Here is a 72,089-nt window from a genome sequence, read left to right as displayed (position 1 = left end):
AGGAAATGAAGTGGCGTGATAAATCACGAGTGTGTTATTTGAAGTGTGGTGACCAATTGACAAATTTTTTTCATTTGTCGACCCTTGATCGGAAGCGGCAAAACGGTATATATTGCATAAAAAATGAAAACGGTGATTGGTTATATAATCAATCAGATATTGGTAAGCATATTGTTAGCTTCTTCCAGGATCTTTTCACATCTACAACTCCTGTTGTTCTGCAGATTTTCGATGAAATTAAACCGCTTGTCTCACACGACGACAATGAAATTTTGACAAGAGTGATTTCAATGGACGAAATACATGCTGTAGTCTTTGATATGGGCCCATATAAGTCCCCTGGCCCTGATGGGTTCACCCCTCTCTTCTTCCAGAAGTGCTGGCATTTTGTTAAAGATGACCTCTATCGTATGGTGTCATAGTTCTTTCAAACAGGTCACTTTCTCCGGCATCTAAACCATACTCACATAACCTTGGTTCCTAAGTCCCCACATCGAACATCTATTAAAGACTATAGTCCAATCAGCCTATGCAACACAGCCTACAGAATCATATCAAAGATTTTAGTGAATCGCCTAAAACCTCTACTTGATAAAATTATTTCACCTCACCAGAATGCTTTTGTGAAAAGGAGACAGATCTCAGATAACTCTATAATGGTGCATGAGATTTTGCATTATTTTAAGAAGAAAAGAGGAATATCTGGATGTTGTGCTGCCAAACTGGATATGAACAAAGCATTTGATCGTATTGAATGGAATTTTGTCATCACATCCTTACGGAGCTTGGGTTTCTACCAAACATGGTGTGATTGGATTTATTCTTGCATTTCCTTAACTTCCTTCTCAGTGAAGGTAAATGGTAGCCCGCATGGATTCTTTAAACCGTCAAGGGGTCTTCGGCAAGGAGACCCACTCTCTCCAACTTTATTTATTATATGCACTGAGTTGCTATCCAGGAGTCTCCTGCTTCTTGAAGAGAAAAAATCTATCCATGGAGTGAAAATGGGTAGGAAGTGCCCCCCTGTATCACGCTTATTGTTTGCAGATGATTCCTTTGTGTTTTTTAGAGCTAACCTTTTAGAGGCAGGCCATGTAAAAGACTTACTAGACCTGTATTGTGCTTTTCCGAGACAGTCTATCAATAACCAAAAATCTTCTCTCATCTTTAGCCATAACCTGCCTAGAAGAACTAAGAAACTCATTAGTGATGTCCTTAATATTCCTGTTTCTTCTAGAGAAAGTAAGTATCTTGGCATTCCTACTAATCCTTCCAAGCCTTCCAAGTTATCTTTCAATCACATAATAGACATAGTGTCTTCCAAAATTGAAGGCTGGCATAGCGAGTGTCTTTCACAGGCGGGTAAGCTCACCCTCATTAAGAGTGTCTCGTCTGCCATACCCACTTTTTCCATGTCAACTTTTATGCTCTTAAAGGATATGTGAGACCGGTTAGACAAACTTAATAGAAAATTCTTATGGCAGTCCGATCCAGAAAAAAGTCGCAATCTTCATCTAATCAATTGGAGTACAATATGCTCTAAGAAGAGCATTGGCGGCTTAGGTGTTCGAAGCATGAGACTCCATAATATTGCTTTACTCTCTAAATTATGTTGGTAGCTTACTGAACGATCACAAAATCAATGGTGTACTATGGTAAAACACAAGTATTTCCCAAATGAACCTTTCCTAAGAGCTCCTTTAAAGCAAAATGCATCCAGATTTTGGCGTAATTTGGTTACTGTTCGAGATGAAATCCAGAGATTCATATGTTGGCAGATTAAGTCGGGGCGTGATATACTTATCTGGGATGAAAATTGGATCCCGTCTCTTGATCATAGAAGACCTATGGGACCTAATCCCAACAAGCCTGGTCTTCAATATGTTTTGATCTCATCAAGGAAAACTCATTTTGGGATGAACCACTTATTCGAAGCAATTTCTTACCTCATGAAGTACACGCTATACTTGCAATTAAATTGCCTCACAATGGTTCAGGCTGTCCTGACAAGCTTGTATGGCACTCTCTGAGAAAAATGGCAAATTCTCGGTAAAAGCAGCTTATAATGGCCTCTCCTCTAGTCTTACTCCGACACATACCTCAGTTATGCAACCCTTTTGGAAGCATATTTGGAAGATCGGTGCCCCGCATTAAGTTAAATTGTTCCTCTAGAAAACAATGCACAATTGTCTTCCGGTCAAAGAGTTTCTCTCAGTTAGGACCATAAGTTCTAACAACATTTGTCCAAGGTGCATGAGTCAACCAGAAACTGTCGCTCATGCCTTACTCACTTGTCCTTTTGTAAGTAGGGTGTGGTTTGCATCTTCGTTTAGTTGGAGACCTGAATTTTGGAATCATGACATTTCTATCTCTGGGATTGTGAGAAAATTGAAGCAATGTTCACCATTAAAGTCAACTTTTATCTTTCTCCTTACTGACTTTGCCCTTAATGCCTATTTTATTTGGTTAAACATAAATTGCTTTATATTCAAAGGGAAAGAGGAATATATCCATGTCATCCTTGGACAAGCTAGAAACTCTAATAGTACAATTGATAGAACCCCTATTCCATTTAGAGCCATACTTATTGAACATTCTGCCAAGCTTCACCCACACTTGAGCAATAGTTATTTGTTGCTTTTCTCTGATGCATCATTCTACTCATCAGGACATGATGCTGGTTTGGGATTCATTGCGTATAACTCTCATGAGAGCACCCCTTTTACGGGATGTGACAAGGTTAAAGTCTCTGAAGCTAAAGAAGTTGAAGCTTTAGCTGTGTTCAATGGTTTACAAGCATCTTTTAACCATGGCATCAAAAAAGTTGTGGTAGCCTCGGATTGCTTATCACTAGTTACTGCGCTTTCAGGAAATTTGGATAACTTGTCATGGACGAATAGTATCCTAGTTCATGATATCCTCAAACTAGTGGAGTCTTTCTCTTCGGTTATTTTTGTTTATATTCCTCGCTTTTGTAATACTGCTTCTCATCATCTCGCTGCTTGGGGTTTTTTGTTTGGCCATAACTATTGGACGGAGGATGTACCGCCTATCTCCAAGTCCCTAATATCGAATGATTGTGCTATCTTATTTTTTGGTTGCTAATAAAATCATCCTTTCTTTGCCACAAGAAAAAAAATAAAAATAAAAAACCCTACCTGATAAGTATTAGTGCTTTTCTCTGAAATACAGTGTTTTAGATTCTATTAAAAAATTAGACACTGCCAGGATGCACACTCTCTCAGTAACTGAAAAGATAAGGACAAGAAGTGGATGAATGGCTCCCCCCCCTGCAACAATATGTATTAGATGAATCAAGTGAGTGCTCCACCTGCTCATTCATGGGATTAAACTCATTAAAGTGATTTTGTGCGAAGTCACAAGGATGTGTTCTGTGTTTGAAAGTCAAGTCAATTCTATATCTCTAGACAAGACCACAGTCTAAGATTTTGGGCTCGAGTAGTCTCTCAATGGAGTACGTAAGAAAATTTGTGCTGGAGGTGTCAAATAAAGGCACCTAGAATGACTCGACTGTTGGAATCTCTTGATGATTAGTATTTCAAATTACTATTCCTATTATGAGTCATTCTCTGATTTAGAAACCGAGTGTCTATTCCAAATAGGAGCCTTTATTTGTTTTGGAAACAGACGAACTTACCTCTATATAAACAAAGACTTTGCGTCCATAAGAGGTATTGAAGAGAGAAACACATCTCGACTTCTAAACCCAAGCTACTGTTGCTGCCCTTCTTCTTCTTCTTCTCTTCTTACTGTTAGCCGACAGAGAGAGTTATACTGCCGTTCAAGAGAGCAGTCTGTTCGAGTGCAAGTAAGCCTGCTAAACCATTGTATCCTATGAGGAAGACGCCACTGTTGCCTTTCTGTACCGCTGGAAGGGACGAAATCTTTCTTTAAAGACAGCCTAATCCGTGCCTTAGTTGTTCATTGTTGCTTCTGTTCTACTCTAGTTGCTATTTTCATACAACTATTCTAACAATCTTAAGGAAAGAATTTCGTAGTAGAACAAAGGAAAGTGCTTTAATACGACAATCAAAAGATAAGTTTTTTACTTTGAGTTATTGTTTGTGTTATTAGGCTATAACTTTAGAAATTTTCTAATAATTTCTTTTTTGTTAGGGAAACTAATTAAAGATTGAATATTTATTGATCTTTTGTGGTTTATCAAACCCCATATGGTTGTAGACCTTTCTCTTACGTTTGTGGGAGTAAAATATGAGATTTCTATCAATAAAAAAGGTTATTTAGACTTTGGTCCTACTATTAATAGCGAAATTAGGCTTTGATCCTACTTTTCAAATTTATTAGGCGTTGGTCCTACATCTGTTTGTTGACTATGAGTCAATATGGTTAACCCTGGTAAATCTGTTTGTATTTTCAAAATGGCAACAATACCCTTCAATATGCTTGTTACGAGACATGCATAAGGATCGAAGAATAATTTCATTCTATTTACTTAAACCAATTTTACAATGAAAACCCGTACTCTGAAACCTAATTATTCATAATGATAATAGCAAAAACCCCAATTTCAATGAAGAAAATAAAAAAATATATGGCCCAATGAAGCAAAAAATTTCTTTCAACAAAATCACTTGTAGCTAAATTTACGGTTCTGTTATTGTCATCCTTACGGAGACAGTTGCACATTATTCTTCTTTGAAGGCATGTAACAGACAATTGTAGATAATTAAAAGTTAGTATTTGTTCATATTACTCTATAAAAGTGAAATAACTTTAGCTTCGATTTAATGTCCACAGGAACTGCTAGGACGCTAGCGTCGTCTAGATATGGAGTTTTTGCAATGGATTACTCTAGATTTGGTCTTTCAGATGGTCTTCATGGCTATATCCCCAAACTTGACTTGACAAGCAATGGTCAATACCAAGCTGAACATCTTTAAAAGCAACACGAACACGACGTCTCGTTGGCGCATAATCAATATTTTTATTTGCATCTAAAATCTTATGTAATTCATTTGTTATACCTTCAATTCTTAATCCTTTACCCATTTTTCAATCCATAATAAAGAGAAGCGGTCTGTAACTTTTATAAGAAGAAGCACAATAAGGATAATGTGTGTGATGATGTAAGCAATGGGATGTGAAGAAGTTTCCAATGTGAGAATCTGCCCTTTGAATATAAATTGAGATTCTAGACGTATGCTCAGAAGAAAGAAGAAAAATGAAGAAGACGGAATCTGAGTGAAGTAGGACTAAAGTCTAAATAACCTGAATTAATATGTGCGGAAGACATTTGTACTCTTTGTTATTGCTATCTCAACTCATGTGCGGTCTTTTGACAGGACACGTGGCGAATCGAATACGTCAACATAAAAACACGTGACATGCACGAGGAGGGGTATTCTGGCCATTTTGAAATAACTAGCAGTTTGACCAGGGTCAACTATATTGACTCATAGTCAAGGAAAAAAGTATGACCAAAGCCTAATAAATTTGAAAAGTAGGACCAAAGCCTAATTTCGCTATTAATAGTAGGACCAAAGTCTAAATAACCCCAAGAAAACGTTGAAGTTCGTCTTTTTGACAGCTGTGTCACTTGTTACAGAAACTGTTGTAACTTTTAGCTCAGAGCTCAGTTTTGCAATCTGCTTCTTGTGTTGGATAGCTGATTGAAAGAGCATTCCAGTGGTATAAGGCTTGATATCCAATTCTTCCTGAGATAGTTCAGAGTTACAGTTCTTTTGAACTATTTTTTTGGAAGGAAGAAAATATGGTAATCCGGTTTTTCAATCGGGTAGGTATCGTATTCTTGCCTTGAGTTGCATGCTAATTTTTCTCTTAGGAGGGAAATCCATAAGCTTAAACTTTTTTAATAACCTAGTCAACAAATTATATGAGTTTATCACTAAGATATTAATTGGTTTGACTATATAAGCAGTTTGATATTAATTTTCTTTGTACATATGTAGATGGTCTAAGAGAGACCTTAAGATAGTTAATATCAACCACACTCAAATCTTGGATAGTAATTATAATGTATTCAATACATAATTGCTTACCTTTATTGAGTGTACGTGTTGTTAGACGATGATTATAATTGTAATGTTGTGAAAATACAAGTTAGACGAAGTAACTTGTAGCTTATATCTAATATAGCATATGTTAAGGTTTTGTAGCATGCTAGCTTTGGATATTAATCATCGTGGATTTACTTTGAACTTGATAAAAGTTTATTAGTAAATTTTTTCTAGTTGAAGACAATAATGGGTTGAGCCATTAGATGTTATGGTAGTACTTGAGGTCTTGTTGATAGGGTATTTTATCTTACTTGAGCTCATGTAAGAAGACGAGGTGGAGTCTTCAGTTGTTTTGCATATTCAGTGGCTAGATTTGCTTAATATCATATACCTTCTGTTATGAAGGATATTGTTAAAGTTTACTTTTCCTGAACCTATGATATGATATTAACCATGTTTGGCATGAATGCACTATTTAACATTGGTATGAAGCTTAACCATGTTATATATTATTAAGTAATGAGCATCGTTGTCTACGAGAGGAAACAATAAGGGAAACAATCAATATCCTCTTAAACCTAATTTAGTCAAGGAGATGTAAGATTATGGATTGTCTTCTTAAACAATATCCTCTAGTAACTATTTTAGACAAGGAGATATAATGCTTGTAGATTGTCTTATTAGGATTATCCTCCTATGACTATGAATAAATAGCCAAGGTGAATTGCTTTATTGCCCCTTTATAAGAAATATTTGGTATTCGAAGAGAGAGGTTGGGCAGCATATCTAGCCACCGGACGTCAGAGTTGATGTCGGTGGCTAGTCAGAGTTCTTATTCTCATCTTCTCACTGAGGGTTGGTAGTTTCAATCTGATTACTAAATGGGAAAGCTTTTATGTATGTCAAGGTACAGTTTTTCATTGCTCATAGGTTGAGAGGATAGGTTTGATTCCTCATGATCCGTGGAAGTCCTACTAAAATCGAGTCGTGACAAAGAATTGTTCCATTATTGTGGTTGTCCTTGGAGTGTTTGAGTTGAGTAGAGTTTGGATCTGGTGTGAGAATTAGAGATGACAGGCTGAGAAGCTTTGAAGGCTAAAGTTTTGGATTTGATTCAATGCTCTGTTTTTGCTGGAAACAAACGAGGAAACCACAGGTAGTGGCTGTTTTTTATACAACTCTATTCTCTATGGGCAGATAATGTTGATCGTTTGGGATTGAAATCTGATATCTTGCCTGTTGAACATTGATATTATTGTTGAGATTGGGTTTTTGATGAGAGGAGTTAAGGTCTAATTTCGGTTTTTATGCTATCTTTTTTAGCATAAGCAAATGTTGCAGATATGAAACTGAGCTTGAGTTCGAAATCAAGATCTTGAATATTTGTTTGGTGGCTACAAAGGGGTAATTTGAATGTGAAATTTGTATCAGCTTCTCGATTGGAAAGTTCAAAACTTTGAGATGGGTCTGAAACCAACGAAGGAGCTGGTTGCTAGTGGGTAGGGATGATGGAGTTCGGGTCGCACAGATCCATATTCAATCCTTACGCCCGAATAATGTTCGGCTTTATTAGTCTTGGGCTTGGTTATGTTGGTATTAACCAATTAACCATGGTCACATCCCTTGGCAACTTAAAACATAATGAACCCGGGCAACTGCTGAGCTATCTCACTACAACATCACTCACATTGGAGGGAAGCTGACATCAGTAGATTCGGCAGCAAGCAAGACATGGAGAAACAATGGAAAAAAAACACCTAGAAAATCCAGATCTGTTATACTCTAGATTCATCTAGAATCCACACAGATCAATTGCATGTTTCTAGCACAGGAAAATAGCATTTGTATGGTCCATTCAAGGCCTCCTCTAGATAAAGATTTATAAGCCTATGTAAATGAGGATGCCAATGGACATGTCTATGTAAGAAGTTCTTGAATTTAATACAGGTGAGGGTTTGCCTAACCCTAGCTTATTTGTTTAAAAAAAAAAAAAAAAAAAAATAGCCAAGGTGATGTACAAATGCGTGGATTGTCCCACTATGTAAGTTGGAATGTTGAATGATGAAAAGAAGAATGATAATGATATTATCTTGGGTAAAACTCTTTTCATCTAATTTTTCTATTCTTTAAAATTCATTAGAATTATTTATGGATTTCCTTTCATATAGATAGCATGAACATAATATAAATATGTTTAATATGATCCATAATCACAGACTTGAGTAAAGTATATTCTTGTCATAAGAGTGCATATTATTGTTGTTGTTTCTTTTAGTATTTATAGCGGCATAATGTGTTTTGCATGTAAGTTTGATTAGGTTGGGTAACCATTGAACTATGGGGGGTTGTGACCCATATGCATGACATTGTTTTACCATAGTTTACCTCTCAAGATAATTGGAAAGACACTAAACTGCAAAGTATGGAAAGGTCTTGGGCCTATCCAAAAATGCTTCAAATGTGGGGGGTGTCTTGCCAAGACAATTGTGAATGAATTTAAAAGAAGTATTTTTGAGACCTAGAACTATCTAGTAGATGTTCATTGGCGAAACTCATAATAGTGATGTTTGTTTTCAGTTGTCATGAGTGATAACAATCTTGTAGATACCACACTATTATTGAATGTCTTATATGCTAATTTTATTTGAGGTTGTGTTTTTTGTGAAATTGGCATAGAGTGGTTGAATATTTATAATGAACTACATAAGAAAATCCCATAATTTATGAACAAGAAATTTGGAAGACTATCAGTGAGTATATCTACCATTCACGGTGATGACGTTTATATGTTTCTTGAGGAAGATTCATTAACCTATAAGGAAGTTGTCTGTCTATGATAAGTGTCCTTTTTGAAGATACAACTCCTCTAAACTAGACTCTTAATTTACATAAATCATTAAGGGGAGGTCGTTAATCTACCTATTGGGGGATCTATAGGTTGAATTGGATCTTCAAGAGAAAACTAAAACGTGATAGTTGTATTGCAAAATACAAGACTAATAATAATAGCCAAGGGGTTTCACTCAGAGAAATGATTTATACTCTTTTGTAACCTTGCTCATGTAACTAAAATTTCTTCTTCAGAATTCTAAAGACTCTAGTTGAGTAGTTGTGAGGAACTACAATACTAAGTAGTGCCAGGTGATGAGCTTAAGGTATACAATTTAGTTAAATCTTTGTATAAGTTGATTCAAGTGCCTATAAATGGCATGAGCAATTCAACAACAAATTGGTGTCGTATGGATGTCAAAGTACCGTTGTTGATAAAAATGTGTACTTTCTTTAGAGTAAACCAAGACATATGTGTTAATCTCTCTTTGTTTAGATGATTTAATATCATGAGTGCTAGCATTGAGAATGTGTATGAGACAAAGAAATTCCTATTTGAAACACATAATAGATCGTCATTAGAAATGATAGTTCATTATGTTGTTAAACTCATTTCTGTAACTGCTATATTTAGTTGTCCAGATGTTGGCGTTTGAATATGGTTGAAGCTCACAACGTACCTTAAACCAGATCGGCCGGATGGTATAGGGGAATTTCGGGTACTACAGAAGTGAATGACTGGTAAATATAAGAATTATAAGTCATGTTGGTCTCATTATGTTATTTTAGCACTTAGTAGAAATATTTTCATTGAAAAGTATAGGTATTACGTCAATAAGACTGTGTCAACACTTCTTGTGGCAGATATCCATCTTATGAAAAATAATCTACTTGTGTTTTCTCATACTAAATATGTCAATATCATTGGTAGCCTATTGTACTTGATGGATTATATATGTGAGACATGACATTGCCCATTGTCCTTATAAGGAACATTGATGTATATTGTCAGATTATCCAAGTACTATAGCAGAGCCATTGATTATGGACTTATATTTAGTAATTTTCCATCATTATTGGAAGGGTAATGTGTTATAATCTGGATCCAGTAATGTTTATATGTTTACCCTTGGTGGAAATTGAGTGTCTTGGATATCATTCAAGCTAATCGCTTTAGAAAGGCATGTGATGATGCTAAGAAGGTTAGCAACCTCTTGGCAAATCTTCCTATTGGCTCTAAACAGCCTCCTGATGTGTATATGCTTTGCAACTGTTTCATTGCAATAGCTAAGACATAAAGAAATATGTGCAATGGGAAATGTATACATATAAGTTTGAGATATAACTTAATGAAGCAGCTACTAGAGATTATGTTCGGTCAGACTTAGTTTGGCCACATGTCTGACCGTACCACTTATTTGGAGGAAAGTGGTTATATATCGAAGGGGATGGGACTTATGCCCATATATACAGTGACGGCAACCCTACCTATGTGATTGGAGATCCCATGAGGTAGGTTCAAAGGGAAAAACAAGTCACTTCGTCGTCCTGCAGTACTATCATCTTATTTATTTATGAGACGTCCCACCCTATGGCGAGATGGTACTATAGTATACATTGTATAACTAGAATTGCAGTGAGTAAGGATGAGTTTTTTAACTCTTATTGGATTCCATAGCCCATATTTTAGTGAGGTAGTGTATTTAAACTGCAATGTACACCTGATAGAAATCCACCTACGTGAATGTAGAACTGGGTCGGTTCTTATGAGTATTCGGGCAAGTACTCTAGAGCATTCATAGAACATAGGCAGCACAGGGCCAAAAAGCGCAACACCGCAGAACTGACATATAATGAAAAAGCAATGTGGGTGCATGTCATCTATTTCACTACAAGGGAAGTTGGTTCAAAGATTTTTTAATCTACCGCTTTCACGTGAGAAAAGACATGTTACCCTATGACTGGTTCAAGCCCGTAAAGCACCAGTATCTTAGGCATTGCTTTTTCGATTCTCTTTGGCATTTCGTAAACCCATTTCTTTTGTCATATCCTATTCCAAAATAGTGGGGGACTATAAGTATTTTGAAATAGTGGGGGATTGTTGGAATCTCTTGATGATTAGTATTTCAAATTACTATTCCCAGTAGGAGTCATTCTCTGATTTGGAAACCAAGTGCCTATTCCAAATATGAGTCTTTATTTGTTTTGGAAACAGACGAACTTACCTATATAAACAAGGACTTTGCGTCCATAAGAGGTATTGAAGAGAGAAACACATCTCGACTTCTAAACCCAAGCTACTGTTGCTGCCCTGCTTCTTCTTCTCTTCTTACTTTTAGCCGCCAGAGAGAGTTATACTGCCATTCTAGAGAGCAGCCTATTCGAGTGCAAGTCAGCCTGCTAAACTATTGTATCCTGTGAGGAAGAGGCCACAGTTGTCTTTCTGTACCACTAGAAGAGGCGAAATCTTTCCTTAAGGACAACCTAATCCGCGCCTTGGTTGTTCACTGTTCCTTTTGTTCTACTCTAGTTGCTGTTTTCTTACAACTATTCTAACATCGAGTGGGGCATAGAAATGGGTTAAAACTAGTGTAATATACATAAATTATACAGTCTTGGATATGAGGATATGTTTGGAACCAAAGAAGGTTTTCTAAACTAGTATACTGCATTGGCAGTGGGGGCGTGAGCGGAGCATAGCATTTCGTTAATTCTAAATTATATTCTTTAATTTAATTAATTATAAAAATCTCACTCATTAAATTAATTATTATTTAATTATAAATTTTCTTCTAAAAAAAATTTATAACCATCATGAGTTATTAGAACCTGACTTTATAACGGTTTTGAAATAATTGCTTTTCAGTTCAGTTCAGTTCAGCTCTAACTATTTTTTTTTATTTTTCGCTAACCACTTTAAGCCAACTCAACTCAGTTTGGTAAATAGTTCAAGGATACTTACTAGTTATTATGAACAAATAAGAAGGATAATTAGGAGATAAATCACTTGTTCGATTTACAGGACCCTCTTAGAAAACACTTCAACCCAGTCTGATCTGAATTATATACGAGGGTTACCATAATCATTCGTTGCATTGCTCATTACAATTAATAAAAAAAAATGAAAAAAAATGTGGTCATCAGAGAGAATACGTTAAAGCATATTGGTTATTGTGCCATCTCATTTCAAAGAACAAAATGTTTGCTATGGAATCCCATGTCCTGCATGGTTCTATCAAATCTTATTTTGCACAATTTTTCTTCAGAACTTGAGAGGTCGGGCAAAGAGTTTCATGTCTACTAACTTCCATGTCAGAAGATCAAGGACCTAGCTCTCTAGAAGTTCCTGTATGCTAACTCTTTGACCACATCTGCAAGAGATTTCTCCTCTTGAACGCTTTTAATACACTTTGCATTTATGTGAAGGAGTTCAAGGCTTTGCTTTAAAGTCCTTGTTATCGCAGGGTGGCTATGTTGGGGTTAAACACCGATACCAATCAATTCCCCACTACACAGATAACTTGTATTTGAATAATAACAACTCCAATCAACAATCTAAATAATCCTTACAACCAAACTAACATGCCCAACTCGCTAAACACTATTAACAATAGATAATAATGTAAAGCAGTAAAAGCAAACCACAACACAAAGATATACCGTGGTACGGCCAATGGTGCCTACTTCCACAAGAGATAGTCCTTATATAAAGTGGGAAGGAAGATTACAATCACTCCTTGCAGTCTCTCACCTTACTAGATCACTCCTTTCTCTTTACAGGCTTGTCTCTCTGTAAAGGTTATCTCTCAATCTTGATAGCTTTCAAGATTGGGTTTTCTCTGACTTCTGCGTTGTCTCTCGTGTGTTAGGTTTTGCCAAAAACCCCAACATATCATGCAAAACTCGCAGTTCCGCAAAAATAGAATCCTTCTGAAAATAGACATGGGTGCGGGGAGCACTCAAGTACCTGGAGGTTCATCAAGGCAAGAGCGCGAGTCGCGCTTCGAGCAAGAACAAATTGAGCGCGTGGTGCCCTCAAGTGCCTGGAGGTCGACCAAGGCATGGACTTCAGCCGTGCCTTGTGCAAGACCAAACTAAGAGCGTGGCGTGCTCAGCCTTCTTCATACAGACTGAACTTCAGTTTCTCCTCATGTGAGGGATAACTCCAATAATCTCCCCCTCCCGAACAGTGAGGGGGGATACCTCCATGCAATTTCCAAATCAATAGGAGGAGTCTACTACCATTCCAGCGGTAGCACAACAAACATCAAACTTATCTTTTGGTAAGACTTTGGTTATCATATCAGACCCGTTCTTGTCGGTATGGATCTTCTCGATACACAAATGCTTGTCTTCGAGTACTTCTCTAATCCAATGATAACGCACATGTATGTGCTTGGATCTAGAGTGGAAACTCGGATTCTTGCTCAAATGGATGGCGCTTTGACTGTCACATAGAACTACAAACTGTTTCTGCTTTAGCCCTAGTTCGTCGAAGAACCTCTTCATCCATACCATCTCTTTGCAACACTTAGTGGCTGCAATATACTTGGCTTCTGTAGTGGAGAGGGCAACACACTTTTGCAACTTATATTGCCAAGAAACTGCTCCCCCTGCAAAAGTAACCAGATAACCGGAGGTGGACTTCATCAAGTCTACATCACTTGCCATGTTTGCATCAATGTAGCCTTCAAGTAAGGGCTTACTTCCACCAAAGTATAAACACGATTTGGAAGTGCTCTTGAGATATCTCAATATCCACTTAACACCTTCCCAATGCTCCTTCCCCAGATTTGACAGAAATCGGCTTACAACACCAACGGCGAAGGTAATATCCGGTCTTGTACACACCATTGCATACATCAAGCTGCCCACTGTGGATGCATAAGGAATCTTTTCCATCTGACTCTGCTCATGCTCACCTTTTGGACACATCTCTTTGGTCATGTGAAACTGGCCACCAAGAGGACAACTGACTGGCTTCGCTTGATCCATGTTGAATATCTTCAACACCTTCTCAATGTAGCTCTCTTGAGAAAGGCATAACTTCCCACTCTTTCTATCATGAGTGATCCGCATCCCAAGTATTTGCTTTGCTTGACCTAAATCCTTTATCTCAAAGGACTTATTCAAGTCTTTCTTCAGCTTGGATATTTTGTTGATATTTGGGCCAACTATCAACATATCATCCACATACAGCAAGAGCACAATGAAATCCCCATCTGGAAATTTTTGAACAAACACACAATGATCGGAAGTGGACTTCTTGTATCCTTGCTTTGCCATAAAGGAATCAAACATTATGTATCATTGTCTCGGTGTTTACTTCAACCCATACACGCTATTTATTAGCTTGCATACAAGGTGCTCCTTGCCTTTGACCTCAAACCCCTCTGGCTGGTCCATGTAGACATCTTCTTCAAGGTCTCCATGAAGAAAAGCTATCTTAACATCTAGCTGCTCAACCTCTAGGTTCATACTTGCGGTCATACCTAATACCACCCAGATAGAAGTCATCTTCACTACAGGAGAGAAAATCTCATCAAAGTCAATCCCTTTCCTTTGACCAAATCCCTTCACAACAAGGCGAGCTTTGTGCCTTGGGTGTGGATTGTTCTCCTCATGCTTGACCTTGTAGATCCACTTATTTTTGAGAATTTTTCGTCCTTGTGGTTTCTCAACTAACTCATAAGTGTGATTCTTATGCAAAGAATCCATCTCGTCATGCATGACCTTCAACCACTTCTCTTTGTCTGTACCTTCAAGTGCCTCTTGATAGTACATAGGTTCTCCACCATCAGATAGTAAAACATACGTATGTGGTGAATACCTAGTCGAAGCTAGTCTCTCTCTGTCTAACCTCCTTACCCCATCTGCCGGTGCCTAAGGAGGATGCACTTCTGCTTGCTCGGGTGGTGGTTCATGCACTTTATCTGCATCTTCTATACCAATAGGTTCTATCCCATCATGAGCAATATGTTTCTCATCATGAGCTTCAAACTCATGGTTCTCTACATTCTCAATGCCTTCTGCACGTTCCACAGTAGGAACTTCTGATTCTGAATCAACAATATCATTGGTGAAAGCCTGTAGCTTCTCACCCTCCTCAAAGTCTGCTATGGTTTGGTATTCCAAGAACACAACATCTCGACTTCGGATTACCTTCTTGTTAATCGGATCATAGAGTTTGTAACCAAACTTTTCATCTACATAACCCAGAAAAATGTACTGCTTGGCTTTGTCATCAAGCTTGGATCTCTCATCTTTCGAAATATGCACAAATGCCCTGCACTCGAATATCCTCAAGTATCCATAATCAACATCTCTGTCTGACCATACTCTCTCTGGATAGTAACTATTCAGAGGCTTTGACGGCGATAGGTTGATCACATGCACGACTGTATGCATTACTTATACCCAGTAGGTTCTAGGTAGCTTGGAATGAGACATCATGCATCTTATCCTCTCGATAATGGTATGGTTCATTCTTTCTGCTATTCCATTCTGTTGTGGTGTCTTAGGAACGGTCTGCTCATGACGAATCCCATGACTCTAGCAATACTCTTCAAACGGCCCAATGTATTCACCCCCATTGTCTGAGAGAATACACTTTAATAACTTCCCTATCTCTCTTTCCACCAAGCTATGGAATTTCTCAAACATGCCAAGTACTTCATCCTTGGTCTTCAGACTATATGCCCATACCTTTCTTAATGCATCATCAATGAAGGTCACGAAGTATAAAGCTCCCTCGTGGGACTTCACTTTTATGGGACCACATAAGTCTGTGTGCACTAGTTCAAGGACATTGTCCTTTTTATGAGACAAGAATCTTTGGAAAGACTCTATGTTACTTTCCTACCAAACAGTGAGTACATGTATTTAAATGTGTACCTTTAATGTCTGGCAAGACCTTTTGCTTACCAAGAACTTCCATCCCTTTTATGCCCATATGACACAGTCTCTTGTGGCACAGTTTGGAGGAAGTTTCTTCTTCTGCTGCATTCACTTCTGCTTTACACAAACTAGCCTGTGTTTTGTAAAGAGAGCAAGTTTTCTTTCCTCTGGTTGCTATAATGGAACCTCTGCTCAGTTTCCATACCCCGTTACCAAACGAGTTTACAAAGCCATCGTCATCTAATTTCCCAGCCGAAATTCGGCTTAGCCGAATGTTAGGGACATGTCTTACATCTTTGAGTGTCAAGGTGTAGTTGACATTGGTTTCTACATGAACATCTCCAATGCCTATAATCTTCGAGACACCACTGTTACCCATCTTCACTTCACCATATTCACCACAGCTGTAGGTAGTGAAAAATTTCCTGTGCGGTGTGACGTGATAGGATGCTCCTGTATCTATCACCCACTATGTATCCTAGCATGAGGTAGTAAGACATCACACACCACAATCTGACACAATTCCCACTAGGTCGCCGACTAGTGCAGTAGTATTTCTGCCTGTGTTTTCGTTCCTCTGCACCATATCTTCATGTACACAATTATTCTTCTCACCCCTCTTCAGTGTTCTGCACTCATATCTGAAGTGACCTTTGATAGCACAATAGTAACATTGCCTCTCTGCCTTAGGAGTTATAGCTTCACCCCTAGATTTACTTCTGTCATCACCTTTAGAACGAGATGGCTTTCTGTTTTTACCTCTCCCCCGTTTCTTTGTGACAAGGATCTCTGAGTGAGAGGAGCTACCTTTTGAACTCCTTCTAGTCTCCTCATTCAACAAAGACGCAGTAGCCATCTCCCTGGTAACGATTCCATCCTTGGCTGCTCCGTGTAGAAAGACTGCTAACGTCTCCCAACTTTCGGATAGAGAGCCTAATAGAAACAAAGTCTTAACTTCGTCTCCCAAATTAATCTTCATCAAATGCTTCTAATTGATGGTATTTTGTACTTTGTTAAGATGCTCAGACATTAAAGAACCTTCTTGGTACTTCGTGTTGGCAAACTTCTTAACAACCAACACTTTGTTTTCGCCCGACTTTCTCTCATAGAGGTCTTCGAGTTTCTTCCACAAGCCAAAAGTTATAGTCTCTTAGGATACATAGTGAAAGACACTATCGTCAATCCACTATCGAATGTACCCAATTGTTTTTCTGTCAAGCTTGCTCCACTAAAAGATCCCACACAGATATCTGCGCGGGACAACCAACCCGATGGTTCCAGCCGTAGTAATTGTTTCTGGTCTTTCTCCTCCATTCTTAATGGGTTGTGCCAAGTCCTTGCAATAAAGCAGGTCTTCCATCTTGACTTTCCAAATGGTGTAGCTCTTCCTATTCGGACTCGTCATGCGAGTGTTCACGGAATTGTCCATCTCTACAAGTTATTTAAACTCAAATCTTCTCTTTGGAGTTTTGTTAAACACCCTCTGATCAAGATTTGGATAACACCCAAGGCTAATCTAACCTGGCTCTAATACCACTTGTTGGGGTTAAACACCGATACCAATCAATTCCCCACTACACAGATAACTTGTATTTGAATAATAACAACTCCAATCCAAATGGTATAGCTCTTCCTATTCAGACTCGTCATGCGAGTGTTCACGGAATTGTCCATCTCTACAAGTTATTTAAACTCAAATCTTCTCTCTGGAGTTTTGTTAAACACCCTCTCCAAGATTTGGATAACACCTAAGGCTAATCTAACCTGGCTCTAATACCACTTGTTAGGGTTAAACACTGATACCAATCGATTCCCCACTACACAGATACTTGTATTTGAATAATAACAACTCCAATCAACAATCTAAATAATCCCTACAACCAAACTAATATGCCCAACTCGCTAAATAACTATTAACAACAGATAATAATGTAAAGCAGTAAAAGCAAACCACAACACAAAGATATACCGTGGTTCGACCAATGATGCCTACTTCCACAAGAGCTAGTCCTTATATAAAGTGGGAAGGAAGATTACAATCACTCCTTGCAGTCTCTCACCTTACTAGATCACTCCTCTCTCTTTACAGGCTTGTCTCTCTGTAAAGGTTATCTCTCAATCTTGATAGCTTTCAAGATTGGGTTTTCTCTAACTTCTGTGTTGTCTCTCATGTGCTAGGTTTTGCCAAAAACCCCAACATATCATGCAAAACTCGCAATTCCGCAAAAATAGAATCCTTCTGAAAATAGACATGGGCGCACTTCAAGCAAGAACAAACTGAGCGCGTGGCACCCTCAAGTGCCTGGAGGTCGACCAAGGCATGGGCGTGGGATACGCCTTGTGCAAGACCAAACTGAGCGTGTGGTGCGCTCAGCCTTCTTCATGCAGACTGAACTTCAGTTTCTCCTCATGTGAGGGATAACTCCAACAGGCTGTGGCTAGCAAAGAACTCCTCAACCTCAAGTGCCTTCTCAGATATAGAGAACTGAAACAAATGAAATGAGGGTCATCTATGTGAATGTTATCTAAGTGTTTTCAAATTAAAAACGACCAGGATTAACAAGCACAAAAATAAAGAACTTTAGGTGGGGGTGATAGACCTTTGAGACAACATCGCTAATAAAACAAGTTATTAGAAACCCAGAACCGTAAGTTTTTAGAAGGTGATCCCAATTGTCCTGCATCAGAATCAAGAAGCAACATTGGTATTAATATATTATTGTTCCCATACCTAAGGCAGGTTATTATTATAGGTGATGAGTTTATACATTCAGGATTCGTTAACTTCTGAAATGCAAACGTACTATACTTTGATCTATAAAATGGTTCTCTTTTAAAATTATGTTCGCTGTGAAAAATTCACTCATGGGTGTCCGACACATTAAAATTTCAAATATGGCTGATTTCTTGTGTAAAAGATCCCATAACACACAAAAAGCCAGTGCAAATTGAAAAATCTTATACCCATCAATATATTGTTGACAAATTTATAAGTTTTAAAAGGTCCAATCAAACCGTACAATAACTTCTATGTATCGTTACTATAACACATATAAGTGTGCTTGAGTGCACTCATGCATATGTTTCCACATTACATACAAATATACAATACTGAGAGAAAGGTACTGTAGAGGTTTGGTGTTTTGGGCCTACGACCTGATGTTGTGGATGGTTGGGAATGGATGCACTCTCCTTGGGACAAGAGTTGCCTACGTATCAAGTTTCTAGGAGTAAACTTGAATAAAACCTTACGTAGTTCATCTCTCTCTACTTATAGATGTTTGAGATGACTTTCCTTATTTGCTTCAGGCCATTATCAGGTATAGATCTACATTGTGTGCTATCTTGATGATTCACCATTACTCCTGATGTTACAAAGTTAATGTCTCGATTGTTACGTTGACTGATCTCCAAGATTGTGCTAGATGATTTGCTTCCATATATGGCTGTAGCTAAGATTTGGGACGACCTGAGTCTGGGTCGTTATGACCTACTAGCACTGTGGTACGAACTGATGGAGATACGACCTGGTGTGAGGACACGTGTACTTTAGTGCAGAACGGAGGAAGGGTAAAAGGAAGGGTAAAATAAAGCTTTACAACACTATGTGTCGGACAGCTGGTTGGTTTAATTGGTGTTTGAAAAATATGCGGGAACTGTTGGGCTGGATTTGTGGGCCCAAAATCATGGTAGTTTGTGGGCTAGTTATCATTGCATTTGTGGGAATATGAAATGGTTTGTTTTTTTTGAGGTTTACGCAGCTAAAGGGTTTTCGTGTGGGAAAGGCCTTTCGTCTCTTCATTCTACCAATTCATGCGAAGAAAAAGTAGAGAGAAAAAAAAAAGAAAAACATACCAACATTTCTCGTCGTTTTGTTTTCCAGGTGCGTTTTGTTAAAAAACTTGATTTTTGTTTCTTTTTGATTGCATAATGTCTATAACCAGTGATAGTTTGAGTAAGGAAGTGGAGGTAGATCAGTGGAGAGAGAGAATGGTAAGTAATGGGGATGATGAGGTTAGAGTTCGTAGTGGAGTTGGGGCTTTATCGTCTTCTTCAGTGGAGACGATGGTTGAGGAGTTGGGGCATAGGTCGCTTTATGCTGATCTAAAGGAGGAGTTTGGTTGGGTAGATGCCGACCTGGCCATGTACGACCTGAGTGGAGATAGGAGGTTGTATAACAGTGACTATGTTCCTCCAGATGGGGGAGTGGTGGTTTGTTATAGGCAGTTGAAGGCTGGGATGACGTTGCCGTTTTCCCGTCTTACTGTTGATGTTTTGAATTTTTGTGGAAAAGGCCCTTGTCGATCAGTCCCTAGGGAATAGTTGGAGGGTGTTCCATGTGTTGGATTTGTTGAATGAGAAGAGTTATAACATCCGCTTAGGAGATGTGTCGGAGCATATCTCTGTGAAGAGATTGTTTGCAATGAACTATAGTTTGCAGGTCATAAGAGGGAAGTCTACTGTGATTGTGGGGGTGAGTAAGGAGGAATGGGGGCATAGGCTGTTGTTGATTGTGGGTAATTATACCCCCTCTGGGTGTGAGCTGAATACCCGCTCTGTAAAGTGGGATGGTAGGTAGTTATTTTGTAGGTCGTATGTAAGTATTGTGTTGATATGTTGTACGTTCTGATATTTTTGTTTCCTTTTGTGTAGAGGTTTCCATTCGAGGTCGTCCTCAACTTGACGTTATAGAAAAGTTTGCTTTTGTGATAAACATAAAAATGATAGTTTACCTACGAAATGAGCGATGAAACTCAAAACGTAAGTAAACTAAAACTTATTATGAGCCTATATTTATCAAGTTTTCTACTCTCAATTCTATCGAAATAGAGTGGAGTAACAAATTCGTTCCACTCCTAGTTCTCTAGCATGGAATGTTTTCTAGTCAACTAATCGGTCTTCAGTCTAATGAGAGGTTTACGAGGGGAACTCTATACTACGAGGTGAATTCAATTAACAAGTTACGAATAAAGAAATGATAGAATGCTAAGGGTTTGAATCTAGATAAAGAATTAAAGGGAATTGAATCTACCTTAACTCAACTTAATCCTACTAACAAAGACTCGTCGTGATCCAAATTGAATGCTTCGCATATTAAAATAGTAATTATAATCTCTAATTATACATGGCATTTCTACCAATTCATAACTAGCATATGAGCGATTAAACCCATTCTCATGGTGAATTAATCATTTCTAGAGTGGAATAATTATCACGACGATTTCTAAGTTTAACAAAGATCAAGCGTCATCAAGGCTTCTTCAACCCCTCTAATGGAGGTTTAGCCTTGGTTCATACTACTATCATTTCCCATTGATTTAAAACTAGACATCATATAAAAATTTTATTCTTATGCAATTTATCTAAACAATGATTGAAATCTCAGGTAATAACTAGGAAATGAATAACAAGTAATAAAGGAATTTAGATCTAAACAATTGTAAATGACAAAAATCGAAATTGACAAACTAACTATTTTATTTATCAAACTAATGAAGAACAATGATTCTAAGAGTTTAATCTAAAAAAAGAATTGAATTTAAACTAAACTTAATTTTATTTAATTAAAACTAGATCTAGAATTATCTATAGTTTTAGGTCTAACTAGCTACCATTAACAAAGAGCTAAGCTTTTGTTTTTATATGTTCAGATCCAAAAATTGTGCATGGGCTTGGAGCCATGTTTTGGGCCAGAGAATCAGGCCCAAAACCCAATTCTTTCAGTCCAAAAAGGCCTATTCAGCTGCAGTTGACTTCGATAGACTTTTCGTCCACTTTTGCTCCTCTTATTGGGCCAAGGCTTGGACCATTGGAAAGCTCTTTCCGAGCCGGTCGTTTTGACTTAAGGTAGGCCCAATTCTGAGGTCTGAGTCCAAAGATATGGTCTTCGGAAGTTCTACTGACTTTGTGCACTGTTTCTGCCCGCATTGACTTTGACTTTTCCACTTTGACTGGGCTTTCGAAAGGCTTTGTCTTCTTGAATCTTGGCCTTTAATCATAGAACTCCTTAGCAACCAACCATTGCTCCTTTATCTCATCAAAGTGGCACATTTCTGCACATAATTGACTTTGAAGCCTGAAACGATAAAACACGTAATCGGTATTAACTCTTAATTATTACTCACATAATTGGTCTAAAAGTATGATCTGTTACGAGGGGTTAAAACTACAGTTTTGGGCTCTTATCAAACCACCCCCAAACAGCATTTTGCTTTTCCTCAAGCAAATATGAGAAATTAGAATAAGTGACCAAAAATGGAGTTCTAACTACTCGTTCATTTGAAATGCGATTGCATTGACCATATGCAACAAGGCCTTAAACCACTAGGAATTCCCTAGTGGACGAAGTTATAACCTCGTGAGAGTTTTTTCGATGAAGGTACTCACAAACTTCATCTATACTACAACGACTAAGAAATAAAACTATTGTTTCCTCATTCATGTCTCAACTATCTATACATCTCACTAGCAAATGAATAAGAATAACCAAGTCAAAAACCTAAACTAATATATGCATAATAATCAATCATCTATGATACAAATATATATACTATGAGTAATACCATGAAATGCCTAGCAGGTTTGTTTCTGAAAACTCAAAATAGCGTCCTTAAGTAGGTCCTCACATAAATGTCAAGACGAAAACCACTATGATTTTTCCGCTCAAGTTTCGCTACTCCAGTGTGCAGTGGGCACACTTTACCTTACAATCTCAATGACAACAAGGAAGCCGGAGTCGATCAAACACATCTGCCACTTACTATCACACTAACCTATTCCTAATTGAGCTAGAGGTCTTTATTAGGTGTTGCGGGGATTAGGAGATGGCTTAAGAAGGAAGGGAATGGATATTCAAAAGGACAAGTCTGAGATAATAGAGTCTTCATATTATGTAACTTAGAGAAAACCTTGTTATTTTCTTTTGCTTCTATACTTTGTTTCCATCCTTAGCCATATTTTTCTTTTTCTTTTCTTTGGCTTTTGACTCCCTTTTATTCTATTTTTTGGAGTTTTTATTTATTTCTATTTTTTTTTTTTTTTTATTTTCCTTGGATGGAAACTTCTTTCTTTTCTCGGAAGCAACTAACTAATTTTTTTGTTTACACAGGTTTTCTCTTCTTCTTTTCTTCACTCATTCTATTCTCGGACTTATTCTAGATTGGGTAAGTTGAATTTTTTTATTTTGTTTTGTTTTGTAACAGGGGTAAAGGAATTGTGGTTTATGGAAGGCTAAAGAAAGGCTCAGAGGGGCGACTAGCGGAAAATAATTCATAGGTTTGAATTTCTGGCTATATTGATCCAAAGAGGGCCTAAATTCTCGCTTAGGATATGGCATAGTGATCAAGCAAGTGGACGTGCGATTTCTCTATCCGGATTTTACTTCTCCCTTGTGTCATTTCTCAAATATTTCGTTCATATAAGGCTTTAGGCTATATTCTCACAGGATTTGTAGAATAAGTACTCTAGCCTAGATTTCAGAAACTTACTGCTAACAATCATAGATACTCATGTAATATATTTATAGATAGATGCAAAGATTATTACCTACATATTAACCTACATTTCTAACAATTATTCTGATGCAAAAGCTACGTGAGACTTCTAGATTGTTAAGAGCATAGAGAAAGAAAACAATACCAATATTCCTAAGTGTATAGCATAAACTTATTTATTTATATTTTTGAAATTTTTTACTTGAAAACAAATGCATATTATACATATATATATATCCTAATAGATGCCTTAATTACACATGTTTCTATGCCCCCCCCCCAAACAAGAAGCATGTTTTGTCCTCAAAGCATTTAAATAAAGAGGGTACAAAAATACCATGGAAAAGTGTGAAATTCTGGAACATCTACAAAACAAGGTTAGAACATATTAATATAGGAAATAAAAATACTGACGCAACTCTATAAGAGTTCCACCCGTTATGGGGTTAATAGAATTAAATTGCTTGGGACATAAGCAGACAATAACAAAACTAAAAACTTACCTCCACTCCAACGTTTACTCGTCATCCTCCTCTTCTATAAAGAGATGAGGTTCCTTAAAGATCTGCCGGGGCCATTATAACTTGCCAAGCTTGCTGCCATTTATCATCTACTAATGCTAACATGTTAAGTGTTATTATGTCTGATGGGATGTACGGGGGGACCAAATGAGGCTGCACCTGCCATCCCGGCCAAGTCATAATTCCCAATGAGCGAACCACCCAATTGGTGGGTCTCATGACTTCAACCCTTTTCCAATCTGTGAATTGTGCACAGAATACAGGTAAACAACTACGCATGATGCGGCTTACCAAAACAGGCATAAGAAGATACTTTCGCCTCATGCTTTGGGCACTCTTAAGGCTAGCGACTAAAACTCGGGGAATGTCATATCGGTGACGTCCCCAGCTAAAGTGAGGAAAATGTCACCAGCAGTACTGTTGCAGAAGTGAACTGCTATTCCCCCAAAATATTCATCAGGATGAATAACATGGTGGTGCCTACATTTAGGGACAGGCTACCAAGGGCAATGCTATATCGCCCCTGGTCCATTACTCGAAATACCCTCCCTAATAATACTCATGGAAATATGTATAATCATAAAGGTATGCATTATCGGTCATATATCCCCATGTGTGAACAGGATCAGGTATTGGTAATCCCGAAACTAAAGCTACCACATATTTATTGAATTCTAGTGTCGTGTCATCGACTACGACGGAGAATTCTTGTTCTCCATCCTGATTACAATAGAACCTAACGTAGTCGTAGAAATAAGCAGTAAGTTGTGCTGAATATGAATCGTCATCACTTACCAGTAGATGGCGCCATCCTAACTGCACGATCCACTTGCGGAACAATGCTCCATAGGTATCGGTTCCCAACACGTCTTCGAAAGACTGTTCCGGTATGACTATAAGAGATGGCATTTTAACTACTCTTTTGAACAGCTCCAAAAAAATCCTGGAACAACCCTCAGAAAATTGGAAATTTTCGTGTTCACGGAGGGCAGGGCGCGGGTCGCGCTCAGGTGTTTTAGGAGTTACAGTGTTTGGGCGTGAGTCGCGCTCAACTTAGAAGAAGGGTCGGCCTCGAGTAAAATTCGGCGATGTCACAGGCTAAGAGTCGCTCTTAATCGAGGTGCTGATGCTTCGTAAGTCTTTGAAACGAAGTTTACAAGGAAAAAAAGAAGGAAAAGCTTGGAGTGAGAGAGGAGAGATGATGGTGGGGTGTAGTGTGGGTTGTGAGTGTAGAATGAAAGAAGTTTAAATAGGTTTTGAGCTTCCAAAACGAATCGGCAAGTTGCCAAATTGTTTAAGGCAATTTCCGAAAATAGAAAATTTCCAAACCCGGAAACGGAAACAAACCATATTCTTGATTTTCTAACAACCCTGGTATCTTTTATACTGGATTTAGAATAGTAACTTCTAAACTCTCCTGGATTTCATGCTACCACCACACATAATCATAGATATGCCGATATTGGCCAAATTCTCAACCTTTACTCCAAGATAACTTTACAGAAGATGATCATATAACGAATTATGCTCGGTATAAATATTACCACCCCCAAACAATTCGGGAAGGTGGGATTAAAGATAAAAACACACACAATTCAAAAATAACCAATTATATTAAAAATAAAATTTAAATCCAAACAACATAAAACAAACACATTAATATTTAAATTTAACAACTGAATTAAAATCCAACTAATAAAACAATAAAAACAATGAAATAACAGCGAACACAAACTGATGGTGAACACCTAGCCATGTGATGAAGATGGACCCTGAGATGGAGATTGGTTCTGGGATGAAGAATGGCTTTAGCCATCTGTCCTTCGGCGACGACGCTCATGCCTCTCAGACTCGGCTGAAACAGAATCCTCTACGGGTGGCATGCGTCGTAGCATCTCTATTTGGAGCAAGCGTTGTGCTTCCATCTCAGTCTTGAGTACTGCATACTGGGCTTGGTGATGCTGGTGGATAGTCTCCATGTTAGACAAAATATCGTCCTGACCCCTTTCGAGCATTTCAAGTCTCGTCTGAAGGTTCGTTTTCTTATTTCGAACTACAATCTGTCTATCTCAGATATCTTCACAAATACTATAAACGCAACGCAAGCCAGTTTGGAACACTTGCATGCGTTCTAAATTAGATCTACAACTATCTAATGCATCGTCATCCAGACATGTCATATCCTCCCTTTCATCCTCCGACTCAACCACATTTCCTTCAGACAACGACCAAGTCTCTTGGATGCAATCCTGTATAAATACTTGCATTAGAATGCAATTTGATCTTAATAGGAGCAGATTTTGCGACAGCTCTAAATGAGAGCATGATCTTAGTGATCAATACGGGAAGAGAAGCCATGCTTTTCCCTCCTCTAATCACATTAAAAATTAATTCGAGGATGCAGAAATTATACTTATTAGTTTGCAAAATCCAGAGAACGTCGCGGACATTACTGGCCGATGTCGTGACTTTGTCTTTCCAGGGGCGTTCTTACCAATCCACCGAGCTTCTGACCCGGTTGATTGGTTTCGTGGTTACTGGCTTAACGCAATGAGAACTTCGTATTGTATTCACCCTCTCCACGGTATCTTTCATCAAAGCGGGAACTCCAAAGATATCTTTGGGATTCCTGAATGGTCAATTTCTAGGTTGCTTTTCGGGTGTAATTCCTAACAACTCAGCCAACAACCGCCTCGTTACTTTCCTCCTCGTTCCTACTACCTTAATGAAAATCCTTGCCCCTCAATTCGCTTCTTATAAAACTGTTATACCAAATCGTAGTGATAGAATTCCTCGGTCGAAATTACCACAGTCCATTCCAATTTCTCCTAATCATCTCCGTCGTAAAAGTAAAATGATGAAGCGTCGGCCTTGAATCGCGTGTGCTCTGGCACAATTCTTCGTCGTAGCGCTATTGAAGTTTTTGAAACAACCAATGGTTTTGTAGACGGTGGAGGAAGCGAGTTTGATGAAAAACAACTAAAAACAACGGTGGTGGGGATGGTGGGTACGGTGGCAGGTTGAAGCTTGAATTGGTGGCTGTTTTCGGAGTTTTAAAATTGGTGGAGTTGGTGGTGGTAATGGTTGGAGAAGATTTCAGTTTGATCTAAATGCTTGGCGTGGGTGTAGTTAGGTTTTCTTTTTTTTTTTTTTTTTTTTAGGTTGAAAACTTTGTTAATGGCGGTGGTGGGATTAGAACGTGATACTGTTCATTTGGGAAGGAAGGGGAGGTGTCTTTGCCGGTCTTGTGAAGTTTGGGCCCAAGCCCAATTTGAATTCCGATTTTTTTTCGCAATTTCAAATTCAATTTGCCGCTTCGTTACTGGTCCGATTTTGGCGAATGAGTTATGGAAATGATCAGTAGAGAATTTCCAATCCAATGATCCATAAAACACTCAATTCCAACCATGGTTGACGTATAAGAAGGTGGAAAAATGCCTCAAAGTGCGTGTGTGATGTAAGTTATGCGAACGAAGGAATCTAAGTTTTAGATAACGTCAACCCAAATGAACTACAACTAATGGGCCTAAGCAACACAAATGGAAAGTTCGAGCAATCCGGATAGAAAGACTGACTGCCCACCCCCAAACAAATTTTTAAACACAAAATTTGTTTTACGCGTGGGTCGTTTAAAGTCAGATACCCAAGACTTGTTGGATTGCTATTTCTATGATTTTAGATTTTTTTTATTATTTTTTTATTATTTTTTTATTATTTTATTATTTTTATTTTTATTATTTTATTATAAGAAAAACGAAAAACAATAAATACATAATTCACCCCATAGAGAAACATGACTCAAAAACTGAGAAAACATGCAAAAGTGGAAAACGTGAATTATGTGAAACGTGGACTTAGGATCCGGTACTTATAGCCACACACTCCATAGGGAGGGCCGGTTACTTGAATGGTGCACTTACCACTATATGGAAGTGAAAGGAAGTACACCAAATGACAAAGGTCAATCCTCATAGACAGGGTCCTGTAAAAGGACTTCCTCTACATCAGGGGACAGAAGTTCGTGAAAATGTTTTAACCGTTGACCATTAACTTGAAAGGTATTGTTGTCCTTGAGATTTACCAAGGTGATTGACCCGTAAGGGGTGACTTCAGTAACTAGAAAAGGACCAGACCAACAGGTATTTAGTTTCCCAGGGAAAATATGTAGACGGGAGTTGTAAAGAAAGACCTTTTGACCAACCACAAACTCTTTGCGCAAGATTTGCTTATCATGAACACGTTTCATGTTAGCTTTATAATCATTCGCGAGATCGTAAGAATCGCTACGGATTTCTTCAAGCTCATTCAATTGCAACTTGTGTTTGACACCCGCTTCATCAATATTGAAGTTAAGGCTTTTTATAGCCCACAGAGCACGGTGCTCTAATTCAACGGGCAAATGACATGGTTTCCCAAATACAAGTCTAAAGGGAGACATACCTATAGGAGTTTTGAAAGTCGTCCTATACGCCCATAAGGCATCCGATAGACGCCGACCAGTCTTTTTCCTATCGGGATTTTACAGTTGTTTCTAAAATCTTTTTGATTTCCCTATTAGAAACTTCTACTTGTCCGCTAGTTTGTGGATGATAAGGAGTTGCTACTTTGTGTGTAACTCCATACTTTTTTACTAGGGATGCAATAACTCTTTTGCAAAAATGTGTTCCACCATCACTAATGATGGCTTTAAGAATGCCAAACCGACAGAAAATATACTCCTTAATAAAAAATACAACTATCTTATGGTCATTGCTACGGCAAGCCATGGCCTCTATCCATTTAGACACGTAGTCCACGACAACTAGAATATAAATGAAACCGTGGGAAATAGGGAAGGGACCCATGAAATCAATGCCCCAAACGTCAAAAATTTCTACTATCAAGATTGGATTTAATGGTATCATATTACACTTCGTGATTCGCCCAAGTTGTTGGCAATGAATACACGTCTTGCAATGCACTTGGGCATCCTTAAAAAAGGTAGGCCAATAAAATCCACATTGAAGAACTTTAGCGGCTGTTTTCATTCCACTAAAATGGCCACCACACTCTTTGTCATGGCAGAACGATAGAACTTCATTATATTCCCACTAGGGAATGCAACGACGAATAATCTGATCCGCACAATACTTAAAAAGGTAGGGCTCATCCCAGTAGTATAACTTAACTCTGGCCAAGAACTTCTTACGTTCATTTCTTGACCAATTATAAGGCATAACATCAGCCGCTAAATAATTTACAATGTCAGCATACCATGGTGCTGAAAAAATAGCATACAGATGCTCATCCAGAAAGGAGTCCGGTATGGACTCAGAATTACTATTATCGTCGTTTGTAAGTCTAGATAAGTGGTCGGCAACTACGTTTTCGACCCCTTTTTTGTCCTTTATTTCTAATGTGAACTCTTGCAGGAGAAGGATCCATTGGATTAATCTCTGCTTAGCATCCTTTTGCAAGAAGGTACTTAAGGGCTGCATGGTCCGTGTAAACTAAAGTTTTAGAACCAACCAAATAAGGATCGAAACTTATCTAAAGCATAAATGACAGCTAAAGAATTTTTTTTGGTAGTTGAATAATTCAGTTGAGCATCGTTTAAGGTTTTACTAGCATAATAAATAACAATGGACTTATTATCTAGTTTACGTCCCAAAGACGGCACCAAGCTGCATAATCACTAGCATCACACATGAGTTCGAAGGTTTAGACCAATCGGGAGGTGTATAATTGGTGCAGAGAGGTTAGGTGGCTTTTAAAGTTTCAAAAGCTGCTTACAGTTAAAATTAAAATCAAAGATTACATCCTTTAAAAGCAGATTAGTTAAAGGCCTAGCTATTTTCGAGAAATCTTTAATAAATCACTTATAAAAACCTACATGGCCTAGAAAGGCTCTAATATCACGGACAGTCCGTGGTTTAGGTAGAGTCACTATCTTATCTAGTTTGGCTTTATCGACTTCGATGCCATCACTAGATACAATGTGACCTAGTACTATGCCCTTTTTCACCATGAAATGACACTTTTCCCAGTTTAAAACGAGGCTCTTTTCTTCACACCATGTCAAAACCTTAGACAGGTTAGACAAGCAGTCTGTGAAGGAGTCTCCATAGATAGAAAAATCATCCATGAAAACTTCCATAAAGCGCTCTACCATGTCACTAAATATATGAAGCATACACCGCTGGAAGGTACTAGGAGCATTACAAAGGCCAAAAGGCATTCGTTTATAGGCATACGTTCCAAAGGGACATGTGAAGGTAGTCTTTTCTTGGTCATCAATATCAATAATAATCTGAAAATAGCCTGAGTGGCCATCCAGAAAACAATAAAAAGCATGACCAGCTAGGCGTTCGAGCATCTGATCTATAAAAGGTAAAGGAAAGTGATCCTTTCATGTCATAGCATTTAAACGTCTGTAATCAATACAGATTCTCCATTTCATAGGACCTTGTGTGACAACATAGTCACCCTTTCCGTTACGTACCATGGTAACTCCCGATTTCTTAGGAACTACATGAATGGGGCTTACCCATTTGCTATCAGAGATTGGGTATATGATACCCGCATCGAGTAATCGTAAGACTTCTTCCCTAACCACCTCTTTCATGGCAGGGTTCAGACGACGCTAAGGTTCGTGAGAAGTCTTCGCGTTATCCTCCAAATGGATGCGATGAGTGCAAACATTAGGGTCAATTCCCTTAATGTCGGCTAGGGACCAACCAATCGCAGACCGATGTTCCCTAATCACCCGGATTAAACGTGTCTCTTCACCCTTAGTTAACTGAGAAGATATAATTACCGGATGACTACCATCCGGATCAAGTTGAATATATTTTAACTTTGGGGGAAGAGGTTTAAGCACTGGGGTGGAAGGAAAATCAATAGATGTTTCATCAGGGTCCCCATTTTGCATAATGAATACTTGCTTAGGTAGTAAGTCTTCATACTCAGTATATGGAGCAACCGAAGGGTCTACAATTGGTGTGGACTCAAGGATGGTGTTGACTTCCTCTAAGTAGGAGTCATTTACAAAATCTGAAGTTCTAAAAGAAAGGTATTTATACATATTATTTTCGGGAAAAGTGTTGTTAAAATAATCTTGAGCTAAGCTCTCAATCATGCTAACCTCCCCATCTATAGACGATTCTGGTAACTATTTCATCATTTTAAAAATATTTACTTCAAGAGAAAGATGGCCAAAAGATAAGGACATCTTACCATCGCGGCAATTTATAAGCGCATTTGCAGTTGCAAAGAAGGGGCACCCTAAGATGATCGGTACAGAGTCGTTAGCTACTTCTGTATCGAGGATAACAAAATCAGCAGGATAGTAGAAATCCTGAACCTTAACAAGCACGTTTTCCACTACACCCTTAGGATACTTAATTGACCTGTCCGTTAACTGCAACATTATTCTTGTAGGTTGCATTTCCTGTAGACCTATTTGTTTATACAAATAATATGGGAGTAAGTTAACACTCACCCCCAGGTCTAATAAAGCGGTCGTCGTGTGGGAATCTCCTATAAGGTGCATTTTCTGATAGGGATCGACCGTGGTCCTTGTACTTAACAATTCCATTATTTTCGGATAAAGTTGGGAACCGCTCAGTTAGAAAAGGCGTCTTTAGGTATGTTGGTCTTACGCCTAGTAGTGCACAACTCTTTAAGAAACTTAGCATGGTTAGGTAGCTTTTTAATAGCTTCGAGAAAAGGAAGGTTTATCGTTAGATTCTTGAAAACGTTCCTAATCTCCTTAAAGTTTGTATCCCTGGTTAGCATGGCTAATTTCTGAGGGAACGGTGGTTTCGCTCTATATTTAGCGTATGGCTCGACTTGATGTGTAACCTTGGCTTTCTGTTTCTTAGTTTGTTGTTTAACTGGTACCTCTATAGTGGTAAGCTCTTCAGTTTCTATTTCGGTATCTAGTTCGATATCCGGTGTAGGGAGTACTGATGGGGTAACTATAGGCATAGTTACTTTGTTATCAACCACTCTTCCAGAACGGAGAGTGGTGATGGCATTGAGGTCACCTACGATTGTAGTTTCCGTACTAGTATTACCGTTTACCTCAAAGGTCGTGTGTTTGCTATTTTAGGGTTTGGTATCGCTTTGTCCGGAAACACGCCTTTTGGTTGGGTTTTCTCTTGGGCTAATTGTTGTATGCCCCGATTTATGGATTGTAAGATCTGTTGGTTTGATTGAGTCATTGTTTGGAAAAGTTGTTGGGTAACTTGTATAAAGGCGTCGATAACGATCCGGTTGTGTAGGTGTAGTAGTCGGTGGTGGTGTGGGTGGAACTATCTCACGTTGATTATTTATGGGTGGGTTGTGATAGTTACTATTGTTAACGGGCGATACCTCTATTGGTATTATAACTATTATAATTACCCCGACCTTGTGCTAGACCTTGTGGTGGTTTAAGGCTTTGGTTGTTATAATTATTATAATTCCCCGACCTTGTCCTTGTCTAGGTGGAGCTTGGTTATAATTGTTTGCTTGCCTAATATTTTGGTTATTAAACCCTGGAGGTGTAACTTGTTGATTGTTTCGCCAACTAAAGTTGGGATGTTGTCTCCATGGGGCATTAGGAATAGGATAACTATTAATGGAGCAAACATTATCTTGCTCTAATTGTTGTTGTTCATAGGCGAGAGGACAATAGGAGTCAGGGTGCTTAGGACTCAAACAGAAATTACATGGGTTGGAGTTTACATTCATAACGGGGATAAGCTTTTGTTGAACAGAAATAGACTCAACCTTTTTAGTTAGAGATTTGATTAAATTTTTAAGTTCTGGATCGGGTTTCATCTCAAACATACCGGCGGCCTTAACTGTTGAAGAAGAACTAGCAGAGCGGGGGATATCATCACTACCCCCAATTATTATTGCGTTTAGTTTGATCTTCTAAAAATTTGTAAGCCTCCGAGGCTCATTTACTTAGGAAACTACCCCCATTCATTATGTCAAGGACTTCTTTATGGTGGTGTAGAAGTCCTTTGAAAAAGGCACGAACTAACGTGTCTTTTGCTAGGTTATGGTGTGGACACTCTATAAGCAGATCGGTGAAACAATTCCAAGCCTCAGAAAATGATTCATGAGGATTCTGTCGAAAAAAATGAATCTTGGAAAGCATCTCATCCGTTTATAGGGGTGGGTAAAAATGTTCCATAAACAGCTGAACAAGTTTAGCCTACGAGTCCACAGAGTTAGGCGCTTGGGCAGTTAACCAAAGACTGCTTTATCGGGCTAAGGTGAAGGGAAATACCCTCAGTTTAATTTGTTCCGCACCAACCGTAGGATGATGGAATGTTGTAAGGACTTGTTAAATCCTACGCATGTGTTGATAAGGTTTTTCATGGTCTAAACCATGGAAAATGGGTAACAAATTAAATATGTTTGGGGGAATTCGAAAATCCCCCACTGGGTCTGCTAGAACGATGCAAGATTTAGGGCTATCGCTCAAGGCTTTGTAAAAGTCGGAGAGAGGAGTCTCTCTTTCTTCAGCCATTATGTTAGGTGTGGTGGGAGGAATAATAGCTAGAGGTGTAGTGATTGGTATACTCGATAGACTTGTTTGTTGACGTTGACGGTTAATTACGTTCGGTGTTTTTCTCCGACCAGACCTTAATCTCATGCAAGTCTAAGTCTAAACACGACAACCCTCCAAACAATCTTGATATATTAGTATAAACCTCTAACTGGAGATGCGAGGTATAGAAGAAAGGAATACCTGATTGTGTCCTTGCTTCGCTTATGAATAGCGTCTTGTTTACACGTGTTCAGTGTATATAACCAGTTAGAACACTGAAAAACTTAAAAACTCGAAGTTCGAAACAAACCTGTGGAAATCCGGCAAAATTCAGCTTAGGGCTGGTCGCTCACTTTGAAGTCGGTCGCTCGTGTAACTTCAAGTTACAATGTTTTATGGTCGTGCTTTCGATTTGGGCGCTGGTCGCTCAAGGTTCCGGCGTTTGAAGTGCGCTCTGGTTTGAGCGCAGTGTCGGCGCTTCGGTGTAATTTTTCGCGGACCTTTTCAATGCTGAAACGGACAACCACAGTATGAATCAAACAAGGGTGGGTGGGTTTAATGGGAGTTAAAAATGACTAATTATACTATGAAAACAATGCTAAAGGTAACTAAGATGGCAGCGGCGCCATTTGATAAACATAAAAATGATAGTTTACCTACGAAATGAACGATGAAACTCAAAACGTAAGTAAACTAAAACTTATTACGAGCCTATATTTATCAAGTTTTCTACTCTCAATTCTATCGAAATAGAGTGGAGTAACAAATTTGTTCCACTCCTAGTTCTCTAGCATGGAATGTTTTCTAGTTAACTAATCGGTCTTAAGTCTAATGAGAGGTTTACGAGGGGAACTCTATACTACGAGGTGAATTCAATTAACAAGTTACGAATAATGAAATGATAGAATGCTAAGGGTTTGAATCTAGATAAAGAATTAAAGGGAATTGAATCTACCTTAACTCGACTTAATACTACTAACAGAGACTCGTCGTGATCCAAATTGAATGCTTCGCATTTCGCATATCAAAATAGTAATTATAATCCCTAATTATACATGACATTTCTACCAATTCATAACTAGCATGTGAGCGATTAAACCCATTCTCATGGTGAATTAATCGTTTCTAGAGTAGAATAATTATCACGACGATTTCTAAGTTTAACAAAGATCAAGCGTCATCAAGGCTTCTTCAACCCCTCTAATGGAGGTTTAGCCTTGATTCATACTACTATCATTTCCCATTGATTTAAAACTAGACATCATATAAAAATTCTATTCTTATGCAATTTATCTAAACAATGATTGAAATCTCAGGTAATAACTAAGAAATGAATAACAAGTAATAAAAGAATTTAGATCTAAACAATTGTAAATGACAAAAATCTAAATTGACAAACTAACTATTTTATTTATCAAACTAATGAAGAACAATGATCTAAGAGTTTAATCTAAAACAAGAATTGAATTTAAACTAAACTTAATTTTATTTAATGAAAACTAGATCTAGAATTATCTATAATTTTAGGTCTAACTAGCTACCATTAACAAAGAGCTAAACTTTTGTTTTTATATGTTCAGATCCAAAAATCGTGCATGGGCTTGGAGCCATGTTTTGGGCCAGAGAATCAGGCCCAAAACCCAATTCTTTCAGTCCAAAAAGGCCTCTTCAGCTGCAGTTGACTTCGACAGATTTTTCATCCATTTTTGCTCCTCTGATTGGGCCAAGGCTTGGACCATTGGAAAGCTCTTTCCGAGCCGGTCGTTTTGACATAAGGTAGGCCCAATTCCGAGGTCTAAGTCTAAAGATATGGTCTTTGGAAGTTCTGCTGACTTTGTGCACTGTTTCTGCCCGCGTTGACTTTGACTTTTCAGCTTTGACCGGGCTTTCAAAAGACTTTGTCTTCTTGAATCTTGGCCTTTAATCACAGAACTCCTTAGCAACCAACCATTGCTCTTTTATCTCATCAAAGTGGCACATTTCTGCACATAATTGACTTTGAAGCCTGAAACGCATAAAAACACGTAATCAGTATTAACTCTTAATTATTACTCACATAATTGATCTAAAAAGATTGACTGTTACAGGGTTAAAACTACAGTTTTGGGCTCTTATCAAATTGGGAGGAGAAACGAGCTATCTTGGGGGAGGTTGCCCACTACTTTAAGAAGCGTGGAGGGGAGAAGATCAACCGAAAAAAGGTGGAGCAAAAGAAGAGGGCTCGCAAGCTCATTTTTTACATCTATGATTTTAGCTCGGGCACTGAGATGGAGACGGAGAGCCAAAGGAGGGCACCTGTTTCTGGAGTGAGAACGGCTGGAGGAGCTGCTGATAGCCGTTTTGCTCTAAGAAGTGCTGAGGGGGGTGATGGTGACCAATCTGGTCGTGTTGCTGGTGGAAGTGTTGGGGGAGCTGGTGATGGTCCTGCTCCTTTTCGGAGGCCTCAGCTGAAGAGGCGCTCTGAGGTGGCTGAGCCTGAGGGGGCGAAGAGGTCCCGAACTGAGTCAGAGGAACGACTTAGTGCTGGGTAAGGTCGTACCTCTTCAAGTCGGGCTCTTTTGAAGAAGATGAACCTGAAAGAAGCTGGCGGTTGATGTGGGGGTAGTTGATGCCTAGGGCAAGAAGAAGGCTAGTGAGACTGAGCCTGCTGCCCAGAAATACAAAGGGTCGGGGAGTGCAGCCCTAAGTGGCAAGAGTGCTAATGTCGTCTCGGATCGGGTGGTTAGCTACTATGACCCATTGAGTGGGTTGACCAAGCTGGTGAAGAACTTGGATTGTAGTTTCAAATCTTCATCAGTTGCTGGAAGACTGCTGGAGAGTTTTGCCCTGGATGGGGACAAGCTCTAGTTGGAGACTGGGAAGGATCTGGGGGCGAACCTGAGAGATATGGATCGCTCCTTGTGCTTCGTAACTGTCCATCTGATCTCTGTTTGTGCTCTATTAGTATCTTTCCGATCTGACTTATTTTGTTGGTTTTGTCAGGTTCTGGCCATGTACAGGAAAGTGAAGGAGATGGCCACTATCTCTAACCTGTACAAGAAGGAGCTGGATGCGGCCAAGGAGGCTTATGACAAGTTGGTGGTTGTGCAAGAGGTGGAGAGGGCTGAAGTGATGGGACTGAGGTCGTAGGTCAGGGATTTGGCTGGGAAGGTGGCCTTACTGTAACCAACACTTGATGCTTCTAGGGTGGAGGTTCATCATTGGGTTAATGAGACCAAGCGAGCGCAGGACGTTGCTAAAAGAGTTCAAAAAGAATATAACAACTTGGTCAATTTGGTAGAGAGTGGGGATGCTTATGTTCTAGTAGATGACTTCATGGAACTAGAACGTAAATACAAAACCCTCAAGAGGTTGGTCGAAAGTGGGGCTACAACAGTAGCTGTGGATAGTGATGTTCTAGATGCTAGTATACGACCAGATCTAACAGCCGACCTGGGTGCTGCTCAGCCTACTAAAGATGTTGCTCCCGAAGTGTTGGATGCAAGTGGTGATCCGACAAGCAGCTCTGTTGGTGAAGAGGGCTGCCAACTGGATCCCTTGAATGTGGAGAATTTTCCTTATGTCAATTGATCTTGTTCTTCTTTGTTTTGAGGTTTGGTTAAAGCTTCTTTGAACAGTGTTTAAATATTTCTCTTGTTTGATACTGATAACTGAATTTTTTTATGATGGGGGGTGCTGAGGTCATTTTCTCAGGATAACCTGGGGGCCTCTAGTATCTAACCAAATTTTTGTAAGAAGTAAAATATTTAAATTACTTACTTGTTCTGCTTTGATATTGTCTTTGAATGTTGCATGAATGTGATTGTTTTTATTGCTTTTTGATTTGTTGTATGATGACCTGTGTTGCATAGTAGCAGTCTTGACAACCTGTTGAACTATGGTAGATCGTCTGATGTTCAAAGGTCATGATTGTTTGGTTCACGACCTGATTAGATGAGCGTAGCTATCACCTAGGTCTCCTTTTGTGTGTTTGATTTGGTCGTTCCTTTTGGGGGAACTCCGATTGATTGATAACTAGCCTTTGAGTGGTAGTTATAGTTGAGCCAAGCTTAACCCTGTTCCAAGGTCGTAAGTTGACTTTGGGTCCTTTTGGGGGTCCTTTATGTTTGTATTTGACTAATAATTGCGTGGCAATTACAGTTGAATCATGTTTAACCCTGACGTTGGTGTTAAGTTGATTTAGAGTCCTTTTGGGGGACCTTGGGTTGGATTTATTGGTAATTAACCACTACGTGGTAATTGTAGTTGAGTTGTTCTTAACTTTGACTTTGGTATACGACCTGTCATTGTGATGTCCCAGATTGGGTAGCTTAGTGTAAGATGCGTGGTATTCATGTGATGCAAAGATGACATTTGTACATGAAATGCTGATAAAATGTTTATTCATATTGACTAATACATCTGGAAAAAGACTATTGATAAAATCGTTTGAGGATAGCTGTGTTCCAAGGTCGGGGAAGCATATCATCAAGCTGAGTTTTGATCCAGTATGCTCCATTTTCGACTACTTTGTCTACAATGTAGGGGCCCTCCCATGTTGGGTCGAGCTTGGCTGGAGCTAGTGTCTTTTTAAGGACTAGGTCGCCAGCTTAGAAATTTCTTGGGACGACCTTCTTGTTGTAAGATCGTTGGATTGTTTGGTGGTACTGAGCTAAGGATATTGCAGTTGTTTCTCTTCGCTCTTCTAGGAGATCGACTTATTTTGCCAAGATGTTGTCATTGTCTCCTGATTCGACGATTTCAGATCATGTGGTGGTGATTGTGAGCTCCGATGGTATGATTGCTTTTGTTCTGAAGCAAAGTGTGAAATGAGACTCATTGGTACTGGCTCTGGCTGTTGTTTTGTATGCCCATAGGATGTTCTCGAGTTGTTCTGACCATTGGCTTTTCTTGCTTTCCAACTTCTTTTGGAGATTTTCTTTGATTGATTTGTTGGTAGCCTCTGCCTGACCATTGCTTTGTGCATATCTAGGTGTAGAAAATGCTTAAATGATGTGCCATTTTTGTAGAAATGCCTTGACTTGTGAGCTAGCAAATTGGGTTCCGTTGTCCATGACAAGGGTGTGGGGTAGACCAAATCTTGTGATGATATTGGTCCATATGAAGTTGATGAGGTGGACTTTTTTTACTTAAACTAGTGGATTACTTCAACCCAATAATACCCTTGGGCAATTGCTTTATAAGCTAGAGATTGTGCTCCTGCATGGTTGCCACATTCACCTTTGTAAATTTCGTCGAAGATGAGTTGGCATTCGCTTGGAGTTATGCACCTTAGGTGGGGTCCTTTTGTGGATTTACGGAACAATCGTCCACTGATTATGGTGTATCTGGGAGCTCGGAATTGTACGGCACGAGCGCTCTTTGCTTATGCTAGGATTTCCCCATGTAGGATAAATTTCAGAAATGGGCCTATCCAAGATTGTGTGATCTCTTCTTCGGATGAGGGCTGAAAGTCTGTGAGGCTATTGATACTTTCTTGCTGGTAAGCGGGCCTTTCCAGGATGTCAATGTAGACTGTGCTAGGACATGCCTCTTGGGTTTTCGAGGCTAAGAAAGCCAAATTGTTTGCATGTCTGTTGCCTTCTCGGGGAATGTGTTCTAAGGAGAATGTTTTGAACGAGCTGATGATGTCATTGATGACCTGAGTGTATTTGGCCAGGTTTGCTCCATTTGTTACATACTCTTTGGTGATCTGCTTGACGATTAGTTGTGAGTCACTGTGAGCATTTAGCTTCTTGACTTGTAGTTGTTGTGCCATGCGGAGGCCTGTGATCAATGCCTCATATTCCGCTTCATTATTTGATGTTGTGAAATCGATCTTGATTGACTTCTATAGTTGTGTTCCTTCTGGTGAAGTTAACACAACCCTAGTCCACTGCCACTATTGTTGCACGCTCCATCTACGTAGAGGTGCCATATGTCTGGGGTGGTTGGTTGATGGAATGTTGTGATAGGCTCGGGTTCCCAGTGGACATCCTCGACGGGGAAGTCAGCCAGGAAGTCAACAACGACCTGGCCTTTGCGAGACGTTCTAGGAATGAACTCGATGTGATGCTCACCAAGTTTTTCAGCCCATTTGGCCATGCAAGCTATTTTGTTGTTGGAACTCAAGACCTGTTTGATGGGTACATCTGTGATGACCATGCTTGGAAGTAAGGTCGGAACTTTCGAGCAGAGTAGAGCAAAGACAATTTTGTTTTCTCTAATGCAGAGTAATGTTTTTCTGCTTCTGCTAACGACTTGCTGGTGAAGTAGACTGGTTTTTCGATTCCCTCGTTTTTGTGAAATAGGACCGAGCTGTTGGCTAAGTCAGTAGTTGCAAGGTAAAGCCCCAGCGTCTCTCCTTCAGTTGGTTTGGACAGGACGGGTGGAGTTGATAGGTAAGCTTTTGGGTCGTTGAAAGATTTGTAGCATTTGTCTGTCCATGTGAATGTTGCGCCTTTCTTCAGTATTTGTAGGAATGGTCTACACTTGTCAGATGCACGTGAGATGAATCTATTGAGGGCTGAAACCATGCCAGATAACTTGTAGATTTGTTGTTTGGAAGTTGGTTCTGGCATTTCAAGGAGAGCTCGTATCCTAGGAATTTCCCTGAAGCTACCCTAAATACACATTTTGCTAGATTGAGCTTCATTTTGTTTTGGAGCAATCTTGCAAAGGCTTCTTGTAGGTGGGAAATGTTATCTTTAGCCTTTTCGCTTTTGACTACCATGTCATCTATGTAGACTTCCATAGTGTCTCCCAGCAAGTCTTTGAACATCTTTGTGATAAGTCTTTGGTAGGTTGCCCCTGCGTTCTTCAAGCTGAATGGTAGAACGTTGTAGTAGAACATTCCTTGTTCGGTTATCAAGGACGTCTTTTCTTGGTCTTCCTCTGCAAGTGGTATTTGATTGTACCCACTATATGCGTCCATGAATGATAGGAGTTCGTGTTCGCAACTTTGATCTACCAATATGTCAATTCTTGGAAGGGGGAAGCTGTCTTTGGGGCAATGTTTGTTGACGTTTGTGAAGTCTATGCAGAGTCGTACCTGGTCGTTCTTTTTGGGAATGGCTACAATGTTAGCTAGCTAGGTCGGGTACTCGACTTCTCTGATGAATCCCATATTTTTGAGCTTTTCTATCTCTTTATTGATAGCTTTCTGAAATTTGAGAGCCATTTGGATTGACATTTAATTTGTGGCAAGTGACCTGTGGGTCGATACCAGGCATATCGATATACGACCAAGCAAAAACATCTTTATTGAGAGATAGAAATTTGACAAGTTGCTCCTTGAGCTTGGGGTCTAGATCAACCCCTGCATAAACAAACTTTGGGTCATCATTTGTGACCAAATTGACTTTTTCTCCTGGTTCTATTTGTGCTTGCTTCCCCTTAAGCTTGTCAGCTTCTGATGTTGGAGGGCTGGAAGCTTGACGATCTTGTAGCTTTGGACGACCTGAGGTTTGGCCGTAGTTGTTGTGCTGATTTGATTACATCAATGAGCCTCTAGTTGGTTGCTTCTGAGCTCCATGATGCCTCGTGGTCCGGGGAACCACAACACTTGGTGCAAGGTGGATGGAACTGCTTGGATATTGTGGATCCACCTGTGCCCTAAGATGGCAGTGTAGGACGACTTGACATCAATCACGCTGAAATGTGTTTATGTTTTGACCATGTCCTATTTTTCTCCAATGGAGACTGGTAAGATAACGTCTCCAATGGCATATGTGCGGTCTCTGTTGAACCCATAGAGTGGTGCGTTTGATTCTATCATCACCGAGCGGGCAGGTGCATGTCTTTATACGTTTGATAGAAAAGGATGTCACAAGAGCTGCTTGGATCGATGAGGACTCTTTTGACTATCCACCTATTGATTTTGACGTGCACTACCAGGGCATCATTGTGGGGTAGGCACACCTTGTCTAGGTCGTCCTCTGTGAATGTTATGGAAGTCGTTGATTGAAGGTTGGTAGGAGTGATGACTTCAGCTTTGTAGGAGAGGTGGTAGATCTCCTGAAGCGCTCCTACCCTTCTGCGCTTTTCCCGACCTGAGGTTTCATCATTGGAGGTATCAGTAATCATGTTGATTACCTTTTCCTCGTCGTGGTCGGAGGAGTGCTGTCTCCTGTTGTGCCTCGACCGACCTAGAGATTTAGATTGTCGGGCTGTTCTGCTCCTGCTTCTATTATTAGCAGGTCGTTCATTGCTTTCGGCTCCTGCTTCTGTGGCGATTGGCATTCAGCTTATGCCTGAGGTCGCTTTCTGGCAGGAACTCTTTCAATTTTCCCTCTTCAACTAAGTCTTGGAGATAGTGCTTGAGGCTCCAACACTCATCTGTGTCATGGTGTTGGAGTTTGTGGAAGTGGCAGTATGGACGTCCTTGGATTGCTATTACTTTGTTGATGTTGGGCTTGAAGTACGGTGCTGTATAAATCTTCTTCACGATCTGGCTTGGCATCTTGGAGAAGTTGGAGAATTCCCGTTTTGTGTAGGAGGGCTTGTGGGAGTTGGATCCCTTGTTGTTGTTGTTGTTGCCTGAGTAATGATTGCTCTCTTTGGGTCCTCGCTTGTCGCTAACTGCGAGGACTTCTTTTCCCTTGCGCTGGGCCAACCATTCTTTGTACTTGATGTACTTGTCAATTCTGTGGTACAGGTCGTTTAAGCGGTCTGGCTTGTTGTGCATTAGAGACCATGCTAGGTCGGAGTCGTCCAGGAGGGCGTTGGTGAATGCAGAAGTTGCAAAATTGTCTTTTAGGCCTAGCTCCATTGATAGGAGTTCTTTCTTGAAACGTCCTAGGAAAGCATAGATCGTTTCACCATGTGCTTGCTTGAGTTTAAACAAGGAGTCTAGGTCGGCTTGTTTCTTCTTGTTGTGGACGAACTCCGCTGCGAACGTCTTAGCTAGCTTGTCGAAGTTGCTGATTTAATCAAGAGTGAGCGTGTGGAACCATTCTAAGGCTCCGTCCTTCAGGCTGGTTGGAAAGAGTTTGCACTTCAGGTAGTCGTACTCTGGAGCGCTGTATAATGTGAGGATCTGGGTGAAACGAGCTAAGTGCTGGCTTGGACCCGAGCTACCGTCGTACAGCAGGAACTTTGGTTGGATGAATTCTGAGGGAGGCTGCTTGTCCCTGATTTCAGTGGTGAATGGTGACGCCTTGTATGTTTGGAGTATCTTCTAAACGATCTAGATCGTGCTGGCTTTATCGTTTGACTTCTCCAAACTTTGGGCGAAGTCCTCTAGTCTTTGATTGGTGGTGGTGGTGAGGATTGTGATGGTGTTGTTCTCTAATGTGTCTGGAGTGCTGTTGTTGGCGTTGGAGGTGGCCTGTTCACGCATCGTTTGATTTTATTGTTGTAAGGTGATGAAGGCCTCCTAGAACGTCTTCATCTGGTCTGCCAACATTTGAAATGATGTGTCCATTGAGGTTTCTCTGACCAGCTTCGTAGGCTTGAGAATAGAGTGTGTGTTATTTTCTTAAGGAAATGAACCAACAGACGGCCCCAATGTAGAGGTTTGGTATTTTGGGTCTACGACCTGATGTTGTGGATGGTTGGGAATGGCTGCACTCTCTTTGGGACAAGAGTTGCCTACGTATCAAGTTTCTAGGGGTAAAATTGAATCAAACCTTACGTAGTTCATCTCTCTCTACTTATAGATGTTTGAGCTGACTTTCATTATTTGCTTCAGATCGTTATTAGGTATAGATCCACATTGTGTGCTATCTTGATGATTCTCCATTACTCCTGATGTTACAAAGTTAATGTCTCTTTGATTGTTGCGTTGACTGATCTCCAGGATTGCGCTAGATGATTTGCTTCCGTATATGGTTGTAGCTAAGATTTGGGATAACCTGAGTCTAGGCCGTTACGATGTACTGACACTGTGGTACGAACTGATAAAGATACGACTTGGTGTGTGGACACGTGTACTATAGTGCCGAAAGGAGGGTACTTACAGGTACCTTCAGCCATCTCTAGGCAGTTTCACGGCCTTCCCTGCTTACTCCAAGTCCATAAATGGCATCTTGACTTCGCACCTATGTAAGAATAAAAAACAATTTAGGACTAATATTAAAAAAAAATGCTTAGAGATGTACCAAAAAAGAAAATGTACCTCAGAAGACAACAAAATGTTCAAAGCTTCAAGAACAATGTCAGAATATGGACAAGAAGTCAGTGAACTTACAAAACATGTAAAAACAAAATTTAAAGGAAAGGTTTTCTATAGTATTACAATAAAACAGATACTTCAGATGCATACAATTACCAAGCAAACAAAAATGAAACTTTCATCTATGAACTAGCAGTACTTAGAATAACGGGTTTTCTCCGGCTTAGATCGGTCTCCTATAGATTTTTAGTAGAGATTCATAACCCCATCTGTTGGATTTGTTGATACCTGCAGATCACAAAGAACATATGCAGCCTGCAAATATTTTGATTTGAGAATAGATCAATGGACTGCTAGATTGAAGTGAACAAAAATCAACAATATAGACCTATCAGATAACTGAATGCACTGACCCTTCCCGTGTCAGAAGGTAGAAGTAGAGTATTTCTATCATCTAGGAAAGCACGAAACCGCTCTATTGCTTCTTTTTGTGTTATATCATGCCCAAAAACAGCAAGGGTAGTTAAAATATCGCCTCTTAACATTACATCCAAGTGGCTATCTTTTTCCTTTGGCTCCCAGCCTAATTTAGTGAAGGAAATTGTAACACAACTATTTCCGTTTCAAGCAAGTTCTAAAATAATCAAGTTACTAGATATGAAAGTTTACAACTTATTATAACAAGAATTATCAAACAAGCTAGTTGGAATGACATTTATCCTTCAATCTTCATTCTAGTCTTTCTTTACTTTACTTTGGCCCATTATTAGAAAACATAAAACAATTCACTTAGCCAAAACGAAGGAAATGTATAAAGTTAGTTGAGGAAGAGAAATCCCCATCTTTAGACCCCATCTTGTCCCAGTTGTGGAGACACTTAAGTAGGATGAGCAAGCATGCCATTGTTTCGGCATCTTGGAAAGCTTGAGGCAGAGAGGTTCATGAATGGAACACGAATAGTAAAGAATATTTAATAGATGTACATTCATTTTGGGGAAAGGTTTGGTTTAGACTTATATCAGTTTTTTAGGAAAAAAAAACATAATAATATCATTTATCTACTAATGGGACAAGAATATTAGACTTACTCCGTAGAATTCTGAAAAAGATTGATCAAGAACAATTTGATGTACTCTGACAAATCAGGGCAGGCATCATCAGCAACCTTTGCAACTTTGTTACTCACCTGAGGAATCAGGAGACGTGATATTAGTGGCAAAGAAGTACGAACTAAGAACACATATTACTGCGTGAACGCGTCAACATTACGGTGATCAAGTTGGACAAAGACGGTATAGTCAAGTTCTACCCATGCGCACTCATCAATCTAAACAATGAAGACAGTGACTGCTTGCAAGCCATAGAGAGAGCATATGAATCATCCAAAATGCCTGACAAAACAAATGATATGAATGTGAGTTTCTGATCATTGCACAAACTAAGAATCATATATATGGCACGGTGAACATCATATTACCAAATCTATCTATTGCAGAAAGATGATTGGCCTCTATTGCATATCGGAGTCTGCCTGCAAGTTCATCATCGTATTTTACTCTATAGAAACCTGTTTGGTCAACATTAATTTTGAACCACTTTTGGTGGTTATTTGTAGCACTTGAAGTGCCCAAAAGTTCACTTATATCCATGGTTTCTAATTTTGTTTATAACAGAAAATTCTTGTGAGCACTATATGATCCACAACATAATGTTACTAGGACAATCCACTGGCCATCTCCTTAAAAAACCTATATACCTGATCAAAGTCCAGCTTATTGCCTTTGACACTGACACTGACTACTCAATATCCTTTTTGCTTTAATTTGTCCATGAATTCATCAGCTTATTTACATGTTCACCAGATTCCTTTTCCAGAACAGCCCATAAATCTTCTGTATTTGCATTTGAGCAAGGATATTGTTTTATATATGAAGCCGACGACCACTGAATGCATCATAAAACTCACATTCAGTTTCAAAGAAGTATACTAACAACATATTTTCAAAATGAATTCAATGCAATAAATGAATGGTAAACACTTGTTAAAAGCTTGGTCAAATAGACTTTAATTTGTACATTCTAGTCATTGTTTCACCATTATGATACATCTTTGGGAAACAACCAATTATTTCATTTTCAAATTCAGTAATGTATAATACGAGTAAAAATGGCAGACTACTTATCATACAATCCCAATTCTTGATCATTTCATAACACTTTTGCACTAGCCTCCTAAGATGGACAATACAAAACCAGATAAAATAAAAGCTAAAACAAAACATACTAGTATACTACTATGCAGTGGGGGAGTGAGCTGAGAGGGAGAGGGATGAGGGGAGAGGGAGAGGGAGAGGGACGAAGATCAGAGACAAGATGAGGAATGAGGACAGACAGACAGAAACCAACCAAATGACCTTTTGTGCACATACCCCCCTCGGCCTCCTCTCACTTGACTAGTATACTGCTATGCAGTGGAGGCGTGAGCAGAGAAGGAGAGGGGAGAAGGAGAGATTGAGAGGGCATGGAGAGGGAGAGGGATGAAGAGAGGAAATAAGATATGAGGAATGAGGACAGACAAACAGAAACCAACCAAATGACTTTTTGTCCACATACCTCCCCACCCCTCGGCCGAGCGTTAACGCTCCGCCTCACTTGATAATCTTAAAGAATATGAATAACAAGTCCTGGGCATCAGAGAATCTCCCACTTGGAGACTAATGACAATCATATGTTGAAACACTGCAGACTGTGACATCACTAAAAACTTTGTAAAACTCAAAAATAAATAAATATCTCAATTCCGTCATCAAAACTCAACTCATAGGAAGCTTTCAACATTCACTATTATATCTAAAGCTTCAAGTTCAATGTAAACTAAATAGGCTACTATGCTTTGTCAAACATTTGACCAATGGTAGTAAAAGGGGAAATGTTTCTTGCAAATTGAGAACATATATCTTAGGAGCATTCAAACTTTATAAGTTTGTCCATGATAAGAAGTTGGCCTTAAAAGTGTCGGAAATCATATATGAACTGCATGTAACCCTCCCACAAAACTTTTATTTTTCTTCTTTGATAGGTGAGATTTGTTAGTATGTGTGTTATATGTGTTATTTTTTCTGAAGTGAAAGAGACTGTTAGTGTTGGCTAGTCTTAAATGTAAGGGTGGAATTCGAGCTAATCAAGTCGAGCTTCACTATGCTCAACCTCGGCTCTTTTATTAAGCAAGCTTTGAAAAAAGTTCAAGCTTGGCTCATATAATATATGAACGAGCCCGAGCCGAGATTTTAGCGAGCCCGAGTAGGTCAATTATTTTACACTACGATGATCAAAGCATCTTTAAACAGTGCATGTCCAGACATCTAAATATCGTGTGGAATTCATAAGATACCAATTATTATTCCTTACCTCAATGGGGTGGGATTATGTCAGTCCATCTAGCATAAGACCCTCAGTAATTTCATCAAAAATTTGAGTCCAAATTTTCCACTCGGGAAATAAGCTATCAGCTGCTAAATAGCTCACCTACAACACAAGACATTGAAAATGGTTTAGTGCTTTTTTCTCTAGCATTAAGGTGTTACTAAAATTACATAAAGATAGACTACCTGAAGAATACCCAAGTTGGAAACCTCTCATTGAGCCATAAATGTGTCCACCATTCCATTGTTACAAGATCAAAACAGGGAGTTTGCTAAGCAGCTGGGAATTGTTGTGAGATTCCAGAGGCTAAACTTCATGTCCAGTAAACTCAGGTCATCCACTGTATTAAACATTGTTCCTGTGGCACCTAGTAGCCCCCGATAGCGACAATTCGTATAAAGTCTTACATTGTTGCATGGGAGAGTTGTGGGGCGCCCCCCTACGCCGATTGCCGGTAACAAATCAAGAAATAAGCGGGGGTAGGTCTCCCCTTGGTGGGACAAACCCAACTGGTTCTTTCTGGCAATTCTTTCTACTGCAGCCACAAGCCCGACTTATATTGTATAGAAACTCTGGCTTCAAAAACCTTAACATCATTTAACCGATTTCTAACTACTGAATCTCCCTTCTTTTGTCTGAATCATAATTTAAAAGAACCACATAAGAATCATAATGTATCCTAACCAAGTCCCTTGTCTCTCGACAAATTTATGTTGTGTCTACTCATCCATTCATTGACCCCCCATCTCTCTAAAAATAATATTTGCCGTCTTGAGCAACCCAAACTTGGCAAATATGCATCAACCAATGCATCAACAACATATAAGTCCACATAACACATTATCAACTGACCACGAAATCTTAGAGTACGAAACACTATAGAGTTTACAAATATAGCAGAATGTGTCGAAAAACAAAGGAATCATCTTACCAATGGTATGAGAAGTTAACAAATCGAAGACAAAAGTAAAGGGAAAAAATACTATTCAAGTACTAAAAAGAGGAAAGACACATTTATTTTCTTAATAGAAACCAGGATAAAAGGGGGAGAAATTTGTGCTGAATAAAAAATTAGGGATAAAGGGGGACCCCAAGAACGAAACAAAAAAGAAAAAGCCAGTTGAGTACCTTTTGCGAGTAGACGGTGGGTTGCAAGACAATAAAACAACAAATGTATAAAGGGGGAACTTGTAACAATAATCAAGTCGCAAAAGGTGTTGAGATGAGAAGTGAGTGGAGTTGAGATGAGAAAATCAAAAACTTGATCAAGGCAGGCAGTGAGAAATGAAAAAAAGGTAACGTACATGTGATCTCAGATCTCGAGTTGAGAGAGGAGTAATCGAGTGAGGAGAAATTAGGAGAAGTTTATGCGAGATCGATGATAGACAGACAAAAACCAGCCGAATGCCATTTTGGGCCACATACCCCAAACTATCCACTAGGTCACAAAGAATCATCTGTATCAAGCTTGACATTCATATCTTCAGGTGGAAGCTTGAAGATCCTAAAGACCTAAGTAGAAACAGTATATGAAAACAGACTAGGATGACTAGAGAATTTTGGGATTGAGATGAATTTGCTCTTTTTGTAGGGGGAAAAGTACATGACTATAGATGGTGGCATTGTTACATTATTAGGAGCCAATTAGTGAGGTATAAAGTAGATACGATACACATGTGGAGGGGAAACTGGTGACCATAGCGAGGTATCAAAGTATATCCATGCTAGAAATTAATTCGAATTGTGAAACACTGTGTGAGAAATTTAGATGTCATGTTGCACATGTCCCCACATTGCAAAAATTATAAAATTTGGTTCCCAATTTGACCCAAAAAAAATTTTAGTCCACATTGTCAAAACTTATAAAGTTTGATATCCTTTTTAGTCGTTTTGCGATATATAATTGTTGTCATCTTCATGAAGTCCACAAAATTTCAACTCATTTGAAAACCTCAAACTTAGATAAAAATTGTTGTCATCTTTAAAAAGAAATCTAACTGTTCATAAAATAATATTTTTGCAATCATCTTTATCTTAGGTTAGAGATTTCCAAATAAGTTAAAATTTTGTAGAGTTGATGTTTACGGTGAGTAGATGATATCCATAAAAAAATTAGGTTTAAATTCATTTTTGAGGTGAAGTTTTACTTACGTACTTACCTTAACTTAAAATAAGTATGTACTTCTAAGATCCGTACTATAGCGGGGGCTAATCTATGAGTTGGCAGACCCGGGCTGTAGCCCCCCCCCTAACTTTGCTAAAAAATCATAAATACAGTGATAATTACTGTTCACCAAAAAAAATATAGTAGTGATAATTAGTGCTAGTAGCCCCTCCTTTTGTTGAATCCTGCATCCGCCCCCTGACTATATATATATATATATATAGCCCAGCTCCTAAAAGGAGCTTAAATAAGGATAGAGTTTAAAACAACCCACAACATTACCTACAAAATGATATAAAACCAAATATTTTGTGCATATGATCTACTAACCATAAAGAACATCTCTACAAAAATTCAACTCGTTTGATATCCTCTAACTTATGTAAAAATTGGTGTCCACTTTTGAAAAAATATCTAAAGGTCCAGAAATGTCTAGTTTTTGCAATCATAAAAGAAAAAGATAGATCAGGTAAAACACCTGATTAATGCGGAAAGATCAGTCAGCAGCAAGAACACTTGATATAAACTGAACTTTTATTTATATTACTGGGGGAAAAGAGAGCACACTTATCACACAAACAAAGAGAAAATTGAAAGCTAAAATGAAAGATGTTCCTCAACAAGGGTGAGGTATCCATTATATAGTAGTCGGATCTCAAAATATAATTTGGAGTCCGCACAGGAAGTGGCTACGTGTGCAAAAACAATCGCAGTCAGCTGGGCCACTATGAAAAAGCATACTTGTCTTTTTCTTCTGTCTTGAAAGGATAAGAATCCTTATAATGCTAAAATCATATACAACTTTTTACTTTTGAGAAAAGAAAAAGGTAGGATGTCTTCTTCAAAGGTCCCCCTTGACAAAGCATTTCTTGTTTTGATTCCAGCTGTAAGGATAAAAATCCTTATGATGCCTCCTTCTGTTATAGGTCCTTTTCATGGGCCATGATGTTTGCCAATATGATCAGAAGTACTTAGTTGAGTCCGTAGATTCTCAACAACTTATGAAAGGAGAAAATCTTCTCTATCTTCTTCTGTTTCTGAATCAGAGGTGAAGCCTCCTAGATGAGTGAGGAAGCCATATGGGCCCTTTTCATCAATCAACTTCCAAGTCTCAAGAGCAGATGGGCTGAGTGCCCAAGAATTCTTTCTGCGCAATTTCTCATAGAATTTGGTTCTATTGGAATTATCCAATGATTCAGTTTGGATCAGAAATCTATCAGATTCATACAAAACTGTGAACCTTGGATTCTTATGTACTGAACTATATCTGATGGACCATTTAATTTGAAGGAGACCAATGGCATGAATATCTACCATCTCTTTGAATCTGCCTTCTAGAGTAATGGTATGAAACTTCTCTTTTGATTCTGAAAGAGTAAAAACCTTTGAGATATCAGAAGGTCTCTGTTTGTAAATTTGGACAAGATGTACTGATGGATAAGTTTTGTATTCAGTATATTCTGGGCAAGCTGTGGTAAATTCACATTAAACAGTCCCATGCCATTTCATTATAGCATTATCTATGGCTTGAACAAGAGGAAAAGCCAAGAATGTCTTGTTATTAGCTCATGCTTCCAAAGATATCTCTGTATTAGTTATGATGGATTTAATAAATCTCATCTCTAATAGTTCATCAATTAGATACATGTCCAAAAGCTGGAAATACTGCTCGAATGTACCTAGCAAAAAAACATGCAAATTTGGATGCATGTTGTGTGTTCCTTCTGTGATATGTGAAATGCCTTTAACAATTAAAGGACAAGTTCCCAAGACAATTGAATTCTAATTTTAAATCCATTTATGATAATGTGAAGGGAGGAGATTTTGTATTAATTATGGTAATGGTGATGGAAGGGATATTTTGGCTTTATTCCAAAATGATTATGAAAAGTCTATGGAGAGAGTACTCCAAGAGACGCAATCAAGGGATCTTTTCAGATCACGAGATTTATTAAACTTTCTTTTGAAGTCAGACCAAGTCTTAGTGGCATTCTGGTTATTTTTGCTAAAATATTTAGTAGTAATCTTGAGGGTTTTGATAAAACTCCTCTTATCATTCTGGTAAAAAAAAATTGATAACATTGTCCAGAATGGACTTCTGAAAGCTGTGAAGCTTTTGATTTGTAAAGAACTTATCTCTGTTATTATAGACATAAGGTAACTCTAGATCATCAAATTGTACTTTTATTTTACCAGTACTGTTAGACTTTCTAGAAGAAGATTGCGAAGAACTTGCAATGGTGCTAATATGATCAGACTCTAAGGTTTTACCCTTGTTGATGTTGTTAGGTTGCCTAACAGGCTCCTGAGAATAACCCCAGTTAGGGAGGCCTAAATTGTCCTCAAAGTTGTTAATAATTTCAACATCAACATTATCTTATAAGGATTCAGAGGCCACTGGTGGTTGCTCTGAGGGTTGTCCATATAATGGATTCTCTAATGAAGAAAATTGGAGCATTCTGTATTCTATGAGAATAGACATTAAATAATATCATAGATTTGCAGGATATGATCCTGGAGAAATATTATCTAAATAAGAATGAAGAGTATGATGTTTCCAAAATATTTGGATACTCATATGAGAACATCAGTTTGTGAATTATATTTCACAATCTTGGTTATTTTGTTCCTGCAAAGGAGAAGAAATAAATTTGAACACCAAAGGGTGATTCTCAAAATTAGCATAAATACCATACTTAACAATTTTATTAATAGGAAGAATGATATTAAGGAAAGGAGTACCCAGTATAATTTTCTGGGTAAGATCTTTTATTAATAAAAATGACAGAGGTATGTTAATCTCATTTTTACTAATAGCAACCTTTGTTAATTTATGCTGAATTACAATTTTACTACCACTAGCACTAGTCATGGTTTGAGTAGTAGTTTCAAAATACTATTCAGGAATCAAACCTTCTTGTATGCAGTTCATATACCACTATCAACTAAAGAAATGTAATCAGTAAGAATATATTCCTGGTTGACAATCAAGGTTATAAATATATTCCATTTTCTGGTAAATATAGTAGAAATAAAATTACAGTGTTCAAAGTCGTTATCTGACTTCTCTTCTATGACTACCTTTTTCTGTTTTAATTCAATTTGTAAAACTCTCTGTTTTAATTGAATTATTTCATTGGTAAGATTCTGTACCTCTTTTTTCCACTTTGGAGGAGTAGGTGGTTTTGAAGAACTAGGTTTGTTATTTCCTAGGCGATCAAAAACTTCTCTAAAGTTATAACCTTCTAAAGGATCAACAATATCATCCTTGACTGCTTCAAAACAAGTTTTAATTAACTTAAGTATAGTGCCAAGATTAGTAATAGAATCAAGAAGATCTCAAACTGACTATTGATCATTGGTTAAAATATTAATAGTCAAACCATTCATTTGTAAGATAGCTTCCATGCTATCACATTTTGATTGTAACTTGTTACATTGACATGGTGAGTCATTATCCGAAGAACTAGAATAGGGATCATTAGACTCATTATCTGATTCAGAAGAACTAATATTAAGTAATAATTTACTTAATTGTAATTTAAGATCTTCATCAATCTCTAAATTATTAAGCTTCTATTTGGTTTGGCACCTATTGGCATAATGACCAATTTTTTCAAATTTTAAACAAGTAACAATATTTATCTGATGTAGATTATTATAAAACTCTTTATTAGATTTCCAATTTTTATTGAAATTCTTTCTATTTTTATGAGAGTATTTTCTTTTGTAAGGTTTCTGTGTTTTGTGATTAGAAACCTTCTTCTATTTTTTAGGAGGGATATCATAAGAAAATTGCTCATAGAATTCTCCGAACTCTTTCTTACTAGAAAGGTTCTACTTTTTAAGCTGATGTTATAGCTTTAAATCATTGCAAATGCTCAGACCTTCTTGAATGACATGATTAATAAGACAACCATATGTATGAGAATTATAAGGAATGGTAGATCCTCGATTTAAGTCTCTAAGCTTTTTCCTAACCTTTTCTGCAAAGAAGGTAGGGAGACCATCAATAAATTTAGATTTCCAATGCTCATTATTACCATCATGTAACTGAAGTACTTTAGCTAAGAATACATCTTTATACCATCTAAAATGAGATAGAGATGGACATCTTAGATTCTGGAGAAGTTCTCTATTCTTCTCAGCATTCATACCGTTTGGTCCCATGAAATGATGGGAAATTGTCAAACATAAAGTATAAACAACATCTGTTGTAGATACTTGTACGTTTGCAGCTGAATCTAACTCAGTCTTAGTTGAGTTAAATATCTCTGATCTTTGCTCCTTAGTGAGAACATTATCCCACCAACCTTTCAAGGTTCTAACAAAACCATGACATATAAACTTACAGACATCCACATTTGTATTACCATGAGTTTTGCAAACGCTAGCATACATGAACATTTCCTGCAAAGTGTGATAAATTTGATATTCTGATTTACCATCAATATTCCATGTATAAATGGTTTTAGCATGTTAAAAAGTTTGCTCATTAAAGAGATCCTCCTCATAGAGAATGTCTTGGGGAGTAGGACAAGGGTAATAATGCCTACTGGATCCTGCATGACCTATCTTTTGGGTATTCTTATCAAAAGTTATTTTATTAATTGTAGGAGAATTAAAATTTGCTTCTATTTCCAAAACATTATTTGGGTTTATCTCATCATTCAAATCCGAATCTTGAGATATGATATTAAAATTTAATTTACTTAATTGACCATATAAATTTTTTAATGAAATCATTCTTGGATGACGATTGATCCAACTTAAAATTTGGAACATCCAAGGGAGGTTGAATAGATGGTCTAATATGACCAGATGAAATATGATGCTTTAAAGAAATATTCTTTATTGGTTATTTATCTTTATTTTTAGTAGGATCTATCCTAGGAATATGCTTAAGGATATTTTTTGCATTATTCTCAATTCTAATTAATTGAGCTCCTATAGTTTGTAAACATAAATTATTATAATTATTTTGTTTACAAACTTTATTAACATCATTTGTACGAACATATCTGTGAAGGTCATCATGTGGTTTGATATAAGCCACAATTTCAAGACTATCTTTCAACTTTAAAGGTGTTGTCGGAGGATGAACATATGCCATCTCCTTATCATCATAAGTAGTCCAATTCTTTTGATGAAACTCTAAAGCACCAATATAATTATTAATAAAGGTAACATCTATTTTTACCTCAGATTGATTAGGTAAAGCTATCTTTACCTCAAATTTTACCGATTGATTTGGTAAAGGAATAATCTTATCTGGTAAATGACTATTAACTAGTTTAACCTGTTGAATAGGTAAACAAGGTTTTACCCTATCAATTAACACATCAACATCAGATAACTTACCTTTGGATCTTAAATAATCCTTAATATCCTGTTGTAGAGTAGCTGTTTTCACTCTAGATTTAAGAATGTAATTATTCTAGTACTCAAGACAAAACCATTTCACTAGAGTAGTACCATAATCCTGGTACCATTGAAAATACTCTTGATAATGTTAAACAAGAGGTTTCAATTTTGTAGGAGTAAAATATTCACTCAACTCCTCATATTTTTACTTATAAAATTGATTTGTTTCATAAGGTGTATAATCCATTATAAAACAAATTCCATTTCTGATGCTATGGGAGATTCCCTGGCGTTCTGTCTATAAATACCATGTGGTATTTGTTGATTAGAGATACAAATCTCTTCTACAGATTGATTGTATTAAGATAACGATTCAACTTCAAATATTGAATGCTTAGAAGATTGTGGTATAGAGATATTATAAGAGGATCTCGAAGACAAACTTCTACTAACAAAAGGTTTCTTAAAGTTTAATATAACTTAACCTTTAGTAGATTGAATAATTTGATCTAAATCATTATTAATGATTGGTTATGGTTGAACAGCGTTTCTGCAAGTGCATGAACCAGGAAATTGAATTTCACTCCAAGGAATCATCCTAGGTGTTGCTACACTAGAAGTTAAAAGATTTGTATTCCGTGCATTAAGAATTAAAGTTTGTAACACCTTATAGTGAATTCTGTTGTAATTCCAATCACTTCAGATCTAGGTAAAAAGTTGTAACCTTTATCCTGAATTTGTAATGTTAAAGAATCATAAAGATTTCTATCAGATAAAGACAAACTTAAATTTGGATAGACATCAAAATAGACTAGTTCGTGACAAAGACTAGTCTCTATTGCTCCTATAAGAGATGGTAAATAGTTTAAACATCTAGCATCTCTTAATGCTGCTTAAACACAAGCATTCATATCCAGAAGGGTGAAAGGTCTAAATGCAACCTGAATTAATCCTACATGAATAAATTTATAATTTTTCATATAAGGATATAAATCACGAGAATTTAATAAATTCAAGTTATTACTCATGAAATGTAAACTAATAGTTTGTTGCATAGTTTTTCTGCAATTTTACTGGTCAATTTCTCAATCTAGTTACCATATTTATATATGGTTTTGGAATCCATATTAGGAATCATCCATTTATTCATTTTATCCTGCGTGTCGAGATCATACTCGATTAATTATGTGTTCTTAATTGAACTCATATCATCATTTGATGATTGTGCCATGGGTGTGGAGGTGTTAGTGCAATAACAGGTAGAGTATAATGAATTATAATCATACCAAATAGTATTAAAACTATTCATGATGTAATCATTGATATATTGTCTTCTTCTCTAGCATTATAAACAGTAAAATCAAAATCAAGTCTTCAGTGTTTATAATAGTAAAACCACGTCTGTCAATGCTTTACAGGGAGCAAACGGCCTAAAACGCATACCCTGCTAATTCCCTACGCGACTTGGGTGACATCCCAGAGTTACCATCATAAACGTAAAGAAACAATAATGACCTAATGCTTAGGTGCTCAATTAATTAGAATTGAGAATAACACAGAAAATATCCTTAAGCATATTCCTAGGATAGATCCTACTAAAAATAATGATAAAGAACCAATAAAGAATATTTCTTTAAAGCAGCATATTTCATTAGGTCATATTAGACCATCTATTCAACCTCCCTTGGATGTTCCAAATTTTAAGTTGAATCAATCGTCATCCAAGAATGATTTCATTGAAAAATTATATGGTCAATTAAGTAAATTAAATTTTAATATCATATCTCAAGATTCAGATTCGAATGATGAGATAAACCCAAATAATGTTTTGGAAATAGAAGCAAATTTTGTTTCTCCTACAATTAATAAACAGGGAGTGACTCTCAAGGACAAAAATGGCGAAAAAGTAACTCTCAAGGACACCTTTTTGTTTTTGTAACTCACAAGGACCGGGTAGATGAAAGGTCAAGTATACCCTTGGCGCGAAATAAAAAATGGATCGGGTAGATGAAATATCAAGTATACCCCTGACGCAAAATAATTAACGACCGGGTGTATTTAGTATGAACATTGAATGTTCATAGTCCTTGGGTATAAACATTAATTGGGTATGAACATTCAATGTTTATAGTCCTTGGGTATGAACATTCAATGTTCAACATTCAATGTCCATAGTCCTTTGGTATGAACATTGATTGGGTATGAACATTCAATGTTCATAGTCCTTTGGGTATGAACATTCGATGTTCATAGTCCTTGGATATGAACATTAAATGTTCATAGTATGAACATTCAATGTTCATAGTCCTTGGGTATGAACATTGATTGGGTATGAACATTCGATGTTCATGGGTATGAACATTCAATGTTCATAGTCTTTGGGTATGAACATTGATTGGGTATGAACATTGAATGTTCATAGTCCTTTTGGTATGAACATTCAATGTTCATAGTTCTTTGGGTATGAACATTCAATGTTCATACATCAATATATTGTATAAGGTACATTCATCTATTTGGATATAAACAATCATTGTTCATACACCAGCAGAAGGTATGAACACTCATTGTTTATAGTAAAATGACAGAAAGGGTAAAATCGAAAAATATTTATTTTAAATCCGAGCCATTTGTCCTTGAGGGTTATTTTCACAGAAGGGTATAACTAGTATTTAAAAAATATAAAAAGGAGGGGCCAACTTATTTTGTCCTTGAGGGTTACTAATTTTGAAATAGTGGGTTTGTGAGTTACTTTTCCCCAAAATTTGTCCTTGTGAGTTACTCATAAAAAACCGTGTCCTCTAGACTTCATTTTCCCCAAAATTGGGCCTTAGGACCAATTTCTTGATTAATAAAATAACTTTTGATAAGAATACCCAAAAGATGGGTCATGCAGGGTCCAGTAGGCATTATTACCCTCATCCTACTCCCCAAGACATTTTCTATGAGGAGGATCTCTTTAATGAGCAAACTTCTTATAATGTTAAAACCATTTATACATGGAATATTGATGGTAAATCAGAATATCAGATTTATCATACTTTGCAGGAAATGCTCATGTATGCTAGCATTTGCAAAACTCATGGTAATACAGATGTGGATGTATGTAAGTTTATATGCCATGGTATTGTTGGAACCTTGAAAGGTTAGTGGGATAATGTTCTCACTGACGAGCAAAGATCTGAGATATTTAACTCAACTAAGAATGAGTTAGATTCAACTGCAAACATACAAGTATCTATAGCAGATGCTATTTATACTTTTTGTTTTACAATTTCCCATCATTTTATGGGACCAGATAGTATGAATGCTGAGAAGAATAGATAACTTCTCCAGAATCTAAGATGTCCATCTCTATCTCATTTTAGATGGTATAAAGATGTATTCTTAGCTAAAGTACTTCAGTTAGATGATGCTAGCTAATAATGAGCATTGGAAATCTAAATTTATTGATGGTTTCCCTAACTTCTTTGCATAAAAGGTTAGGAAAAAGCTTAGAGACTTAAAACGAGGATCTACCATTCCTTATAATTTTCATACTTATGGTAGTCTTATTAATCATGTCATTCAGGAAGGTCTTAGCCTTTGCAATGATTTAAAGCTACATCATCAGCTTAAAAAGCATAACATTTGTGGTAAGAAAGAGTTAGGAGAATTCTGTGAGCAATTTGCTTATGATATCCCTCTTAAAAAAAAAAGTAAGTTTATAATAACAAAACACATAAACATTACAAAAGAAAATACTCTCATAAAAATAGAAAAAATTTCAATAAAAATTACAAATCTAATAAAGAGTTTTACAATAATCCACATTAGAGAAATAATTTTACTTGTTTAAAATGTGGAAAAATTGGTCATTATTCTAATAGGTGCCAAACCAAACAGAAGCTTAATAATTTATAAATTGATGAAGATCTTAATTACAATTAAGTAAATTATTACTTAATACTACTTCTTATGAATAAGATAATGAGTATAATGATCCTTATTCTAGGTCTTCGATTGGATAATGACTTACCATGTCAATGTAACAGGTTACAATCAAAATGTGTTAGCATGGAAGCTATCTTACAAATGAATGGTTTCACTGTTAATGTTTTAACCAATGATCAACAGTCAGTTTTAGATCTTCTTGATACTATTACTAATCCTGACACTAAACTTAAGTTAATGAAAACTTGTTTTAAAGCAGTCAAGGGTGATATTGTTGATCCTTCAGAAGGTTATAACCTTTGAGAAGTTTTTGATCACGTAGGAAATAACAAACCTAGCTCTTCAAAGCCACCTACTCCTTTAAAATGGAAAAAAGTGGTACAGAATCTTACCAATGAAATAATTCAATTAAAACAGAGATTTTTACTAATTGAATTAAATCAGAAAAAGGCAATCATAGAAGAGAAGTCAGAGAATGACTTTGAACACTGTAATTTTATTACTACTATATTTTCCAGAAAATGGAATATATTTATAACCTTGATTGTCAACTAGGAATATATTCTTACTGATTACATTGCTTTAGTTGATAGTGGTTCAGGTATGAACTGCATACAAGAAGGTTTGATTCCTGAACAGTATTTTGAAACTACAACTCAAACCATGACTAGTGGTAGTAAAGTTGCTATTCAGTATAAATTAACAAAGGTTCCTAATAGTAAAAATGAGATTAACATACCTCTGTCATTTTTATAAATAAAAGATCTTACCCAGCAAATTATACTGGGCACTCCGTTCCTTAATACCATTCTTCCTATTAATAAAATTGATAAGTATGGTATTTATACTAACTTTAGGAATCACCCTTTGGTGTTCGAATTTATTTCTTCTCCTTTGTAGGAACAAAAGAACCAAGATTGTGAAATATAATTCACAAACCGATGTTCTCATATGAGTATCCAAATATTTCAAAAACAGTATACTCTTCATTTTTATTTAGAAAATATTTCTCTAGGATTATATCTAGTAAATCTAAGATATTATTTAATGTCTTTTCTCACAAAATACAGAATGCTCCAATTTGCTTCATTGGAGAATCCATTATATGGACAGCCCTCAGAGCAACCACCAGTGGCTTTTGAATCCTTATAGGATAATGCTGATGTTGAAATTATCAACAACTTTGAGGACAATTTAGGCCTCCCTAACTGGGATTATTCCCATGTGTATGTTGATCATATTAGCACCATTGCGAATTCTTCGCAATCTTCTTCTAGAAAATCTAACAGTACTAGCTGGTAAAAGAAAAATATGATTTGATGATCTAGAGTTACCTTATGTCTATGATAACAGGCATACGTTCTTTACAAATCAAAAGCTTCATAGCTTTCAAAAGTCCATTCTGGACAATATTATCAATTTTTTGACCAGAATGATAAGAGGAATCTTATCCAAACCCTCAAGATTAATGCTAAATATTTTAGTGAAAATAACCAGAATGCCACCACTAAGACTTGGTCTGACTTCAAAAGAAAGTTTATTAAATCTCGTGATCTGAAAAGATCCCTTGATTGCGTCTCTTGGAGTACTCTCTCCATAGACTTTTCAGAATCATTTTGGAATAAAGCCAAAATATCCTTTCCATCACCATTACCAGAATTAATACAGAATCTCCTCCATTCACATTATCAGAAATGGATTCAAAATTGGAATTCAATTGTCTTGGGATCTTGTCCTTTAATTGTTAAAGACATTGCATATATCATCACAGAAGGAACACACAACATGCATCCAAATTTGCATGTTTTTCTCCCTGATACATTCTGGTAGTATTTCCAGACTTTTGGACATGTATCTAAATGATGAACTATTAAAGATGGGATTTCTTAAATCCATCACAATCAGTACAGAGATATCTTTGGAAACAGGAGCTAATAACAAGACATTTTTGGTTGTTCCTCTTGTTCAAGCCATAAATAATGCTATGATGAAATGGCATGGGACTGTTTACTGTGAATTTACCACATCTTGCCCAGAATATACTGAATACAAAACTTATCCATCAGTACATCTTGTCCGAATTTACAAACAGAGACCTTCTGATATCTCAAAGGTTTTTACTCTTTGGGAGTCAAAGGAGAAGTTTCATACCATTACACTAGAAGACAGATTTAAAGAGATGGCAAATATTCGAGTCATTGGTCTCCATCAGATTAAATGGTCCATCAGATATAGTTCGGTACAAAAAAATCTACGGTTCACAGTTTTGTCTGGATTTGATAGATTTCTGATCCAAACAGAATCATTAGATAATTCCAATAGAACAAAATTCTATGAGAAATTGGGAAAAAGTATTCTTGGGCACTCAACCCATTTGCTCTTGAGACTTGGAAGCTGATTGATGAAGAGGGCACATATGACTTTCTCACTCATCTAGGAGGCATCACCTCTGATTCAGAATCAGAAGAAGAGAGAGAAGATTTTCTCCTTTCTCAAGCTGCTGAGAATCTACGGACTCAACAAGGTACTTCTGACCAATAATTATATTGACAAACATCATGGCCCATGAAAAGGACCTATAATAGAAGGAGGCTTCATAAGGATTGTTATCTTTACAGCTGGAATCAAAACAAGAAATGCTTTGTCAAGGGGAACCCTTGAAATAGACATCCTACCTTTTGATTTTCTCAAAAGTCAAAAGTTGTATAGGATTTTAGCATTATAAGAATTCTTATCCTTTTAAGACATAATGAAAAGACAAGTATGCTTTTTCATAGTGGCCCATCCGACTGCGATTGCTTTAGCATACGTAGCCACTTCCTGTGCGGACTCCAAATTATATTTTGAGATCTGACTACTATATAAGGGATACCTCACCCTTGTTAAGGAATATCTTTTATTTTATATTTCAATTTTCTCTTTGTTTGAATGATAAGTGTGCTCTCTTTTCTCCCCCCTATAATATAAATAAAAGTTCAGTTTATATCAAGTGTTCTTGCTGCTGACTGATCTTTCTGCATTAATTAAGTGTTTTACCTGATCTCTATTTTTTCTTTTATGATTTCAAAAACTAGACATTTCTAGACCGTTAGATATTTTTTCAAAAGTGGACAACAATTTTTATCTAAGTTAGAGGATATCAAATGAGTTGAATTTTTGTAGAGATGTTCTTTATGGTTAGTAGATCATATGGACAAAAGATTAGATTTCAAATCATTTTGTAGGTGAAGTTGTGAGTTGTTTTAGATTTGGTTCTTATTTAAGGTCATTTTAGGAGTTGGGCTATATATATATATATATATATATATATATATATATATATATATATATATATATATATATATATATATATATATATATATATATATATATATATATATATAATTTAGAATTAGATACTTATTTTAAGTTAAAGTAAGTACGTAAGTAAAACTTTACCTCGAAAATGAATTTAAACCAAATTTTTTGTGGATATCATCTACTCACCATAAACATCATTTCTACAAAATTTTAACTTATTTGGAAATCTCTAACCTAGGCAAAAGATGATTGCAAAAACATTATTTTCTAAACCGTTTGATTTCTTTTTAAAGATGACAACAATTTTTATCTAAGTTAGAGGTTTTCAAATGAGCTGATTTGTGGACTTCATGAAGATGACAACAATTATATATCACAAAACGGCTAAAAAGGGTGTCAAACTTTTTAAGTTTTGACAATGTGGGGACTAAACTTTTTTTTCGGTAAAATTGGGAACCAAATTTTATAATTTTTGCAATGTGGGGACATGTGCAACATGACATCTAAATTTCTTACACGGTGTTTCACAATTCGAATTAATTTCTATGGTCATGAGTTTGTAGCATGGATATACTTTGATACCTCGCTATGGTCACCAGTTTCCCCTCCACATGTCTATCGTGTTGACTTTATACCTCGCTAATTGGCTCATAATAATGTAACAATGCCACCATCTATAGTCATGTACTTTCCCCCCACCAAAAGAGCAAATTCATCCCAATCCTGAAATTCTCTAGTCATCCTAGTTTGTTTTCATATACTATATCTACTTGGGTCTTGAGGATCTTCAAGCTTCCTCCTGAAGATATGAATGTCAAGCTTGATACAGATAATTCTTTGTGACGTAGTGGATAATGTTTCTCCTAACTTGCACCACGATAATACAGTATTGAGAGCCAATCCACAGATACGAGCTTCAAGCTATCCCCACAGACCTTAAGCTCTAATCAAGTGAGCAGAGCGAACGCTCTGGGCCGAGTCAGGGGTATGTGGTTCAAAATGGCATTTGGTTGGTTTTTGTCCGTTTGTTCTCATTCTCGCACAAACTTCTCCTAATTTCTCCTTACCTCGTTCCCTCTTTCTCTTTCTCTTTCTCTCGCGTCAAGAACTCATGCTCTTCTCTTTCTCCTCACTCGATTACTCCTCTCTCTCAACTCAGATACATATATAGGTACATACCTCTTTTTTCATTTCTCACTGTCTGCCTTGATCAAGTTTTCAATTTTCTCATCTCAACTCCACTCACTTCTCATCTCAACACCTTTTGCGACTTGATTATTGTTACAGGTTCCCCCTTTACACATTGGTTGTTTTATTGTCTTGCAACCCATCGTCTGCTCGTAAAAGGTACTCAACTGGCTTTTTCTTTTTTGTTTCGTTCTTGGGGTCCCCCTTTACCCCCTAATTGTTTATTTGGCACAAATTTCTCCCCCCTTTGCCCTGGTTTCTATCAATAAAAGAAATGCGTCTTTATTCTTTTTAGTACTTGAATTGTTTTTTTTTCCTTCACTTTTGTCTTCAATTTGTTAACTTCTCTTACTATTGGTGAGATAATTCCTTCATTTTTTGACACATTCTGCTATATTTGTAAACTCTATAGTGTTTTGTACTCTAAGATTTCGTGGTCAGTTGATAATGTGTTATGTGGACTTATATGTTGTTGGTGCATTGGTTGATGCATTTGCCAAGTTTGGGCTGCTCAAGACGGCAAATATTATTTTTATAGAGATGGGGGTCAATGAATGGATGAGTACAAACAACATAAATTTGTCGAGAGACAAGGGACTTGGTTAGGATACATTATGATTCTTATGTGGTTCTTTTAAATTATGATTCAGACAAAGGGAGGGAGATTCATTAGTTAGAAATCGGTAAAATGATGTTAAGGTTCTTGAAGCTAGAGTTTCTATACGATATAAGTTGAGCTTGTGGATGCCGTAGAAAGAATTGCCGGAAAGAACCAGTTGGGTTTGTCCCACCAAGGGGAGCCCGACCATGCGTATTTCTTGATTTCTTACCGGCAATCGGTATAGGGGGAGTGCCCAACTACCCCCATGCAGCAATGTAAGACTTTATACAAACTATCTCTATCGGGGGCTACTAGGTGCCACAGGAACAATGTTTAATAAAGTGGATGACCTGAGTTTACTAGACATGAAGTTTTGCCTCTGGAATCTCACAACAATTCCCAGCTGGTTAGCCAACTCCCTGTTTTGATCTTGTAACAATGGAATATAATGGTGGACACATTTATGGTTCAATGAGGGGTTTGCAACTTGGGTATTATTCAGGCAGTCTATCTTTATGTAATTTTAGTAACACCTTAATGCTAGAGAAATAAGCACTAAACCATTTTCAATGTCTTGTGTTGTAGGTGAGCTATTTAGCAGCTGATAGCTTATTTCCCGAGTGGAAAATTTGCACTCAATTTCTTAATGAAATTACTGAGGGTCTTAGGCTAGATGGACTAACATAATCCTACCCCATTGAGGTAAGGAATAATAATAGGTATCTTATGAATTCCACACGATCTTCATTTGTCTGGACATGCACTGTTTAAAGATGCTTTGATCATCATAGTGTAAAATAACTGAGCTACTCGGGCTCGCTAAAACCTCGGCTCAGGCTCGTTCATACATTATATGAGCCAAGCTTGAGCTTTTTTCAAAGTTTGCTTAATAAACGAGCCAAGGTTGAGCATAGTGAAGCTTGACTTGATTAGCTCAAATACCACCCTTAGATTTAAGACTAACCAACACTAACAAATCTCTCTCACTTAAAAAAAAATCACACATACAACACACACTAACAGATCTCACCTATCAAAGAAGAAAAATAAAAGCTTTGTGGGAGGGTTACATGCAGTTCATATATGATTTCCGGCACTTTTAAGGCCAACTTCTTATCATGAACAAACTTATGAAGTTTGAATGCTCCTACGATATATGTTCTCAATTTGCAAGCAACATTTCCCCTTTTACTATCATTGGTCAAATGTTTGACAAAGCATAGTAGCCCATTTAGTTTACGCTGAACTTGAAGCTTTAGATAGAATAGTGACTGTTGAAAGCTTCCTATGAGCTTTAATGACAACGGAACTGAGTTATTTTTTATTTTTTTTTAGTTTTACAAAGTTTTGAGTCATGTCGCAGTTGCAGTACTTCAACATATGATTGTCATTAGTCTCCAAGTGGGAGGTTCTCTGATGCCCTGGACTTGTTATTCATCGCTTTAAGATTATATGTTTTGTTTTATTAGCTTTTATTTTATCTGGTTTTGTACTGTCCATCTCAGGAGGCTAGTGCAAAAGGGTTATGAAGTGATCAAGAATTGGGATTGTATGATAAGTGGTATGCCATTTTTACTCGTATTATACATTACTAAATTTGAAAATGAAATAATTGGTTGTTTCCCAAAGATGTGCCATACTGGTGAAACAATGTCTAGAATGTACAAATTAAAGTCTATTTGACCAAGCTTTTAGCAAGTGTTTACCATTCATTTATTGCATTGAATTCATTTTGAAAATATGTTACTATACTTCTTTGAAACTGAATGTGAGTTTTATGATGCATTTAGAGGTCGTTGTTTCAGACACACAATCTTAAATTTCAAAGGCGGAGTACTTCAGGAATCTCTTTACTCTCCCAGATTTACTTGAGTTTGTTTACTAGCTAGTGTTATCAATTGTTCATGCAGGACACTCATGATATCAAATCCAGCTAATGAAAGCGATTTTCATAGTCCTGAAGTTATATTAGCTGATGTACAACACTGCTTCCGCGTTCTCGTTGGAGACTGCACATACAAACGTTCATAGAAATAGGACTGGAAAGCACTTTACAGAAGACCTACTTTGGTTTCTAAATAAGATGAAGATTAGAGGACAATTTAGTGAAGTATAAACTACTGTATGTTAAGAGCAGGGAGGAGGCTGGCAAAGTCATCATACCAACTAGGGTGTGCACGGGTTGGTTCGGGTCAGGTTTGGGACTAAACCGACGATCGAACTAGGGCCCTATCGGTTTATGTTTTTTTGGAACCGAACCGAACTGACTGGGTTATACTAACTGAACCGAACCGAACCGAAATAAATTCTAGCTAAACCGATATCCTAACCAAACCGACTGGATTATGGTTTAACCGAAACTAACCGATCTATTTTCATTTATTTTAAATTAAATCAATTAAATATGTATACTTTAGTATATATTATATATGGCGAGTCGGATTTGAGACTAAACTGACGACCAAATCAACCCTATCGGTTTACATAAATACTAACCTGAACTGAATCGACTAATAAACATAACCGACCTGAAATCGGCCAGTTTGGTTTGGTTCAGTTTAGTCGGTTTGGCCGGTTTTATGCACACCCCTAATACCAACACAGCATACCCCTAATACCAACACAAATCTTAGATACCTCAGGAGAATGCGGAGAACCCCATAGTGCCATTGGCTGATCACGAATAAAAGTATGGGGAGAATGTATGTGCAACGAATGCAAAGGTTTGAATTAGGTGTAACTAACTCTGTTTAGAGATTGGAGAGGATAGATGAATATTATGTTTTTCATTTCGATCTGTTTAAGTGACATTACAAGTACGCTTCTTGATTTATTGACACCCCTACTTTACAGTTACACCTGAATAATTGCAAAAGACTCCAAGTAACTAGGCTAACAAAAATCTCAAAAAAAATTACTAGAGCTGATATATAAGGCTATTAGAGCATTCCCAATGCAAATGAATATCAAGGGGATGTGACAATATTCACCTCCAAATGGTCAAAAACCTTTGCCCAATACAAAGGTGAATATCAAGGTGACTATTTTCCCAAGTCAAAACGAGAGTGAAACCTTCAACCAAGATAGTAGCTGAGTTGGGAACTTTGGACATGATGTTTTATTCTGTCTCGTGTGTTTTTTAAATGTTTTTTCAATTTTTTTTTCGGATGGAATGTTTCATTCCGTCTCGCGTGTTTTTTCGACTTTTTTTTTAACTTCAGACGGGATGTTTAATTCCGTCTAGCACATTTTTTTGATTTTTACATTCAGATGGAATCAAACATCCCATTCGAGAATAATAGTCACCTTTGCATTGGGAAGCCTCACCTTGCTTTTCACCAAAACAGTGGAAAAGAGGGGAAATAGAGCTGATGTGGAGGTGAATAAGAGTGGCTTGCATTGGGAATGCTCTTATATGATGCTATGAGCTGGTTTGCTCATGTGGAATTGTTGAAGTGGCATTCCACTTATTAAAGTGTACCAGTTTGGATGAGAACCAAATTTAAGTTCAAGTGAGACTCGGCTAGATGTGCCACTGAACAATCAATGGGCGGAGCTATAGCTACCACATTTTATGTCGATGAAAATAATTACCAAACTTGGGGTTACATACAATGCAAAAATTAACGTGTAATTGAATCTATTCATCTTTCATTGGTTAAAATGAAGAAGACTCACTAACCTTCAAGAATAAAGATACTGAATTCATATATAAAAACAATGAACATTCAAAACCTCCCCTTCATCCCAATTCACCCTCCAAAATGCCCAAACGTTCTTCTTTTTTGAAGTACCGGCCGCGGCCCAGTGAGCAAGATTTATGGAACATCAAGAATGAAATACACAAAGCTTTTGACACTGTAAAGAATGTCAACGATCTCACAGGTTTGTCACTCATTCAAGCTGTGTGTGAAAAGCACAACAGCGAAGCTGTTCTTCACCGTATGCATGCTAGGATTGCTCGAGTTTGTGCTCAAAGAATGGAAAACCATATCATGAAAATGCGTATCTCAGGACTACTATTGAAGCAGCACGAACATCAGTTGTTCTTAATCCTAATTCAGTTGAGGTGCTTTGTTTCATGCTCGTTTGCTTTTATGGTCTTCTAATATTAATAATGACGCTAAAGGGTATGATGAAGCTATTCGAGTATGTAACAACGGTTTTGCAATTGAGTATCCCAGTGATCCTGCTAAAGATAAAGGTAAAAGCGAAGATGAACAAGAGATAAAAGACCCTACAGAAAGAATTTTGAATGTACAAATTGATCTTAAAAAACTTCTTGATGAATGCTGTAAGAGAAAGCAGAAAATTGAATTTTCCAACAAGAAGAAGGTAATAGTCAATGGTGGAACAATTTGTGTACTAGTGAAAAGAATAGTTTTCTCAAAGTGAGTACTGATGATCTGAAGTCTCATTTCATATTCGAAGAGAATAATTTAGCAAATGAGGTTATATCAAAAGCTTTATTATTTTTACAAGAATACGAGAAATGGGAATTCTGGGCGTGTTGTTGTTGTGATGAGAAATTTTCTGATCCTGATCAGCATTTGGAACATGTTCAGACAACTCACTTGAGAAGATTATCACCTAAACATAGGTCAGTTTGCTCTCTAAGGATCAATTGCGATTGGATTGAATATATTGTCAAAAGAAGGTGGAAACCGGTAGATACTTCTTCTGCAATGGTAGAACTTGAAAAGCATAGGCAATGGTTGTCTTCCACTGGTAAAAAACTGTAGTCAATGGAACACGTACACTGAGAGTTTTGACCCCAAGAAGTGGGTTAAGGGATATTCTATGACATGGAGTTTGCCAATATCTGGTGATCCTAACCGTGAAACAAGTCTTGAATGTATTCATAATATGTTACAAGAGCTTCTGTCTAGTAAAGCTCTTTTAGCAGTACAAATTTATACTATATAATAGCTGGGTCTTCTGGAATACCCTTCCCAATATCGAGTAGGCCAATTTAAGATCTCCTTATTTACTTAATTTAGAAACACCTCCCTCATAAAATTTAGAATAAGCCCCACTTTTATTAATATAATTTGGCACTTTTTTTTTATTATTAATAATGTAGATACACTTCTCTAATGTCACTTAAATTAAATAATTACCCCAATTTCCAACATTGAAATTAAAACAATCCCTATTTTATTATTAATAATTTAAAATAATCTCCCTAATATCACTTAAATAACATAATTATCTCCCATTTTGTTTAAAAAAATAAATAGATGAGTCTTGATAAAAGCCCAAAACTGTAGTTTTAACCCCTTAATAATATTACATTTAGACCAACTATGTGTATAATAATAAGAGTTAGTACTGTTTACGTCCTTTTGTGTATTTCAGGTCTTGGAGTTAAATATGTGAAGAAATATGTCACTTTTGTCAAGAGAAAGGAGCAAAGGTTGGTTGCTAAGAAGTTCTATGGTTAAAGCCCAAGTTTCAAGGACAAAAAACCATTTTAAAGCCTAGTCAAAGCTGAAAAGTCAAAGTCAACTTAGTAGAAAAAGAGCGTAAAAAGTCAATGAGAACTTCGTGATGTCAGTATCTTTGATTTGAAACCTCGGAATTGGGCCTATTATATGTCAAAATGACCGGCCCAGAAAGAGATTTCTAATGGTCTAAGACTTGACCCAATTAGAGTAGTAAATGTGGACAAAAAGGGTGTTGAAATAATTTCGTGCAAAGAAAGGGACATATGTAATTAGGTTTAGGGGTTGATTTATGATAGGGTTATATACTAAAAGCATTACTTTTGTATTAACTCTAATTCTTTATATTTTGAATAAGAATCATATGGGCAAATGTTATGCATATTATATATGTTATTAGTTATATGCATGTGTCTAATACTTTATGTTATAGATGATATGGTGTGGACACAATGTAAGATCATATCATCGCACCTTATAAAGTATAAGTAATCGTTCAGAACCTAGATGGATTTGGACAAACCATTGGTACGGTTGTAGTATAATCTGGTATTAGTCTATCTTGACTATAGGATTACACTAGTACACTTTGTGTGTATTGAACAGGACCAAGTGAGGTTGTTTCTCCTTATACTGACTATATAAGAGAACAAACGCCTCTGTTATTATGGATGTTTGTCCTCCTAATCCGGATATAATAAGGGGCACTTACATGCATTGTACATTGCTTTAAATCATCAATGAGTGAGATTCATTTGTGAATCAACAAACTAGATGGATTGGGTAATGACATTGTATGTAAGGTGTGCTGTTGATTATCGAGGGAATCCGTGTCCCGCAAGAAGTCGGGTTGATGATGTCCCCTTGAGGAGCTCAAAAAGATTGTCACGTAAACCCTGCAGGTGGATTTATTCCGACATGACAATGAGGTTGAGTGGTATTACTCAAGGACAAAAGAAGTTAATTAATGTAGTTGTCAGTAACTTGACTTAATCAACAGACATTTGATATCTTAAACACGGGAAGATCAATGAGCATATAATATGGAGCCTATAAACGCTGACACATAGTTTGGGATTAGGGCGGTAGTGCAACAATGGCCTTTAGTGGAATAAACCATTTGTTGTCAGACTTGGGCCGTATGTTCGGGGCGAACATGGGAAGCCCAAACCCGTCAGGAGGCCCAACCCTAATTTCTCCTCATGGTCCCTGTTGTAGCCTATAAATAGAATACTTTCTCTCTGGCCAAAATTGACTATTCACAGGATTAGAAAAAGAGGCAAGGAAAGATAGATCCAAAATTGGATCTAGCTTTGTGAGAAAGAAGGGGATTGGTAGATCGTTGCCCACACAACGTCCAATCTGTTCTAAAGGAATACAACAGAAGATCAAGGGGTTGATTTCAGATTTGATAAAGTTTAGATTCTCAGAGTTATCTAAATCGGATTCAAAGGTATGTTTTCTATTCAAAATCGTGAGAACCTCATTGATTCCGTTGCGCGTGGATTCTCGCAGTTTGTAGAAATATTCGTTCTGAAATAACGGTTCCTACAATTTCATGGCCCAAAACATGGCTCCAAAGCCTATGCACGAAATTGTAAACCTAACCTCTCTTATATAAAGAGGTTTAAGGCTAAACAAAACTTGGCTACTCCTCTCTTTAGTTTAGTTTTAAAATCAGGGTTCTCTCTCTCTCCCTTCCATTAGTTAGAATAAATTAGGGTTCTCTCTCTCTCTCTCTCTCTTCTCTCTCTCTCCTTTTTAGTTTTAGTTTATGAGTTTAGTTTGTATCCTCCATTAGAACCTATTAATAAAAGTTTTAGTTTATTCAATTCAATTACTTCTTCTTTACATTATGTCTTCCTTTCATTCTTTTGTTCATGATAGTCCCATGAATCAAAGCTAAACTCCCATTAGAGGGAGTTTGAATAAAGCTTTGAGAGGACTTGATTTGTTAGTATAGATTTGTTGTTAGGAAGTTTAGGTTTTTTTTTACTTAGAGATAAGAAGAGTTTAACCTAAACTAGATAATAGTGAGTTTGCCATGAGAATGAGAACAAGCTTTCTCTCATGCTAATTAGTTTATGACTAGAGATAGTATCAAGTAATTAGGGATCATTAAAGGTCTAGTCTTTATATTTTAACCTTGTGTGAGAATATCTAGACTAGGGTTTTCTATACAAATCTATGCTAGCATGTTAAGAAATTAAAAGTGGATTTCAATCTCTCTATAGTTTTCTCCATATTTGATTCACCTACAAATAATTACTTTAGTTAATATTAGTATAAGATCAATTGATAGTATTATCTCGTAGTATAAATTCTCAACATAATATTACTCTCACCATTGTTTCTTTGTGTTTGATTAGTTGAAGTTCTTTATGTCTTAGTAGTTTAGGACTGGAACGATTCCGTACTCTATATATTGTATGAATATATATGTGAGAGTAGAAAATAAATAATTGATACCATAAGAATAAAGTTAGAGAAATCTAAATGAGTTTTTACGGGTTATCAAATGGCTCCGCTGCCATCTTAAACTCTTTCAGGACAAGAATTCAATTGCTTGAATCCAAGGGGCAATCCTCCATTCTCAACCCACCCACCCTTTTAATTTTTCATTCCTATTTCTTGCATTTTCATCACTGTTCACTGTTTTAGGCACAGGGGCGCCCGCCCTCCATTTTGTCTTGTTCAAAGCGCGTCCGCCTTCCCTTGTGTCTTCGGATTCACAGTGAAGAACACTGCAGCAAAGGTATTTTTAAATTTTGAAAAATTCTGAAATTTTACAGGCATAATTCTTAAGGTGTTATTGATTTATTGAAATATTTTCAGATTTTTCCAAGTTATTTTACCTAGCGAACTAGTACCATCTTTACAGTGCTGCTGCATTTCAGCTTTCCAACCGTAAGTTCCGGGAAAAACTAACGAGTAAGGTTACTTATGCTGTTCCAAAAATTCTAAGATTTTTATAGGAGTATCTATCATAAGTCATGAGTTTTTAGTAAAACTTTGAAGTGTTCTTGATTTGTTTTGACCACCTAACTAGTGGATTATTTCCAGTGTGTTTCTACAGTTTTGCAACACTTAATTTCTAGAACAACAACCGATAAGGAGGGTTTTTAGAACTCCAATTACTCTAAAGTTTTTACAAGAACACGCATGATCTGTCAGGATTCTCCAATGAAAGTTTGGTGATTTTTGGCTCTGTTTTGATTGATTAACCATTCTGTTGTTTGTATTGTGTCTGAAAACTGTCTCACAAATTTTGCAGGGCAGTAGAAGAACTTTCATAACTTCGATTGTTCTGAAAT

The 72,089-nt window shown here is 37.3% G+C and overlaps 1 pseudogene; it reads right to left on the bottom strand.

Moving 5' to 3' along the window:
* Nucleotides 1-11,863: 11,863 nt before the first annotated feature.
* LOC147497840 (aminopeptidase M1-like) lies at nucleotides 11,864-54,437 on the bottom strand (annotated as a pseudogene).
* Nucleotides 54,438-72,089: the final 17,652 nt, after the last annotated feature.

The sequence above is a fragment of the Coptis chinensis genome, chromosome 5, assembly GCF_015680905.1.
Source record: "Coptis chinensis isolate HL-2020 chromosome 5, ASM1568090v1, whole genome shotgun sequence".
Lineage (NCBI taxonomy): Eukaryota > Viridiplantae > Streptophyta > Magnoliopsida > Ranunculales > Ranunculaceae > Coptis > Coptis chinensis.
Note: the sequence above shows the minus strand (reverse complement) of the source record. Positions and strands in the feature narration are given on the sequence as shown.